The following is a 71937-nucleotide window of genomic DNA, read 5'->3' as shown; positions in this document are numbered from 1 at the left end:
TAATAAATTTATAGAGAAACATACAAGGAGAAAATGAGTGACATACATCTCATGGCATGCTCAAGTATAACAAAGGAAGCAAGTAGAATACATGCACATAAAAGTAGTTAAATGTTCAACAAGGAATGTATCAAAACTCAAGCACATGTGAATGACGTAGTGCAATATCCTTAATTGTTATTTCATATGCATCTGATACCAAGTCAAAAACATTTGAGAGTGATCTAGGGTTTCATATAGTCGATGGCTTGCCCACACACAAGATACGATCACCATTTACACTCTTAACTAGTCGATATCCCCAATGTCTTGTTAAGGTCACCTTACAACAATAGTACACCCCAACACACATTGGGATTTCTTCATTGGGTTTAATCTCCCCCAAGGTTAGGGTTAACAACCCTATATGGCCTCCACCATCCAAGTTCTTAAAAACTATTCAGATTAACTTAAATTGATTTCTCTCTTAACAAAAAGAACTTGAAAATAATTTTTTAAGGACCAATATGTGTCCAAATCGATATGCTACTCAAGCATACGAGAAGACATGGAAGTAATTTTCCAAATATTTCTCATATAAAATATAATATGCTAAATATTATATCCCTCTACTTTGAAGGTGAATATAACATGGAAGACAATCTCTATAAGAACACCAAAGAAACATTTTTGAGTTTGTGAAGCTCTTCCAAATTCCAAATTAAGTTTCAATCACCTTAAAATGATCAATATCTCCAAAAATGTCCAAAAATAACTTATATTCAAATTTAACCAAATAAAGGCCTTTATGATTGTCATTCCATATCACTAATCTTCATGAGATGAATCAAAGAAAGGCACAACCAAGATTTTTCCACTTGTTGAGACATCAAAGCATGAATTAGAATTGAATTTTGAGTCTTAGTTCTATTACACATCAAATCATGGATTTTCATATGATTAAGACGAAGACAAGGACAATTTCCAACAAAGTTATATTAATTTAGGATCTTGAATCTAAGGTTGCTTCTAAACATTAATTCTTGAACCATTTTCAATTCTTTATCTTGTGCCTTCCTTCAACAGCGCTTGAGAATATTCATTGTATGTTAACACACACACATATTAGTATTAACTTCCATGTTAACACATTATCATTGTACGTATGTATATATATGTGTGCGTACACATGCAAATGCAGATTTGCTCACACATGTTAGTGCGAATATAAAGTAGGATGCGTATTAAGGTACCTTCGCCCATCCTCATCAATTTTTTTGGATAATCACCCATACTTGTATCCTTTGTCATTAACTAGGTAATTATCCTACACACATACATACTCATTAAGTAGGTATTTACCTTACCCATCATAGATATCTTTTGCGAGTATCCATAAGATCCATTGCACATTTTCATCCCTAAGTTTATAACTACATAGAGGTATATATATTGGTTTTGATTGAAGAGGTCTATATCATATGGCATCCTCTCTTTTGACACTACTTATGTACTTAAAAGACAAATGTATATATTGGTTAAAGTTTTGATTAACAAGTTTTTTAAGAATATTGATTAAAAATTAATCAAAAATAAAAATTAAGTAAAATTATATTAAAATAAAAATATATTAATAAATTTTTATATTAAAACTAATTTTAGTTTCGTAATTAATTAAGAATTTAAAACACATGTATTCTCTGTTTATTAATGAAATAAAGGCTACTACAGAATATGAAAAGATTATATGATAGATAATGCATGCCTATTATGATTTAACATGGAAAGGGAGTTATATTCTTAAAAAATGCATTTGTTAATGCTTTTAAAAAAGAATAGGATTAAAGCATTTGGTTTAACAAGTTTAGAAATCATTAATTGTTCTACTTTTAAAACAAGGTATACAAAGAATGAGCATTACAAGAAAATAGTTATATAGTGACACACGTCCTATAGTGACACAATACACACTAAAAACAACTTTTACTCACAATAAATATAATATATGTTGATATATTGTTAAAAAGTATGGGTATAGGTTATAGTGACACACAAAATATGTTGTTAAATCTCACTCAAAATAAATACTAAAATTGTTTGTAACTATATGTTAAATAGATATATACCTATATATATTGTACCTATAGTGACACCTTTTGTATGTCACACTATATGTAACATTTCTTGTAGGTACACACTTTTATTCAACTTTCAATATTAGTTATATCAATATGTTTGATTATTCTAAACACCCTTATATTGAGGAGGGAATTAATATATAATTCTAAAAAATTTCTATATGAAATACAATGAAGTATTATTAATTCTTTCTCATGACTTGAAAAACTTGAAGACATGTTAAGTTACATAGATATTAATTGAGATTATAAACACATTGTGTTCCAAGACAACTTTATAATTTCTATATGTACAGAAAGAGAAAAAAGATAAAGTTATGCACTATCAATATAAATCCATGAAATAAGAATAAATTTTAAAATAATTATTATAAATGTCAATAAATTTATCATACAAAACAATTGTGATTAAAGAATGATAATGAATAATGAATCTTATGACAATAGTGCAAAAAAATGGATATAACATCGTGATTTAACGCTGATTATTAGGGAAATTGATGTAATAAAGGCGGTGGTGACATTTTTAGAATTTAAGTGAACTATGCTACATCGATTTCCAAATAATTGATGTAGCATATGTCTTTACATTGGTTATTAGTTTAATCAATGTATAAATGACTATTCCACATTGGTTAAACACATAATCGATGATGAATAGGTTCATTACTCGATGAATGATAGATGAATATATAACATTAGTTGCTTAGAGAGAAAGCTTAAAACCTTTAGTGTGCCACACTCAACCCTAAAACCTTATCTCTTTTTCCCCTTCGCATTCTCACAATGCTTTTTTTTTGCTTCCTATGGATTCTCAAACCACTGTTAGTGATGAGCATGGGGACTTCTAGGCCCATTCTTGTCAAATCTTCCACTACCATCAATGACTCTTTCATCGATTCTCTTTCCAATGATGCCCTTAGGCCCATTGCAAAGTCACTAACAACGGTGACGCTTTTGTTGATGATTTTGATGACATCATTTCGAACCATGACGATGTTGTTTTGAAGAAAGGTGGGGCCCTGTGGGGGTGGTTCTAATTGTTGCTAGCTTCACTTTACCCCTACTTTATAGAATGACAAGAAGGACAAGGTGGTGGGGTTTTTGTACCCCATGTATGAAGGACCCAATTACTTGAAGATACACTCACCATTGAATTTGAAAATTTTGATTGATATTTATGTCATAGAGGACTTTTTTGCGAGACAAGTAACTATTTTAAGGCATTGAAGAAGTGTGGGTGAATTGGTAAGGTGAATCTAGTAAAGTTCCTAAGAGCGGACTACGTACATCATGGATGTTGAGAAGGTTGGTGACAATGTTATTGATAAACCAATGTTGGGGAAGCATGCAATGAAAAATGAAGGAAGGCAAACATGTCATTCTATATTGATTACAAAATAACCGATATAAAATGACATTGAAAAGTGTCTGAATACTATTTCAATAGGATCTATATTGGTTGTACAACCAATGTAAAAGGTCAATTATAACCAATGTTAAAGACTTCATCTACACTAATGTAAATGCTTTTAAAATTTATGCATAATAAATAAATGATTACCCTCTTAATAAGTAAGGATAAAGACTAATAATTACCTATAAAATTTGATGGCTTTACAAAAAAATGTTACATATAATAATATACAAAAAAGTGTCATTATAGATACAATATATGTAAGTATAAATTTATTTGACATATATTTATAAATAATTTTAGTGTTGATTTTGAATGAAATTCAACAATGTACATTGTCTATCAATATATTATACTTACATTATTTAACAATTTACCAATATATATTACATTTATGATGTAGGTAAAAGTAATTTTAGTAACAAGTATTGTATTGCTATAAAATATGTATTACTACTTGACACTTTTGTCTCTCTTTTTTTTTTTTTATTTTTTTTTTTAGTTTGGGAATAGGTATAGTTACGAGTACTTCTCCAATTTCATATCTGCAGTTATATATATAAATGTGTTTTGTCTTACATATACATACATCATAGAATCAAATAGAACCCTTTATAATTGTATAGAAAAGTAGGTGAAAAATGGATAATTGATATAATGTCTTTTAACCTTAATAAAATGAATAGAATCAAATGGACCCTACAGATGAGAAACTTAAGTACTGTGGATGAATAAAATTAAAACAAGTGAATTATTTTCTTTAAGTTTAAGTTTTCTTAACGAGAGAAAACTGTTATTTATATCTCACATTAATTAGTTTTCCTTTATTCTATTTTGTGTCTGCAGCCAAACCACTTAAAGAGAGAAAACTGTCATCTATATCTCACATTTATTAGTTTTCCTTTCTTCCATTTTGTGTCTGCAGCCAAACCAGCAAAAATTAGTATGTTTTCCTTATTTTCTTTCCATTTGATTTCTCGCGCCTCTTGTTATTTAATTGTCTCCTGAAACATGTTACTCCTGTCAAAAGACTTGATTCCTCCTATCAAATACCTAACTTCAATCCATTAATTTATACCAATAATGCTAAGAAAGGATACCAGGATTCAGTTTCTATAAATATTTTTAATAATTAAAATATTTATAAGGAAAAATGAAAAGAAATTAATTAAAAAAATTAACATAATTATCCACCTCACCATTTAAAAAAAAATTCATTTAGTTTTTTTTTTAAATGCTTAAAAACTTAATAAACTTAGAAATTCTTAAGAAGATTTAATAAATTTTTATAATCAAAAACCTCTCAGCTTAAAAATTTATACAAACTGTGAAACCTTGGGAACAATCCTGTGATCTCCATTGGTCAAACTGATATGGTGGAAAAGTTGCGGTCATGTATGCATGCATTCAAGTATAGAACCAACTTTATGCTAACATTGGTTATTGCATTTATTTGTGTGTGTATCCATCTCAGCAGCCACCTTTTCATTATATACTTTTTCTTCAAGAACAGCATAAAGCTCTGCAACCCTTTCTGCCTTTGCTGCATGCACATGTGACTACCTTTCGAATAGAGTAATATTATTTATATTATAAAATAATTTACTCAAATTTTATCACTTACAAATTTTATTCATTTATTATTCATCACAAGTTTTTTATAACAATTTTTTTTTCTTTTCATTATATCATGTTTTATTATATATTTCTTTGTACTGTCTCTTCTTTTCTGTATCTCTATCATATACATGTGGTAGAAAAATGAAGGATATGTAAATTTCTCTTTAATTCACTGGCACTGCTAGTTTTGGAAACACATAAAGACCCGTTGGTCTCTCTCTCGTCATACATATATTGATGCTAAAGACATCATGAGTTATTGATACTTTATTCCCTTTGGAACTTCCACATGCTAATGTATTAAATGTTCAAAGCGACACAATTCATTTAAAGAAAAAATCTGACATATATCTCTCTTTTTTCTTCTTCCTAGAAGGTTTTATTACCTTGAACTTTTACAAAATTTTCATCTGACAAATCAGGATCAGAAAATGTAGTCAAGAGGACCAAGTAAGATCCCATGCTTAATGGTAAGTTTTCGAAGAAGAAAAGAATACCTGTCTTCCCCCACAAGGCACTTAATATTGAGTTCCAAACCAGACAACTCATGCAAAGTATATTTAACCTTGCTTTTCCTAGGTTTCTTCCCTTTCAAATAAGCACCAACCACTGATTATTAGTTTGATAACAAAGCATTGCTAATAAAAGGGGAGTTAGATATCAGAAAATTCTTTCATTAGAATGGAAACTTTGATGAAGCAGATAAGGTTAGCCATTCATGCTTTCACCCTGTAGAAATGTTGGACGGTAGAGTAGCATCAAACATGCATCATTTAGTGTAATTTCCATACCACTCATAATTTGGATGAACGTATCATGTTAATTACTTCTTAATAAAGAAAAAAGGCTTTTGTTTCTTCTTAATTATATCATGCATTTGTGCTTATAAGATAGGTTTTATTAATGTTATCAAGGCTAGTTTGCAATATTAGAATATGAATCATTTTGTGAACCTAGTGCCTGATCAAGAATTTCATTGATATTAGTATGTAATCCAGAAGGGTTATACATTAAATTATATTAATATCTATTCTGCATACTAGAGTTCTTCATCCATATGCATACTATGACTGGTTAAAGTAGTGTTTTGTTCCATAAATATTTTTTATGGGCTGAAAACTTTTTCTAGAGTGAAATTAACTGGTGCAGAGGAGGAGAAAAAAGCTGATCTGGGTGGTAGCAGGGATCAGAAAGTTACAACAAAGAAAACTCCATCCTTCAAAGGTGATGTAATTTTTCCCTCGCAGGGTTTGTTAATTTTGAGCATTAGGCAAGAAAGAATGTCATGGTGAAGATACAAAAAGGAAAGGAAGGACTAAGAGTTTGGGATATTGTGCCATCTATAACTGAATGAAATTATTCACATGTCTCCGTTTATGGTCCCTTTACTTCTCCTCCTCCTCCCAACAAAAATAGAATAGTTAAAAAGTAATATTATCTCTTAATTGTTAAATTTTTTAAGTTGAAGTGTTGTTTTTTAATTAGAAGAACAGGAAATGCTACATATAATTAGAACTGAGTGATTTAATTCCATCTTTTGTTAACGAAGTTAATGGACAAAAGAGGGAGCTATAAAATAAATAACAAATTGAAGCTTTTCTATATTTGAGACCAAAGATTTGTTTCTTGATGATAAAAGGGGTGAAGGGAAATTCTTACATCCTCAAAGAAGGATAACACTGCTCCAATTTATATCTTTTGGAAAACTTTTGAGACATGTGATACTCATTAAGTTCTGCATAAATCATACCGTTATCCTCCTCCTTTGATGAAGAATCTTGAAGAAATTATCACTTGTTTTTTGAGGGTGACAAAATTATGTTCATTCTATATTTTTCTGATTTTTTGGGGGGTTACATTCTAATTTTATGATTAGTGTTTTGACATTTTTGTCTATCCTTAAAAAAACAAAACTTAACTGTTCATTTACATATTTTATGTGACAAAGTTTTGAGACATTTAAAACCTTTTATTAATAATTTAAATATGTAAAGTATTCGATAAAAACAACACTTTTTAAAGTGAAGCATATAATTTATAAAAAGGAGCATATAAGAATGTTTTTATGAGAGCATATAAGAATTTCTTTCACTGGAGTTTGAAAGAAAAGTATTCATTTTCTTTCAAACTTTTTTGGCTGATAATGAATTTAGCAATCCGTTAATTAACAAACTCTAGTGAAATTTTCTACAGATAAGAAAAAGGTCCAGAGTTGGTTTCAGAGACAATTTTCAAGAAGCATGAGTCATGATTACGACTCATTAGAAATGGAGCATGCCACAGCAGTAGCTGCTGCAACATTTGCAATTTTTTCACAGGAGATTTCACAAATTCCGCAACAAAAGAAAACGAGGGATAATCCAGCTTTGAACAAGGCCAAAAGCAAGGTGGATGACACAAAACCTCCAATTTTTCAGTTTGGTGGTACATCCAAGCGATTCTCAGGTAACTGAAGGAGCAAATAATAGTATATTACCCTGATATTGCATGATCATTAAACACTTAATTGAAATTTTTGTTAATTTTTGCAATAATTGTATTAAATATCTTATTTATAATATTTTTTTTTATGAAATCTAGATATACAAAAATTTACATCATAGTGCATAGAAATTAAAGTGTGACATGAACACAAAACTGAGTCATAATTTATACTACTTTTCTTTGACACATGACACATTTATGGTGAATTATATTGCATCTGCATCACATGCAGGCTCATTTAAACCCATCAATGACCAAGGTAACAAGGCTACTGAGGACTTAAAGAGGCCTGAAAAAGCCTTTTACCCTGGACCATCGATGAGAAGGAGTTCAACTTTTGATGAAAAGTCAAAGAGCACCACAGATAATAGAAAACCTGTGATCCTTGGCCCAAAGAGGACTCCAACTTTTGGTGATGACCACTTGGTGAACACTGATGAAATACAACCTGAGACCCCACAACCAAAAGTTCCTCCACCAGTTCACCAGCCTGTGTCCTTAAGGCCGCTGCCGCCACCACCACCGCCGCCGCCGATCAGGCAGAGTTCAGCTTCAGTGAGAGCAGGTGCCAGAGAAACAAAAGCAGATGCTTGGGAGAGGGAGGAGCTGGAAAAGATCAAAGAAAGGTATATACTTATCACTATAGGATGGACATAGTTTGAAAAAACCAAACCATTATATATAATGATTTGTCTTTTAAAAACCAAACCATGTATTTCTATAAAACAGTTTAGACCAACCAGTTTAAAACTAATTTCTAAATTCAAATGATGTGATTTGGTTCATTTGGTTATTTTGCACAATCTCATTTACGAATTGTTTTGCGTTGATATTCTAGCAAATAAACCATTCTTAATGAGGATTTCGAGTACTTTCTGAATTCAAATCACTTGTATCCTTTATATCTGTTTTCTCTGATGCAAAATGAGTTTAATAGTCATATACTTTCACTGACAGATCTCTTAAGTAGTTTTACTCCTCAAAAATGAGTTTTATATCTCAATAAAAGAACTTAATAAATATGACAGAAAAAATTCTTTTTCAATCATATGCATGTCATTTTTCTATTGGAGACATGAAACTATATAAGATTATTTCTATGGTACTAACTGGATTCTTTCACGCAATGCTTAATTTTCAGGTATGAGAATTTGTTAGAAACAATAGATTCGTGGGAAAAGAGGAAGCAGATGAAAGCAAGACGCAAGCTAAATAAGTATGAGGTGAGGTTTCAACAATTAATAGATACATGCTTAATCAAAATTATGTGTGTATATGTAGTGCTTACAGAGTTACAGTTTAATTTTCACATGTAAATATAACTAATTGGAAACCATATTAGATGACTAAATATGATTTTTGAGTTCAATTACAAATTGCTATTAGTATGATTTTTAAAATTGTTATTGCAAAAGCCAACAATCCTACTATACATAATAGTTTGTGATTGGATGACATTGTTTTACCCTGTTAGTGCATAATTTTTTTCTGATGATTTTAAAGTAGTCATTACAAAAGTTGTAGTTTCAATGTTTCATCATGTGCACTTCAATTAAATTCTAATTATTATTAATTTATGAAAATGTAGCAAAGTGAAAGTCAGAAGAAAAGGGAGAAAGGGTTGAAGAAATATCAAGATAAGATGAGCTATATAAATCAGATTGCAGGTGGAGCAAGAGCTCAAGCAGAGGAAAGACGAAGGAATGAAGTGTTCAAAGCAAAAGAGAAGGCAAATATAATTAGAACAACAGGCAAGATTCCAGGGCCATGTTCCTGCTTCTAATAACAACAATTATATACGTACATATTACATAACATCACTGAGTTTGGACATAACAAATACAGATATGTAACTACTTGTTTCACAATTCTATGATTTCTAACTGTACAGCTCTCAGTTCTCATTTGTAGTGGGATGATTTTCCATTATACCTTAAAAAAAAATTAAAAAAAAAAAGGAGGGGAGATCAGATTCTGTAAAACAGAACACATATGGGTTAACTTTGTTGTAAATTAGTTTCAGTTTTCTTGCTTTCAGAGTTTGATAACCTTTACCAAACTTTATTTCATAATGTAACAAATTGAACCCTTTATCTTCGCATGAATAGTTATAAATTTTAAATTATGGCATAGTTCATATTATATATTTTAATATAATTAATATCATTATAAATATAACATCACAGCATACAAAATATTACAGTATCTATTAATTTAAAATTTATTATTAATATATAATTATTCAAAAACCATTTGTGACCTGTTGTGAAAGAATATATAATATAAAATACCAAATTGGGTTGGAATATTCCGAAGTATATTTTGAACCATCCTCGGTCTACTTTTTAAAATCCTAGCATTTAATCATCCTTGAGTTGGGCCAAGACTAGCGAAATGAGACAAATATTGCACACCCCCAGTTTATATAGCCATCTATTTTAGTTAAAATAAAATAGTGCACTATTTTAAAAAAGTATAATGAAGGTTTTGGTTAATTGATTTAGAATAACATGTTTAAATACATGTTTAGAAGTTTTTTTAAATTTTTTCTTATTTAAAATAACTCTTTATTTTTTATATTAGATTTTACACATTAAATTTAAATAATTCATAAATAATTCATCGATTGAAATTGTATTAACATGATTGAATAAAACAAATATATCAAGTTTAATAATCTCATATTTGACTCAACTTGACTAAATAAAAAATACTTGATGTAATTTGATGAACGTGTTTTATATAATAATTTTGACAACATGATTTTAATTTTTTTTAATTTTTAAAATTATATTTTTTTTCCTATTATTCATTTTCATTTTAATAGTATATTAAGAAGTAGATCTTGGATCTAACTCAATTTTATAAAATTAACTTATAATGTAAAAAAAAAAAAAAATTCCCTACTAGTATGTCGTAATATTATCATCTCATTAGTTGATGTGAAATCTTTAATACGCTCTCCTGGCACCGAAGACTACATATCTAATTGATATGATAGTGAGTGATCCTAATAGACTTAACAACAATCAGTAATATCATTAAAATAAATTTTGATACCATATTAAGAAATTGGTTTTGATCTAACTCAATTTTAAAAAAAACTTATTAAATAAAAATTACTATCACCTTATGTACTATCCGTACTGCAAAGCCGAGCTCCCAGCTCGACATCACAGTGCATGACGACCTCGGATACGCGCTACGTGACGTCAGCTCGTCACTTAACCAGATCATAACTGATCTGAGGAGATCTCGGTCCAGACGAGATCCACTATCTAATTAGATTAGAACTGATCTCAGGCCCAAGGCCCAACGCAACCCTAATCCATACTAAGGTACGTGCATTACTTACACGAGACAACTACTCATACAAACCCTAACTTTAGCATCAGAGTCTCTTTTGCAAGTACCACCCCCATCTTGGAACACCAACGTACCAGCGAAGGAGGCTCACCAATCTTACTCGGTAGATCATCTCTACAGTAGATTTCCGGTAAGAACATTTGGCGCCCACCGTGGGGTCGATCAAGACAGCTCTTATCGGCCACGCTTATGGTATTCACCAGAAGCCATAGTAGACGCGCAACAGACGACGTAAATCACTCAACTACCATGGATAACGAAGCAACATTGAGGGGACTAATCGACCAAGTCGAACAGATGCGGCAGCAACACGCCGCCGACCTACAAAGCATGCGTGCCAAGCACAACACTGACCTAGCGGCAATGCGTACCGCTAATGAAGCCGACCTGGCGGCGCTACGCGCCGAGAACGAGCGAATTCGTGCTCAACTCCCTCGGCGCCACTTTGATCATCCTCCTCATACCAGCAACCACGACGAGGAAGAGGAACATTCAGTCTCTCAACCCCGGACCGCAATTAGGGCACCAACTCAACGACCTGCCACGCACCGGTCTCAGGCACCGACGCGTAAGTCGGCCCATGAAGTCAGCAAGGCCCCTACTCACGACGCAGGGGATCAGACAACCTTCCACCGCCACCCTTTTGTGGATGGCATCATGGAGACGCCACTCCCTCACGGGTGGAAGCCTCTCCACCTCGATCGCTATGATGACACGACGGACCCAGATGAGCACATTGACCTGTATACGACACAGGTAAACCTCTACACCAACAATGACATTATTTTGTGTAGGGTCTTTCCGACCTCACTCAAGGGGGCCGCGCTCAACTGGTACACCCAACTGCCTGTCGAATCCATTGACAGCTTCGGCACCCTAGTCAGAAGGTTCACAGCACAGTATGCGACGAGCCGACCTCACCATCTCACTTCTGCCGCCCTGGCCAGTCTCAGACAGAACGATGACGAGCCACTCCGGGCGTTCATGGAACGATTTGCCGCTACCTCGATTAAGATCAGAAATCTGAACCTCGAGGTCGCCCTGCATGTCATGCTCATGGCACTCAAGCCCGAACCATTCGTCGATAGCCTATGTCGTGAGTCTCCTTGCGACATGGACGAGCTCCGCGCTCGTGCTGCGGGCTACATCCAGATGGAGGAGCATTCCGCTTTCCGTGACCAGGTTTGCGGAAAATCACAAGTAAAACCTAACAGTGACCACAAACACAAGATGAAAGTCACCAACGACAGCCAATTCAAGAAGTCGACTAAGGCAAACAGAGGGGGGAGATACGACTTCTATACTCCCCTGAACGCGCCCCGAGTGTAGATCCTGAAGGAGGCCAGTAACAACAACCTGCTCACCCTGCCACCGCTAGGTCACACCCCAACAGTGCCGATCAATCCAAGCACTGTCGGTACCACAAGAATCACGGTCACACCACTAAGGAGTGTTGCACACTCCGAGACCATATTGAAGAGCTCATTCAAGCAGGCCACCTCGGCCAATATGTCCAGCGACAGTAGGGTCACCGAGGGGGCTACGGTGGACGAGGACGAGGCAGAGGTCGTGGTTCGGGAGCTCGCACGGACCAACCCTCTAGCCCTCAACAAAATGCTGGCGGAGCAATGCAAGCAGAGATAAGCCAGGAAACAGGGTCAGCTCCCCTACGGGGAGTAATCAATACAATTGCAGGTGGTTTCGCAGGGGGAGGCGCTAGTAGCACGGCCTGGAAGAAACACCTGCGCAACATCAACAGCGTCCACCCCGCTACCTCGGCATCACACCAGAGCTCATCGCTGATCTCCTTCTCCGACGAGGACTACGCTGGCGTCAGCCCCAACCAAGATGACCCCATGGTCATTATCGTAGAAGTAGCCAACTGGGAAGTTCAGAAGACACTTATAGACCAAGGGAGTTCGGCCGACGTCCTGTATTGGCCAACGTTCCTCAGGTTAGACGTCCCTCATTCTCTCATCCAACCCCACACAGAGCCCCTAGTCGATTTTGCAGGAGAGTGAGTGCACACCTGGGGATACGTGGACCTACTGACCACCTTCGGAACCTCCCCGAATACATGGAGAATCATGGTTCGATACCTCCATGTGGAGGCCAACACCTCCTATAACATCATCATTGGGAGGCCGACGTTGAATTAGCTCGGAGCAGTGGTGTCCACTCCGCACCTCACCATGAAGTTCCCAGGAAGTGACGATAAAATCATCACCGTCAAAGCAAATCAGAAGACGGCTCGGTAGTGCTACACCGAGAGTCTAAAGATCTCCTCATCCAGCAAGCAAAGTAAGAAGGATCCCCCCACGTGGCTCACATCACCCACGTGGAGGCCACTGACCTCGGCCCGGGGACCAAGTCCCGCTAGCGAGGTCGGAGACAAGGCTCAGGAAGCCCGCGCTCTCCGACTGCAAGAACACGACGGAAAACAATACCGCGAATTCGGAACGCTACGCATCTCAAGTCCTATTTCAGTTAATCTTGTATGAATGAGTTGTGCACTTTTTTCCCGCCTCAGTCTTTTATCCCAAAAAATGAAAAATGGGTTGTGGCTGAGAGGGTTTTTAATGAGGCACACTTACATAATCAATAAAATGATTCATTCAGTTCAACTTATATTTTTAGTCCTGTATCATTTCACGCTTCACGCTAGATCGAGGTCGAGTACGAACCTCGACATGACCAGACCGAGGTCGAGTACGGACCTCGGCATGACCAAGGTCGAGTACGAACCTTTACAACAGTTAAGTAACAAAAGCTCGAGGTCGAGTACGAACCTCGGCATGACCAGATCGAGGTTGAGTACGAACCTCGAGATGACCAGACCGAGGTCGAGTACGAACCTCAGCATGACCAAGGTCGAGTACGAACCTTTACAAGAGTTAAGTAACAAAAGCCCGAGGTCGAGTACGAACCTCGGCATGACCGGATCAAGGTCGAGTACGAACCTTTACAAGAATTAAGTAACAAAAGCCCGAGGTCGAGTACGAACCTCGGCATGACTAGACCGAGGTCGAGTACGAACCTCGGCATGACCAAGGTCGAGTACGAACCTTTACAAGAGTTAAGTAACAAAAGCCTGAGGTCGAGTACGAACCTCGGCATGACCAGATCAAGGTCGAGTATGAACCTTTACAAGAGTTAAGTAACAAAAGCCCGAGGTCGAGTACGAACCTCGGCATGACCGGATCAAGGTCGAGTACGAACCTTTACAAGAATTAAGTAACAAAAGCCCGAGGTCGAGTACGAACCTCGGCATGACCAGACCGAGGTCGAGTACGAACCTCGGCATGACCAAGGTCGAGTACGAACCTTTACAAGAGTTAAGTAACAAAAGCCCGAGGTCGAGTACGAACCTCGGCATGACCAGATCAAGGTCGAGTATGAACCTTTACAAGAGTTAAGTAACAAAAGCCCGAGGTCGAGTACGAACCTCGGCATGACCAAGGTTGAGTACGAACCTTTACAAGAGTTAAGTAACAAAAGCTCGAGGTCGAGTACGAACCTCGGCATGACTAGATCGAGGTCTAGTACGAACCTCGAGATGACCAGACCGAGGTCGAGTACGAACCTCGGCATGACCAAGGTCGAGTACGAACCTTTACAAGAGTTAAGTAACAAAACCCGAGGTCGAGTACGAACCTCGGCATGACCGGATCAAGGTCGAGTACGAACCTTTATAAGAGTTAAGTAACAAAAGCCCGAGGTCGAGTACGAACCTCGGCATGACCAGACCGAGGTCAAGTACGAACCTCGGCATGACCAAGGTCGAGTACGAACCTTTACAAGAGTTAAGTAACAAAAGCCCGAGGTCGAGTACGAACCTCGGCATGACCAGATCAAGGTCGAGTATGAACCTTTATAAGAGTTAAGTAACAAAAGCCCGAGGTTGAGTACGAACCTCGGCATGACCAAGGTTGAGTACGAACCTTTACAAGAGTTAAGTAACAAAAGCCCGAGGTCGAGTACGAACCTCAGCATGACCAAATCAAGGCCGCGTACGAACCTTTACAAGAAGTAACGAAAAATCGAGGTCGAGTTCGAACCTCGACAAGATCAACTCAAGGTAGAGTATCACCAAGTATAAAAGTATACAACAGACATCGAACACGTGTCTCACAACGCAAACAGCAAAAATCCAGCCTAAACGCAAAGGCAAAGGAAAGCGCAAATGCAAATAGACAAAGAAAAATAAACAAATACAAGCAAGAGTTTCAGAGTTCTACACTTGAATTCCAAACAAAAAAATAACACAGAAAAACATTAACTAAGCTACGACAAAACTGGCCTACGCAGAGGCGTTCTCACTGGAGCTGTCCTCGAGGTCATCCTCCTTTACCAGCTTCCCAAAGTGGACCACTTTCTCCACGTGCATGGCAGAGAAGTCGAACCCCGGGGAAAGAAGCATCGCCTGGCGAGCCGCCTTGAGGAAACCCCGTTTGTGTTCAACCACGATAGCTCGTTTGGTTTCCTCCAGCTTCTTCTTCAGCTCCTGCTTTGCCAGCTCCACTTTCAAGGCGGCGACCTCCTCCTCTTTACTACCAAGCACGACCTCGTCGCAGAGGCGCCTTTTCAAGGAAAAAACTGTGACGGCCCAACGAGGCCAAAGCGAACAATACCTCAGATATGGTGATCCTAACGATGACAGCGGACTTACGATAGGAACATTGGCGCTAGAAGAAGGAGGCGTTTCTCAGCCGCCGTCACCAGCTCACTCTTTAGGGAGGTTACTTCATCCTCCAAGGAGCGAACCCGACCACGGGAAGACATCACCTTATCTTCAAGGAGGCGCACCCGACTTCGGGACGAGGCGGCAAGCCCTTGCAGCTCACCCACCTGGGAGGCGTAGTTCTCGTTCGAGCACAAAGCAATCTCCAGCGACTTCTGCACCCTCGCAAGATCCCCCCTCGCGGCTCGCAGCTCGGCACCCTGCAATTTTGCTTCACCGAGAGCAGCGCTAAGGACCTTGTTCTCCTCCCTCAGGACCTTATTTTCGTCCCTCAGAGGTCGAACTCGGCCCCTCAGTCTAACCAGATCCTCTTGCTGCTTAGACCACCTATGCTTCCAGTGGTCCATAATGGTCGTAGCCCTCTGTAGAAGGACCTGAGCAACATCAAAGCTCTCCACGGGCCCGGCCTCCTCGATCATCTCTTGATCCTCCGAGCTTAGTGAGCCCTTGGGGAAAAACCTCTCGGCAATCACCCCCGCACTCCACAGTGAATTCATGTCGGCGGAGGCACTCACATGGTCCAGGCACACATCAGAGCGGTCCTTCCCGAAGTGGTGAGCAATATATCGGCCCTGGGAGGCCCCCTGTGATGGACCTGACGACGGCACAAAGGCTGCAGGCGTCGCCATAGGGACCTCGGAACCTGGCCCCTTACCCTGAACCTCGGCAGTAGCAGAGGCGGCAGCCGACATCCCCTTCTCAGCAACAGGGACACCTGCCTCGGGCATCACCGAGCCCGGGGCCGCCGGGGTCTCAACAGCATCCCCCACCTACAAAAGGACAGCATGTTAGAGGACAAAAGAACAACATACAGGAAAACACGAAAATTGGGGTACTCACCATGGCGGCCTGGGCGACCTGCTCAGCAACCTGAACCTCCACCTCGGTAGCTATCCCCGCCTGCAAAGAACCACATCGCATCAATAAACCAAGCAAAATCAATACAAAAGAAAAATTACAGAAAACAAGACACTTACCTCGGTGGAGGGAGCAACTTGCTCAGCAGCCGGGGTCACCACCTCGGCAGCCTGAGCAACAGACTCAGCGACCCGAGCCATCTCCTCAGCGGCCACTTGAGGAGTCTCCTTGGGCGCCGGACTCGCAGTAAGGTCCACCGCACCAGCATCAGCAGCCTTGAAGGTCACCTCCTCGGCGTCTAGAGGGCCAGAGGTCCCCCCGACCTCCTTCTCTCCCCTCTTTCTTTTTCGATTGACTTTCAGGGGGGAAACATCCTCCTCTTGAGGCTCAGGGACCACGAGCTCGGTAACGTTGTAGCGATGCTTTAGCTCACGCCACAAGTTCTTCCCCATGATGCCTACAGACAGGAAATAAAACACATCAGCGAAGAAAAATTACACAAACTCTAACAAGCTACCGAAAGACAAAGTACTCACTCTCCAAGCCCCTCTCCCTGTACGCCGAGTTCGCAAGCGACAGAACGAGCTTGCAATCCAGCGGACGAGGAAGCGTAGAAATATTCTCAATGGCGGCCGCCTCCGAAGCCGTCAATTGCAAGTGGTCCACCCCGTGAAACCTAGACAGTTTGGGGCACCAATAGAAAGGGAACTTCGGCAACCCGCCGAAGTAGAAACCCCCATCCTCTAAAGGGTCGACATCCACAAGGGCAACCCGAAAAAACTCTTGCTTAAAGTTTTTATATGATTAGGCGTAAAGGGTAAATAAACCCCATCCCTACTCCCACTCAGCGACAGCACGCCGTAAGGCGAAAAACCTATTTTCAACTGGTAGAAGTGAAGAAAAACACGAAGGGACACCTCTATCCCTAGGACTGTACAGGACTTGAAACGCCCTCAAAAAACCCTAGCTATTGGGGTGCAGCTGGCAAGGAGCTGCGTTGATGTAATTCAAAAAATCACACTCAAACTGAGTGAAAGGAAGACAGACGCCCAGGTCCCTAAAGAGACACTGGTAGACATAAAAATGGGGAGGGTCAGTAGACCTCCCCATGTACACACCCTCACCGGTCGGGCATGGTTCGAGCCGGATCATCCGGGAAATGGAAGGGTCACATATTCGGTGCGTTCTCAAAACCGCGTTGACCTCCAGAAACGATCTGAACACACTTTGGACCCCCCCCATTTCGTGCTTGACCCAGTCGTAGCCAGGCACCCAGTCGTAGCCAGGGATGCCTGGCTCCAGGTCCTTGGGCAGAGGTGGGTCCTTCTTCTTGACAGCAGCCTTCCCGGTAGCCATTGCCTTGCCGCGCGCCTTGCCCCTGGCAGGCGCAGAAGAACCGACACCACTTCCACCAGCCATTAAAGAAACAGGAAGACTCGAAGAAGATTTGGGAAGAAGAAAAAAGAAAACTGTAGAAAGGAAGTACCTGGTACTCCTCCTCAGAAAACAACCCTAATAATGACGGGGTTACCGGAAACGGCGATGGAAACTGTGAAAACGGAGACGGAGAACGAACGAAAACGAGAAGGCAAAGAGAACTATCGTACTGAGAAAGCCAAAGAGCGAAAAAAGAGTAAAGTGAAAAGAGGAAGAGGCGCGAGGGAGAGAAAATGTTTTCTCCCAAATTCAAAACGGTCACGCCATGCGTCAGCCAAGGGGCACGTCTGACGACACATTAATGAAGAACCATTATGACAAACACAAACCATCATTACACAGCCGTCACTCCCATCAGCGCGCCACTTGCTCGTTTTCGGAAGTAACCGGTTATGACACGTGGCATCTCAGCAAACAGACCCCTCCAAAGGAAAATTTGGAACTTGGAATTCCACCCACCTCAAATTTTATTTCTCTTAACTTGTAAATTCAGGTGATGTACTCTTTTTCCTCCTCAGCCTTTTTTTTCCCACTAAAGAAAATGGTTTTTGGCCAAGGAAGGTTTTAACGAGGCACACCTCAGAAATAATTCAACAAAGCAACTCCATTCCCATACATTTTCGGTATTAGCACATTAACCATGACGACTTGCCAAGGTCGAATCCGAACCTTGATGCCAAGGTCGAGTTCGAACCTTGACATCACATTCTCTTAACCAAGGTCGAGTTCGAACCTTGATATGCCAAGGTTGAGTCCAAACCTTGAGATCACATTTCCTTAACCAAGGTCGAGTTTGAACCTTGATATGCCAAGGTCGAGTCCAAACCTTGAGATCACATATACTTAACAAGGTCGAATTTGAACCTTCAAACAACAAATTTGGGAACTCCTCAGAAGCCCCTTTGCTCTTACATCACTCGGTGCTTGGGAGGCAAGTGTACTGGCCAGCCGAGTTGCCGACTTGTCCCTCACCAATCTGCTGACTCGGTCAAAGGTTTACCAGCCTAACCAAGCAGTAAGCTCATTATTGTCGAGCTCCTCAGTCCGACCATGAAACATGGACATCGAAACACCACATCGGCCCAAAGAGGCCACGTCATCAAACAAATAAAAATACAATCTTGTCACCGCGCCGCCCACGCGTTATGGGAACGAGGTGACGGTTATGACACATGGCGTCATGACAAATAGGCGTATGCGAAAAGTCACGACCCCTTGTCAAGCTCGGTCTTAACTCCTCGACCTACGGTCTTCGGAGCTCGGGAGGCTAGTGTACTATCCGTACTGCAAAGCCGAGCTCCAAGCTCGACATCGCAGCGCATGACGACCTCGGATACGCGCTACGTGACGTCAGCTCGTCACTTAACCAGATCATAACTAATCTAAGGAGATCTCGGTTCAGACGAGATCCGCTATCTAATTAGATCACAACTGATCTCAGGCCCAAGGCCCAACGCAACCCTAATCCATACTAAGGTACGTGCATTACTTACACGAGACAACTACTCATACAAACCCTAACTTTAACATCAGAGTCTCTTTTGCAGGTATCACCCCCATCTTGGAACACCAACGTACCAGCGAAGGAGACTCACCAATCTTACTCGACAGATCATCTCTACAGCAGATTTCCGGTAAGAACACTTTATATACACTATATTATTAGTCAATATAAGATTTTCAATATAGTAAATATTGAATAATTCGACTGATAATTTTTATTTGTTTAGACTCAAATAATCTCACAAACTTGATCTAATATGTGATTGCTCTAAGTATAATATTAATATAATAAGGTGTTTTTTTTTTCCTTGCATTTTGAACCAAATGAGTCATAGGTTAATATTATTTTTATTGAATTAACTCAAACGGTCTTGGTAAACTAAACAAGATTTAAATAAAAAAAACAATGAGACAAGAAAAAAAAAAGTAGGGGGAAAAGTGGGTCACGCTGCTCCATGCGATGACTTGTGGTGACGGCTAGATAGGTTTTTTTATTACTATAATTAACTCTAATTTAATTCAACTTCCACGATCCAACTTTTGGTGATAAGCTAAGTTGATTAATTTATATATATTTATGGCTCAATTTAATAGCCGTAAGGATAAAGGAGAAAAATAGGTTAGGATAAAGTAACTTTAATAACCCTAGCTAAGTCATGTCATTATTATAAAAATTTGAGCCTATCCTATTTACCTACGTAGACTATTTAAAAAAGGTTCGACCTCGCAAATATAAAAATTTAGCAAAACTTAATCTGTATTTTATTATAAGACCTATTAACCTAAATAGTCCTGTAAACCTAATTTAGCCTGATAATTATAAAATTTTGGTATTATCATGTGGGATATATGTATAAATTATAAATGTCTTACATAATCATGTATAAATAATATAACAATAATATAATAATATAATACTTATACATGTACATAAATAATTCATCTATCAAGCTTAATAGACTTATTGAGAGATAAGACTTGACTTTTTTTACTAAGTTCATATCTAAGCCCAACTTTTTAATAAGGTCATAGGGATGACAAATAAACTCGTACCTATAGGTAATACCCGAACTCATCCTGACTTTAACGAGAAATACCTGATTTGATCGGGTACGGGTAAATCTCGATAACTTAAACCGGGTACGAGTACGGGTATGGGTATATACATACCCGCTCCGTACCCGTACTTGTACCCGTACCCGATTTAATTATATTAAAAAATATATTTTATTATGTGTAATTATTTATTATAATGTGAAATATTTATAATTGTATAATTATTAAGAAATCTTTTGATTAAAATATGAGATAAAGAAATAATCTAATTATAATTATAATATAATAAAAAAATAATTTAAAAATATTATATATTTTTTTTTGCAAAAAGAAAAAAATTAAATTTTTTATGAGTATGAGTACGGGTATGGGTATACCCGATACCTGACGGGGACGGGGATGAGAATGAAAATCACATACCCGACGGATACGGGTACGGGTACGGGATGAGTTTGTGTCGCGGGAACGGGGACGGGTATCATAAAACCCGTACTCAACCCGCCCCGTTGCCATCCCTACTTACATATATGGATATATTAATAAAAATTTATATTTTACATTTCATCTAAGTGAAATTAAAATATATACAAATTAAAAAAAAACAATTGAATTAAATACAATTATATATTCTCCTCAAAACGAAGTTATGAATCTTCAATAACTTGAACAAATTAGAATCAGATTCAAAACGTCCCTATATATGCATGCCTCAGTGCATGAAACAAGGAAGCAAAATTCTTAGCTAAACGAGAAGGAAACAAGCAGCAGCACACCATTAATTCAACACTAACTTGATAGTTAATTATACAAGACAAGGGGCAAAATACATAGCAATAGAAGGAGGCCGAAGCAAGTCTTGTTTGAGTTGGAACTAAGGAAACAGACAGAAGTCACTATCACAACGTATCCAAGTTAAAAACCAGTTTAGAAACTCTGAAAAACTATGTAAACCACTCTTATTCAAACTTACAATTACAACACTAAAATCAAAAGACCTTATGAAAGGAGTGGTTTAAGCTTAATAAGTGGCTACTTTTTGAAGAATCCTCCAGCCAAGTTTGCAAGCCCTCCTAAGCCACCACCACCACCACTTTCTTCACCTTTGGTCTCAGCTGTGGTGTTAGTTTCCTTAGCCTCATACTGGTGAAGATAATCAGCAGCTTTGTCAACGTACTGCCCTATACCCTTCTGATCATCCAGTTTCCCGTATTGCCCCGCGGCGTCCAGGAGATCCCCCGCCGCGTCAGCCACCTTCCCTTTCTCCAACTGCTCACCTTCCTTCCCGAAACCCGACCGCGCCGCCTCCGCCACCACCTTCGCGCTCGCCAGAAGCTCGCTGCTAGAGTGCTCCCTCGCCTCCTTCTTCGGTTCCTCAGAAGCCATTCTCACTTAGTTAGTTACTTTCTCTTCCTGTGCGGTGGTTGTTTATTATATATAGAGTGGGGAAGATTTTTGTGAGGGAAATATCTGTGGAAATTGTGGTTGGAGATAATGTGGGTCCGGCGTATCTATTGCGACGTTAAGACGTGTACTGTGGACACTGCTTGCTTCCAGTGTCGGCAAACCGTGTTGCTTTCTTCTGTTATTGTGGAATATATGGCTTTTAAGTCATCCACGCGTTCTTGTTTCTTCTATGCCCATAATTAGGGATGCAATGGCTTTATGTGGCGTGAGGACTAGGAAATTTGTATATGTGCTTTCAGATAAAAATTCATTGATATCTATTTCATTTTCAAACCCCAAGCGATAAGAGTTAATCAACGCTTAAGTAAGGTAGGGGTTCAAATTCTGTCTTGTGTACGTAATTGCGTTAAATTTTGGGGTCAATTATCTCACACTTTGAGGTGCCTCTAACGTAGCGAGGAGATTAGCTCCTGGATACTCCAGAGACGAACCAAAAAAAAATAATATTATCAATAAATTTAAATTTAAATTTGGTTTTAAGTATATTAAATATTAAAGATAAATAACTGATATTAAATTTTGTAAAGATAATTTTTTTGAAATATAAAAATACGAATATTTAAATAATATTATTTAGTGGATACTTACAAGTATAGATATTATATTATATATGTCTCTGTTCTATTTATAAACGGATAAAAAAATATTCATACTTATTACATGCGAGTATTTATTTAGACTATTAATTTATTATTTGTAATGAATTTTAACAAATCTTCATGGATAGGGATATTTTTGTCATCCCAACTCATAATGGATACATAATTATAGGTATTTTATGCTTCATAGGATGGCCGACCTAAGGGTATTGAAGTTTAGGTTTTAGGCTAAAAATATTTATTATTAATTTTTATTTAGTAAAAGGCTATTTTTATTTTTATTTTTTTTAATTATATTTTTAATTTTTATCTTATTTTTTAGATTTATTTTAATTTTTATTTATTAAAATATTTATTATAGATTTTTATTTTTATATTTAGATCAATTTGGTCATGTTAAAATAATGATCATTTTTAATTTGAAACATAATTTTGAATCAATTTTTTATTAATTCAAAACGTGAAACTTGTAGCATTATATTCATTCATATAAAAATTATAAAATTAAATTGACGTTTGAATCTAAAAGGGATATAAATATAATGAAAACTATGTAAAAAATTTATCTCATGAACAAGTAAAAAATAATGTGAAATTGGATTTTTTAAAATTAATTGTTTTTTAGACTTATTTTTATATGATTTTTATTATGTTTATGATAGTTTTTTGTTTGAATTGCATTTATTTTCAATAGCTTTCATGTAATTGAATCTATTGAGATAGATTTTAAGTCTTAAATCAATCTAAAAATGATTTAAAATTGTGTCTCAAAAGTGAAAAATAATAATTATTTCAAAGGGATCAAATCGATTTAAAATTAGGAAATAAGGAATCAAAATAAAAAAAATTTAAAAAGTAAAGAACTAAAATGAATTTTAAAAATAAGATAAAAGATTAAAAGTATAATTTAACCTTTTTTTTATAAAAAGGATTTGTAACTCTTTCCACCAATTCATATTTTATATCAAATTTTAACGATTCAACTATTAAATTAAAAATTCTTAATGTATAGATCAAGTTTGCAAATTTTAAAAAATTAAAAAATTATATAATATTTTATTTTATAAATTCAAATTAACATATCAAATATTTTTATGATTATTTAATGGTCGAATCATTTAAATTTGATATAAAATGAGTTATTGGGTGAAATAAATTTAAATAGATTTACTTATAAAGCTCTTCATATATATATATATATATATATATATATATATATATATATATATATATATATATATGAGGAGGGTTCAAACGACACCGGTGTAACTTTTACTAAGTGTATAAAACAAAATTGACGTAATATATACATTTTAAAATATACTAAATTATGAACACTTTGATTACCTTCAAGTTGTTGTTCAATTTTAACAAAATTTGACATATATGATCTAAGAGATATGAACTTTCAATCTAACGATTGGATTTTCAAAATTCACATTTAATATAAAGTTATTGAGCGGTGTATAAAATTTGACATATATGATCTAAGAGATATGAACTTTCAATCTAACGGTTGGATTTTCAAAATTCACGTTTAATATAAAGTTATTGAGCGGTGTAACACTTAGTAAAAGTTACACCAGTGTCATTTGAACCCTCCTCATATATATATATATCTAGAGGAGGGTTCAAATGATACCGGTGTAACTTTTACTAAGTGTTACACCGCTCAATAACTTTATATTAAATGTGAATTTTGTAAATCCAACCGTTAGATTGAAAATTCATATCACTTTATATGTGTATATCAAATTTTGTTAAAATTGAACAACAACTTGAGGTAATCAAAATGTTCATATTTTAGTATATTTTGAAATAAATATATTACGTCAATTTTGTTTTATAAAAATGAAGTATCAAATCATCTTGGATTAATATAAAATTTTGTATATATGATCTAAGAGTAGAGAACTTTCAATCTAACGGTTGAATTTACAAAATTCACATTTAATATAAAGTTATTGAACAGTGTAACACTTAGTAAAAGTTACATCGGTGTCATTTGAACCCTCCTCAGATATATATATATATATAGGAGGGTTATAATAACATTAGTATAACTTTTACTAAGTATTACACCGCTCAGTAACTTTATATTAAATGTGAATTTTGTAATAATCTAATCGTTAGATTGAAAGGTTTTTACTTTTATATTATATATACAAAATTTTATATTAATCCAAGATGATTTGATACTTCATTCTTATAAAATAAAATTGACGTCAATTTTATACATTCTTATTGAAATGTATATATTACGTCAATTTTGTTTTATGAGAATGAAATATCAAATCATCTTAGATTAATATAAAATTTGACATATATGATCTAAGAGATATAAACTTTCAATCTAACGGTTGGATTTTCAAAATTCATATTTAATATAAAGTTATTGAGCGGTGTAACACTTAGTAAAAGTTACATCGGTGTCGTTTGAACCCTCCTCTATATATATATATATATATATATATATATATATATATATATATATATATATATATATATATATATAGGAGGGTTATAATAACATTAGTATAACTTTTACTAAGTATTACACCGCTCAGTAACTTTATATTAAATATGAATTTTGTAAATTCAATCGTTAGATTGAAAAGTTCATATCATTTTATATGTGTATATCAAATTTTGTTAAAATTGAACAACAACTTGAAGGTAATCAAAGTGTTTATATTTTAGTATATTTTGAAATGTATATATTACGTCAATTTTATTTTATAAGAATGAAGTATCAAATCATCTTGGATTAATATAAAATTTTGTATATATAATATAAAAGTAAAAACCTTTCAATCTAACGATTAGATTATTACAAAATTCACATTTAATATAAAGTTATTAAATGGTATAACACTTAATAAAAATTACATCGATGTTATTATAACCCTCATCGTATATATATATATATATATATATATATATATATATATATATATATATATATATATTTGTAAAAAAAATGATAATATATACCTTCCTCTTAAAAAAAATGTTTACCTTCCTCTTAAAAAATGTTTCCCAATTGGCTTGAGGTGGTTGGTTGATATTAATGGTATACATTACTTTGGTACGAACAATTGAAGATTAGCTGTGTGGTGGGGAACCCAATTTTCACTTGTTTTATTTTATTTTTTGACGTGGATTAAATCCTACGGTATTTTTTTTTTTTTTTTTTTAAAGATAGGAAATATTATAAAGATAGTCTCAATAAAGACTGAACATAAGTCCTCATGTTTCTAATTATTATAACCTTTTCCCACTCAACCACTAGACTAACCCTAATGATTATTAAATCCTACAATATGCACACAATCTAACAGTCGCATTAGAAGAAAAAAAAAATTCAAGTATCAGATTAAGTTATATGTTTCCTTTTTAATGTTATATTTTTCATCTCTTTTTTATGTATATTTTAATAATATGATGAAAAAAATAATTATTATTTATAAGTATTATAAAAGTAATACCTCATTTTCATGTACATTTCTTTTTGACGTTTTTACTCTTTAACAATGATATATATATTTGTTAGTTACTAAATGATAAATAATATATTTATTAGTTATTAAAGGATAAATTTTCTAAACAAAATAACTCTTTACACAGTTTTTTAAAAACAAAGCAACTATTTGCCTATTTTTTCCACTCTTTTTTTAAAACTTTTTCTTATTTTTATTTTTATTTTTTAAACACAAAATATAAAGTATCTCATTTTTTCTAGTTTCTAATAAAAAATTAATTATAAAATTTATTTTTGTAAAATTATTATTTATTATTATCTATTTATTAATTTTAATTTATATAAAATAATTTAAGACGATAATTATCATACCGCAAATCTTGCATGGATACTAACTTTAATCTAACGTGGTGAATAAATCCAATGTAATTGTGATAGGTGACAACACGTCAAAATTTTATTAACATAAAATATAATAATAGTAATTTTCATTTTCTTTGCTACACTTGGTTTGCCTTCTTTCTCCGTTGGCTTTCCTTCTTCCCAACCTCCAAGGCCCACCTTTGCATGTCGCTCAACTGAGTATCATCATCGCTGCTCCAACCTTGCATCCACAATGCATATATAGCATTGTAGTGCCTCCAACAACAAGTTCACTTGCAACTACGATGCTCCCACCTTCGACACATCGTCAATCGATGGCTAAATTTGTGCGAAAATATAATCTTTTTGGAATTCAAATTCATGTTGCAATTCAATTTCAATTCATCCATTATCTAGACCTATAAGCAATTCATGAAAGCAAAATCATCAATCACAAGATAATACAATTCATCAAGAATAGTGCAACACTTTAATCAATTACTTAAATAACAACATATGCGCGCCTTGGGGCATTCACACTCAATTCAAGACACGTGCAATCAAAAATTGAGAAACAACCCCACTATCCACAATTTGATTTACACCCATAAAAAAAATAATTCACCTTCTTATACATGAAAAAATCTCTCATAAAGGTAAATGTGCAAAAAAATGATCGTCTCCTTAAGGTCCTGGTTCCTTCACAAGAGGCAAGAAAAAAATAAAATTGCTAAAATCCTATTTTGGTCCCTCATATTAATTGTTTGTTTCAATTTAGTCCCACTTTTATTTTTGGTTTCAATTTGGTCCCAAACTAATTAATTGGTTTGGGACCAAATTGAGACAAAAAATAAAAGTGAGACTAAATTGAAACAAACAATTAATATAAGGGACAAAAATAGAGTTTTTGCCAAATAAAATTGAACTAGATTAGCCTTAATAATAGACTCTTTTAGTTCACAAAAGGTTTACTAAGACTAAAGCCCAAAAGCTTAAAACAAAGTTTATTCACAAAACCTTTTTCTTTTACTTTTTTTTATGAACTTTTTTAATTAAAACTCATTTAAACAACCCATAATTCTACCAAAAATATTTAATTAAATTAATTTTTGTTTTATTTTTGAAAACTAGGTGTTACAATAAATAACCATTTTGTGTTTTCTAGTTCTTAGGTTATATATATCACCTCCTTGCTTTTATTTCGTCATGACCTTACTTGGTGTCTAGTAGCTAATGGATGGACATTGTCAACCTCTCACATTTGGATTACCCTAGGGATGGTGAGTGGACATGGACATTAGGGAAATGAAGCTAACTACATGAGAATTTTCTAAATAGTGTAACTATGTGGCATGAATCTCCTTATAATGATGACTCTAGAACAACTACACTGATGGAGCATTGTGTGTTAGTGAAGAATAAGAGCTTTTAGCATATGACTTATTTGCCTCACCTTTCCTTGGTCACAACATTTGAGTCTGGGGTTCAACTATTGGAGGGAGAGTTAGTGTAAGTCTAGATGTTGCTACTTCTACAACTATATTGAAAGAAAGTTCTAACCCTATTGGTTGAGGATTATGCATAACTACTAGGCTATTGTAGTTAGGTTTGCAAGGACTCCTAGAAGATCAATTCTTCCTCATGCTTTTATTTCCTCTTAGTTCGCTAGACCTTTAAAAGTCATTATCGACATCATGGAGTTGGTAGCCATAGAGGCGAAAACCAGTATAAATACAAGAGTAACGATGATTCCTCAAATTATTTTCCTAGTGATGGTGATCCTAGTTATCTTATGGGTCTTTGTGGTACTCTCGTTTGTTGTTATGATTAGAAGGATGAAATTGTAGTCCACAATGTTGTCTATTTATTTCTCCTTGTGTCATTCTTTTGGGCTAAAACTAGATGTTTCATTTGGGTTAATATACTTGTATTATGGTCTCATTTATGTTCTATAAACCTTAAGTACTTATTTAATGTTTGACTCAACATGCAAATCATTTTCCTTAAGTATCTTTTATTCAATCCCTTTCCCAAACTCTTTTTTATACATTGTTTATCATGTACCTCAAAAGATAGAATATACTATTTTCGTTACATGATATTTAAAAAGTCACAAAATAATTGTTTTTTAGTTATATATACGATCTATCATGTAGTCAAGGATGAGGCCATGGTGCGTGACAATTATTTCATGTTTACAAATGATTTAAATACATGTATACCATTCGATGTGCCTAAATCTAAAATCTAGGTTTACCTAATCGCAAACAAATTACTATTAATTTTGTCAAAAAGGACTTCAATAACGTATTCTAAATTAAAAGAAAAGTGAGTTCCTCTTAACAAACTAGGGTGTTACATTATGACATAACATCCCCTTTAACAAAGGAATGGAATTTGTCTCTTTCGATACGTGATAGCACCTTTAGCTTAAATGATTTTTACGGGTCCCCTTTGACCAGAGAAGCGTAAGTAGTAAAACAAGAGAAATGCCTCTCGAAATTTTGACCTCAAATATAACAATAGGACAGAAAAAGTCCCAAGATTTAAAAGAAGCTTATAATACTTATAAATATGTAATTTTCCCTAATGTTTATGGTGTACAGTCTAATTAAGAAGTAAATTGCAATGTTTTTAAAATTGACCAATTATTGAACTGGTCTAAATAGTGATTCAATGCTCAATGGTTGAACCATGATTAAAATAGTTGATGGGCATTTGTTCCCTTTGGAAGAAAAAGAACTAAGGGTGAAGGAAGGATGATAAAGATGGTTTAAAGAATTGTAGGGCATTTACCTTTATTTTGTAGGGTACCCTACATTTGGAGGTCTATCCTACCTTAAGGGCTCCTATTGTTATTTTACATTTTTAGTAGTCATTATATAAAATATTTTTTATCATGTATTTTAGATAAAGTAGTATAAGAATTTTTTTTCCTTGTATTTTTCTTTAAAGGTGTAATTAATAGTTTAGGGGAGGTGTAACTAACTTAGACCATAGACTTATTTGGGTTTGGATGGCGTACACATTTTTCTAACCCATTAGGGTTGGACATCTACCTACCTAAGCAAGTGGTTTGCACGTCCAAGCTTAGTGAACAAGCCATCCAAGCTTATTAAATAAGTCACATGGTCTTGATAGTGACATTTCAATAAACTAACCAAAGTAATCATTAGTCTAGTAATAATAATTAGGTTAGGTAGTTAGAGTTAAATTAAGCTAATTTAGGTTATTTTTAAACTAGGATTAGCTTAGCTTGCTCCATAAACTTCTAGACAACTAACTAAACTTCTAAAAAGTTAACAAGGATTGGTTAGCTATAAGTACAAGATATAGCTACCCCATGGTTAGTCTACCTTGCACCATAAGCCAACCAAACACCTATATATAGGATTTCTTTGTATTGGCTGAACTTTTAACTTTGAGTATTAATGAATTAAATGCATTTTTCCAAATTCTCTCAAAGCTTGTTTCTCTTCTTGAAACTTGTTCCATTTCTCTTATCCTCTCTTAAGTGTGGCAAGATTTGGAGAGACTTATCACTCCATAAGTGTGGTGTCTCCAAGGGGGCTCTTAACCTTTCCATGTGTGTTTGAAGATGACATCTAACACCTTTGGAAATCATTGAAAAAGCTAGGAGGAGACCAAGAAAGAAAAATCCATTTAAGGAACTTAGACAAGAAACTACATCAATCTAATCTCTCCAAAGGATTTTCTATCAATAGTGTTAGTAAAATAATAATAATAATAATAATAATAATAATACACTACAAGAAAATTGCCGTATAGCGACACACACCCTATAGTGACACAATACGTGTCACTAAAAATTACTTTTACCCACACAATAAATGTAATATATGTTGGTATATTGTTAAAGAGTGTAGGTATAGACTATAGTGACACACAAAATATGTTGTTAAATCTCATTCAAAATCAACACTAAAATTGTATGTAGCTATATGTCAAATAGGTATATACCTACATATATTATACCTATAGTGACACTTTTTGTATGTCACTATATGGAACATTTTTTGTAGTGATAATAATAATAATAATAATAATAATAATAATAATTATTATTATTATTATTATTATCATCATCATCAATACAAAATAATATTAAATAAATATAAACCACAATTTTATAATACTAAAAAGTTAAAATAAGTGTCATTTATATGTTCTTAACATTTAATGTATCAATAAAATTCCAAACTAAATATAATATAATACTTAACTTTAAAATTCTAATAAAATGTAAAAATATCCATTAATAATAACAAGTTTACATGTAGAATAAAAATATCAAATTAATATAATATAAATTATAAAAAACTAAAAAATAAAAAATAAAAAATAACTAAATGATTAAATTATATTTATAAAACAAGTATTAAAAGTAATTTATTCTATATTAATAATTTTTTATTAATTATGTATTTTTATTAAAAATAATTAAATTAAAATTAAAAATTAAAATTTTTAATTAGATTGGTTCAAACCAATTTGATTGATTCTACCAATTTTTCATTGATTTGTTACAAAATGATTTTTTAGCTAATTGAACCAGCTAGGACTGGTTCTCAATAAAACTGTCGGACCATCTAATTTGATCTAATTTAGTTTTATTAGTTTACACAATGAACAAAATAAGAAGAAATTAAGATACAAGAGAAGTTATTCATGTTTTGTTTTCTTAGGACATTTATGGTTCTTTTTATATTTTGAATTTTATGATGATTGTGTGAGTAAAATTTTATGTTTGTATTGAGTGTTCTTAAGTGAAATTTTACCTTTTTTTGTTGATGTTTGATAATTTTATTTATTAAAACACTAAGTTTTATTTTAAAGTTGTATACTAAATAATGTATGTGTGTTAGTAATGCTTTATTAGGATATTAATCACTTTAAAAATATATAAATTTAATTATTTTTCAAAATAAAGAAATAAATTCTTTTTATTATGTATGTGTGTATAAATAAGTAAAATTAAATATTGAATCATGCAAAATTATATAGATATATATGATCAGAGCTAAATTATATAACCTTGATTGAAAAATTATTATTTAAATATTTTAATAACTTTATAATTTATTATTATATTGGTGTAAGTATTTTATCAAAATGTTAATTTTCTATAATATTAAATTTTGTTTTCACAGAGAAATCAATATGATAAAAATCATTCTTATACTATAAAGGTTTAAGTATGTTTTTTTTCCTTAGTTTTGATTTTGATCCCTATTTTTTTTATAAAAAATATGAAATAATTATTTTTAGTCATTAAAAAATGAATAAATTTTAGTTATGTTTTTACAATTTTTTTATTTTCAAATCTAAAATCTAAAATTACTATTTTGCTTCTAACATTTATTTTAAGTCAAAGCGAAGGAGACGGTTAATGATCTAATCGTGGATGAACATCTAGATGACGCTATGGAGGACCATAGTATCAAAGAACAAAATAAGAGCGATCATAAGAAGTCTTATGCTGAGAGTGTTCTGTCTACTGGGGAAGGGAAAATATTTTCTGATTACCACTGTTTATTGAAGGAGATGGAGGATTTTGATGACAAATTCTCTGTCGAGATGGACCAGACAGACATTGATGAAGAAGACCTGGACCCATGCCCTACTATCAATGTTTCACAAGACAAGTTTGAGGAATGGTGCTCAACCTGGAGGAATGCTCTAGTGATTAATGTTCTGGGAAAGCAAATCTCATTCAAAGCCCTTGAGAATAAAATCAATCGTGATTGGGTTAGGTCCGGATCAATCAGAATTATTGACATGCCCAACGACTATTACCTGGTGCAATTCTCAGCAGAAGAGGATTATCGTCATGCTCTCTATGAGGGCCCATGGATGATCGCGAATCACTACATTCTAGTTCAACGTTGGAGACCTTTTTTCACAATAACGGCCTCTCAAACAAGGAAAGTCGCTGCGCGGATCAGGATTCCGGGCTTGCCTATTAAACTCTATAACGATCATTTCTTGTGGCGTGTGGGTAGTAAACTGGGCACTATGCTCAAGATTGACAAACTAACATCTATTCATTCAAGGGGGAAGTTTGCCAGAATTTGCGTGGAAGTGAATCTAAGAAGGAAACTGGTGTCTAAGATTAATGTGCTGGGTCACATAATCAAATTAGAATATGAAGGGCTACACTCGATTTGCTTTGGTTGTTGCAAATATGGCCGCATACAAGACCAATGCAGAGAAGGTGTGGATAACCATTCTGTTAGCGCGGAGAAAGGAGCAAAGGAGGGCACAGGTGTGATGGATGTTGACACAGGGAATCTGAGTGAAACGATGGCTGTTGTTCCATCCAAGGTTTCAATGGAGCCTGATGTGGGTTCTTCATCAGGGGTAGATTCGTCCAAATCTTTGGATGTTTCGGAGGAGTTGTATGGGCCATGGATGTTGGTCAAGAAGAACAAGAAATCGAATCGCAATAATAATAGACAAAAGATCAAACAAGGCAATCTCGTAACACCAAAAGCGCAGTTTGTTAAGGAAACAAATATTGCTAATAACTTTGCCCACGAGGATATGCTAGGTCAGCAAGGGTTTGAACCAAATTTTGAAGGTTACATGTTGGTTCCGGAGGGACCCACTTCCATGCAACCCATGCATGCAAACCATATTTCAAAACCGAAATCAAGTCTGGTGCAAAGCCAAATACGAGTTCGAAACCCCTTGGCAGGGAAAAATTCCCAAATAAGGCGTGGAAACTCCTTTATAAGTGGTTCAACTTCCCCAAAAAAGAAGGGTACTCTAACTAAGAACGCGCCACCGAAGATAAAGAATCCCATACCGGATGTACCCAAAACAACAACAATTGCCACATCGTTCCTGAACCAGCAACATAACTCAAAAATGGTGTTAGACAATATTCGTTTTATGACCAATAGAAAAGGTTCTAATTGGCCTTTGGATGAAGTTATAACGAAGGTAGTGGAGCCAGATGCTGAAACGCAGGCTCTAGCAGCAGCCTTGCGTAGGCATTTTAATGCTATTAATCATATGGATGCTGAAGTGTTTGAGGAACACGTTGAAGAGCCAGGGTTGTCCAAGACCACTCCACAATAGTCTTTTCTTATGAATTTTTTTATCTTGGAATTGCAGGGGTGCTGGAAGTGTTGGATTTCCATCTCTAATGAACGATATGATCCAAGAGTATGACATAGGAGTTCTTTGTCTCTTAGAAACTCATATCAGCGGTGACCGAGCACTTGGAGTGGCTCGTCGGATTTCATTAGATAAATCCTTTATGATGCATGCTAATGGACAAGTTGGCGGGATATGGTGCATGTTGAACTCTCAACTTTGGCAACTTGAAGTGATGGAACATTCTTCTCAATATATCCATCTTAAGATCCTTAAAGGAGCGTTATCGTGGTTCTGCATCTTTGTCTATGCGAGCCCCCGAACCCAAGGCCGTGTGGCTCTTTGGGGCGATCTTCGTCGATTGGCTGGTCAAATCAATGGTCCTTGGCACTTAATGGGAGAGTTTAATGCTGTCTTGAGGCAACACGAGAGAGTTGGAGGGTCTGTAAATGCTTGTATTCGAGGAGATAATGCATTTAAAGATTTTGTCAACCGCTATCATCTGATGGATTTAGGTTATACTGGAGCTCCATTTACATGGCACAGGGGAAATGTTTTTGAACGTTTAGACAGATCACTTGCTTCCTATGAATGGCGCATCCTGTTCCCAAATGCAGCTCTTAATCGTCTAAATCCTTTGAAGTCTGATCACGCACCTATTCTTCTTAGACTCTAGCCTACAATCCCCACAAGAAGTGGTAGGAGACCCTTTCGATTTGAAGCCCCTTGGTTGACTCATGCATCGTTTCTAGAGCTTCTCCAACAGAATTGGAACTCCTAGCATGATTGGAATAATCGAATTGATCACACTACAAAATCCTTGTTGGAATGGAATAAAAACACGTTTGGCAATATCTTTTTCAACAAACGGCGCTTACTTCGTCGTCTGAATGGGATCGTGTGTGACCTTCTAAGAGGTCCTAACACTTTTCTAGAACGGCTACAAGTAAAACTAGCTTTGGTCCGAGCTAGACCAAATCCTAAGAAAGGAAGAGATACTCTGGTACCAGAAATCACGATGCAAATGGTTAAAACTTGGAGACAGAAATACGCACTACTTTCATGGAACAACGATCGTCCGCCGTAGGAAGAGTAAGATAGATAAGTTGATGGATGATAACAACAACTGGATTTCTCAACCGAATGCTCTAGAAAATATGGTTACTAATTTCTATAAAACCTTATTTTCGGACACTAGGGATTTAGTTGACTTCGTCCTCTCAAATGCTTTTCCCCATCTTGAGTATGAAGAGCTAGTAGAGATAGGAAGACCAATTTGTGATGTCGAAATATCCCATACAGTCAAACAGATGAAGGGTCTCAAAGCCCCTGGACCTGATGGCCTCCAAGCAATTTTTTTCCAATCCCAATGGGAAACGGTTGGCCCAGCTGTTTGCAAACTTATACATGATATCGAAGAAAACCCCTCCTTGGTTGCTGACATCAATTCAACGCTGATTGCGTTAATTCCAAAAACTGAAAATGTCACACACCTAAAGCATATGAGACCGATAGGTTTATGTAGTGTATCCTATAAGATCCTTACAAAAATTCTTTTGCAACGTCTTAGACCGGTTATGGAGAGGTTGGTGCACCCCAACCAGTGCAGCTTTATACCGCATCGAAATAGCAAGGAAAATGTCATTATATTTCAAGAAGTTATTCACTCCATGCACCTTAAATCTGGTAGGAAGGGATGGATGACTATAAAAATTGATCTTGAGAAGGCGTATGATAGATTAAAGTGGAGTTTTGTGAAGGATACTCTCATATACATGGAGTTACCACAAAAGTTTATTGACTTGGTTTGGGCCTGTATTTCTACATCCAAGCTCCGTCTTCTATGGAATGGGGAAGCTCTGGAGGAATTTAATCCTTCTCGTGGGATCCGGCAGGGCGACCCTTTATCCCTTACTTATTTGTACTGTGTATGGAACGTTTACTGCAACTTATCAATGTCAAGGTAGCTAACAACTTATGGAAGCCAATCCAACTCTCAAAGGATGGACCTGCTCTTTCACATCTAGCCTTTGCTGACGATTTAATATTCTTTGCGAAGGCTTCCTTGGAGCAGGTAGAGGTAATACACGATTGCTTGAATTCCTTTTGTGCGAGCTCAGGTCAAAAAGTCAGTTTTGATAAAACTCGTGTTTTCTTCTCCAAGAATGTGAGTTTCTCTACTAGGTCGAGCATTAGTGCAGCCTTGGGCTTCCAACAAACAGAAGACTTGGGGAAATACCTAGGAATCCTGGCCCATCACTCTCGAGTCAATAGGTCCTCCTACCAGGGCATTATAGATAAATTACACCATAGACTTAGTGGTTGGAAGGCTAAGAACCTTTCCTTCGCGGGCATGCTTACTTTGACTAAGTATGTGCTTGTAGCACTCCCTTCTTTCACAATGCAAACAGTCTAACTCCCCCATTTGTTATGTGACGAGATCGATAGAACTTGCCGTAATTTTCTTTGGGGTTCTAATCAAAATCAAAGGAAGTATCATGTTGTGGGTTGGTAGACTCTCTACTATCCAAAGGACTATGGTGGACTTGGTTTGAGACGCATGCGCGATGTCAACACCTCGTTCATGATGAAGAATTTCTGGAGCATGATTACTGAACCCCATAAACTCTGGGTAAGGGTTGTCAAAGCTAAATACAAATGCTCAAATGAAACTATTCCGTTGCGAAGAAACCAAATATGTCTAACCTTTGGCATGGTATTAATAATGCATGGAATCTAGTCATTTCTAATGTTTGTTGGCTACTTGGTAATGGTCGCACGATTAAATTCTGGTTGGATAAGTGGATTCCAAATTCCCTTCCTCTAATTCAACTAGCCTTAACGCCCATACCTCCTGTTGAGCTTTTTAAATCTGTGCGAGATTATAATAACATGCAGGGAACGTGGGATCTATCCAATATTCAGGAATGGATCCCAATGGACTTATTGGTAGCAATCTAATGCACACCTCCTCCTACTGAAGATGCCGGTAGTGACAAAGTTACTTGGACTTCGACCACAGATGGCACATTTACAATCAAATCAGCCTATGAAGTGGCTGCTCAATAAGTGTCACTACAAGAAAAAAGATTATTATCTACGGAATATTATCTACGGAATTTTTTCTGTAGATAATGCTTAGTTATCTACGGAAAATTATCTACGGAATTTTTTCGTAGATAATTTTTAGTTATCTACGGAATATTACCTACGGAATTATTTCCGTAGGTAATATTTAGTTATCTACGGAAATTTCCGTAGATAACTTATCTACGGATTTTTCCGTAGATAATTTATCTACGAAAATTTCCGTAGATAACTTATCTACGGATTTTTCCGTAGATAATTTATCTACGAAAATTTCCGTAGAAAACTTCACCCATAAATAAAATTCGTAGGTAAAACATTTTATTTGAAATCAATTAACATATTTTATTATCGTTTCATTTTAATTTATTGTAAAATAATTAAAATATTTAATTTAGCATCATTAAAAAAATAATCATTATAAGATTTATTTTTTTTAAAAATTTAATTATTTATTATAATACTTTTAGTCACCGTATCGACCAAAAAATATATTTTTGATTAAAATATATTTTAAAATTTAGTTAATTCATTATAGTATTTTAAATAAATATTTTTAAAATTGTTATTAGATAAGTTATCTACGGAAAAATCCGTAGGTAAGTTATCTACGGAAAAATCCGTAGGTAAGTTATCTACGGAAATTTCCGTAGATAAGTTATCTACGGAAATTTCCGTAGATAACTTATCTACGGAAAAATCCGTAGATAACTTATCTACGGAAAAATCCGTAGATAACTTATCTACGGATTTTTCCGTAGCTAACTTATCTACGGATTTTTCCGTAGATAATTTAGTAAATAAATTTCGTAGATATAATATTTTATTTGAAATATCAATTAACATATTTTATTATCGTTTCATTTTAATTTATTGTAAAATAATTAAAATATTTACTTTAGCATCATTAAAAAAATAATCATTATAAGATTTAATTTTTTTTTAAATTTAATTATTTATTATAATACTTTTAGTCACCGTATTGACCAAAAAATATATTTTTGATTAAAATATATTTTAAAATTTAGTTAATTCATTATAGTATTTTAAAATAAATATTTTTAAATTGTTATTAGATAAGTTATCTACGGAAAAATCCGTAGGTAACTTATCTACGGAAATTTCCGTAGATAAGTTATCTACGGAAATTTCCGTAGATAACTTATCTATGGAAAAATCCGTAGATAACTTATCTACGAATTTTTCCGTAGATAACTTATCTACGGATTTTTCCGTAGATAATTTAGTAAATAAATTTCGTAGATATAATATTTTATTTGAAATATCAATTAACATATTTTATTATCGTTTCATTTTAATTTATTGTAAAATAATTAAAATATTTACTTTAGCATCATTAAAAAAATAATCATTATAAGATTTAATTTTTTTTTCAATTTAATTATTTATTATAATACTTTTAGTCACCGTATCGACCAAAAAATATATTTTTCATTAAAATATATTTTAAAATTTAGTTAATTCATTATAGTATTTTAAAATAAATATTTTTAATATTGTTATTAGATAAGTTATCTACGGAAAAATCCGTAGGTAACTTATCTACGGAAATTTCCATAGATAAGTAGATTGTTAATTATACAAGTATGTATATTTATAAGTAAATATTAATTAAATATAATATAATTATTATTATTATTGGTAATATAATTATTATATATATTTTTATATTTTTATAGCGGTCAGAACATACCAAAATGAGAGGGATCCAAAAATAGTATAAGTATGAGATTGTACTTAAATGAATTAATTTGTACTACTTATACTGATAACATGCATTAGCTCTTCTGTAGCCTATCTCATAAGAACTCCACAGTTAAGCGTGCTTGACCTGGAGTAGTATAGGGATGGGTGACCTTCTGGGAAGTTTCCCAGAAAATGTGCAATAAGAACAAAACATGTTGAAAAGTGAAGTGTAATGAAATAGCATCCTTGAGAGGCCAAATATGAGAGTTATTACATTAATAAATTTATTAAAATTAAATAAAAATTTCCTGAAATGAGTTATCTACGGAAAATTCCGTAGATAACATTATCTACGGAAAAATCCGTAGATAACATTATCTACGGAAAAATCCGTAGATAACATTATCTACGGAAAATTCCGTAGATAACATTATCTACGGAAAATTCCGTAGATAATGTTCCGTAGATAACGTTATCTACGGAAAATTCCGTAGATAACGTTATCTACGACCATTTTATCTACGGATTTTTTTCCGTAGATAATCCGTAGATAATTGACATTTATCTACGGAATTTTATGTTTATCTACGGATTTTTCCGTAGATAATCTTGATTTTTCTTGTAGTGTGTTACCGGCCAAGTCTTCGCTTTTCAGACAATTATGGAAGTGGTAGGGGCCTGAGAGAGTTCGAGTATTCCTTTGGAGAGTAGCTTATGAGAGCCTACTCACAAACGCTTGTAGAGCAAAACTTGGAATGACTTATGACTCAACATGTTATACATGCAAACAAGGCATGGAAACTTCTCTGCATGTACTAAGAGATTGTCTTTTTGCTCAAGAGGTGTGGAACAAAAGCTATAGAGGAGCAACCACGATGCAGGTGCCTAGGGAAAATCTAGAGGTTTGGTTATAGACTCCTTGTGGCATCGGCGCAATAGAGCAATTTTTCAAGGTTTAGTCATCACGCCTTATCAACTGGTAGTGGAAATACAAGCCCGTATAGCCCTTACCTTCCTCAGTACCCTTACCCAAAGTCTAGACGTTGGAGGCTTGTATCAGAACCCTCGTTGGACTTGCCCTCTGACTGGAACCCTGAAGATGAACTGTGACGGGGTAGTGACACGAGATGGTGAGGCCTTTTGTGGTGGAGTGGTCAGAAACTCTAGTGGTGACTTTGTTGTTGCTTTCTCTGGTCGATTGGGGCGTTGCTCTATTATTGAAGCTGAACTTAGATCGATATTGTATGGTACTCATATTTTATTGAATAGGAATATGGGTCTAGATACTTTGGTTGAATCTGATTCGTACGAAGCAGTGAAACTACTCAATGAAGGTTGCTCAAGGACCCATCTTTGCAGTCACGGGGTTCAGAAAATAAGAGATTTGTCAACTCAGCTTCCTAGTTTTTCATGTTCTTATATTGGTAGAGAGGCCAACTTAGTCGTGGATTCATTATCTAAATGTAGTGCGCCTTTATTGGAGGAAATTCTCATTTTTGAGTCCCCTCCATCCTTTATTGCTTCCTTATTACTTGCAGACACCTCTGCTATTTTTTCAAGTTAATGATTAGTGTCTTGGGCTTTTAGCCCCCTTGCTTACCAAAAAAAAAATATTTATTATATGTAACAAAAATTTATAATAAAATTATATATATAAATAAATGTTATGTTTAAATATATAAATATATTTAAATTTATATAAATAAATATTTTAACACTATATTTCATAATCTTGTTGTTTGATTTGGTAGATGTTGTTGAGAGTTTTGGGAATGGGATATCCTGAAAGCAAGTTGATCTTTGGAGGGTTGAACTAGAGATAAGAGGAGTCGGCTCAAGAAAGTATAAAAGGAAATTTTTTAGTTGAGAGCTTCATAATTCTTTTTAAAAGTTGTAAAAAGAAGCTAGAGAAAGATTTTCCCCTCCTTCTTCCTTATCACTTAAAACCTTTCATTTCTACCATTTTCTTAGTTGATTCTAGTATAGGTGGTGAAGAATCTAAACTCTAGAGTAAAAAATTCAAGCTAATAGTGTGAGGAGTTGCTTCTTCTTGTTCACCTCTTTGTGGGTTTTTCTCTAAGAGGTAAGGGAAGTTGTGATTTTGAATTCTTGTGTCTTTTGTGATGCCGAGCTGCATTGATTCTTGGTTGTTGGGAAGAATTGGTGGTTTAAAAATGATGAGGTTGAGAGGGTTTTGTAGACTTAAACTAGAGTATGGGAAATGAGTTGATTCTTGATTGATTTTAGTTGCATGTTGCTTTTGATGATAAAATTGTGTTGTAAATGTTGTATATATGTAGTTTATTGCATTGCATGTTGTTAAGATTTGCTGATTTTTAGGAGGTTGCACGAAATTAGGTTTTGTACAAGTGCAAACCTAATATTGCACTAGGCACGCCTTCATGGTGTGGGCATGACTCCAAAGAGAAGCCTCTATTTTACTCACATCGAGCATAGGATCGGTGATGTCAAGCATGAAGAAAGAGACTCGTCTTGGGTTAGAATCACATCGGGCATGTGTTGAATGATGCTAGGGGTGAGTAGAGATAATTGTCTTTGCCTGGCTTCATACTGGGCACTAATGTGTGTGGCACTAAATGTGAGTCAGGTAGGGTGCTCTCTACCTAATTGGGATTGGGCATGTGTGTTGTCACACTAGGCGTAAGAGTGTGGGAAACTCTCTACCTTAATCACGTTGGGCGTGAGTGGTACGATGTCGGGCGTGGACTAGTGAATGGCGCCGGGTGCAAGTTGTATGATGACAAACCTATTGTTGAAGTTGTTCTATAGTTGATGTATGATGAATAATTTATATGGATGATGATGTAAGATGATATGGGTTTATAGTTAGTAAGTTGAATATGTCATAAAATTGTATATTATTTTAAGTTGATTAAGTTGTTGATTTATCATAATTGATCATGTTGTAGAAATGTACGATGTTAAAGTTGTTCAAGCTGATAAGTTGTATGTTGAATGTTGATAATGTTGTTAAGTTAATAAGTTACAAATATGTGGGTTAGATATTAGCTACGATACGTAAAAATTAGAGGGGAGTAATGTTGTTTTCGAAAATTGAATATCCTATTGTGTGGATACACATTGCAGTGTTCCGAGAGCCCAGTTGAAACCTTTCAATAGGTAAGTTTGCCTCTAAATGGATAAGTTGTTTTTTAGTTGTCTTCTCTAGATTTTATGTGATATCCGTGTGTGACCATACTGAGTAAAGTACCGAGTTAGAGACTTAGTCTCAAACATAGTATTGGAGGGTAGTCAGTGGGCTAATCTATGTGTGACTTAGTGTTGCAAGCTAATGTTGTGTAGGCTCATATCTAAACTATTCTACCTTGACATAATACCATACATCCTAGTTTAAGTGGTGAAACTTGAGAAATCAATCTAACTTTATGCTTGTCATTATTTCTAGTCTCATGCTAGTTGTTGTTTCTAGTCTCATGCTAGTTGTCGTTTTCTAGTCTTAATGTCAGTCGCTGTTTTTTGGTATTATACCAATCACTATGATTTGGTAGGGTCAAGTTATTTAAATTTCTCACCCTATGTTGTAGGAGATCTTCGTAGTTGATATGAGTGATGACACATCATATGTGATATATATGTATGTATATATATATGTTGATATATATGTTGATATGCTGAGTGTGTTATGAGTAGTTAACCTGTTATGTTATTGGTGTTGTCTTGTTGTGAGTTGTTATATTACTATGATGATGTTGTTTATAAGTTATTATGTTGAATTCTTTTCACAAGTTTATCCTGTATTTTTCTTGTGATTGTAACTATAATGATCATACTTAATATGAAAGTAGGACAAGATTAGCAAGATGACTTGTACTATTGGCAGTTAGTCACATTAGAGGTGGCTAGATTTTGTTTGTGGCTACTCTGGTATAATCATGTTTTGTATAGATACCGACTGACAATTTTATTTTAATCTTAGTACAATATTTTGTATATAACATGTATGTACTTGATACTAGTACTAATTGTATTATAAACTCACTTTTTGATGCATGTTGTTTATGCTTTCGCTATATAGTAGTTAATCAGCAGTGACTTGTCAAATTGTTATAAGTATCTTAAATATATAAATTATATTTTAAATTTATGATAAATAATTATTATTTTTAACTATTGATAATTTATTTTAAAATATTAGAATTTAATTTATAAATAAATATGATAAATAAAATCAAAATATATACAAAATTAAAAGAACTCCTAAAAATCGTCTCATTATTAAAAAAATATCTGACAAATTCTCATGAAAAATAGTTATTGATATTCAACATATAGAATTGACGAAATATTTATTATATTCATTGTTAAGTGACATTTGGTTCAAACAATATTTGAATATTATTGGAAAAAAATAACATACCTAGAATTTTTTCCCATATTTAATAAAAAAGAAAATATTTCAAAACAATAAAATATTTCTAAAAATATTAATTAATAATCTTTTTTAAAAATATCTAAAAATACTAATTTATGAAAAAAGAAAATAAAATTTGACATCTTCAAAATTTTCATAATAGAAAAATTTAAATTAGTATTTTTTCATTGTAATTAATAATGAATACATTTACCAAAAATGATTTTATATACTTTTTAAAATGTTAAGTAATTTAGTTAAAAATCAAAACAAAAAAGGTACTTTCTTGATATTCACTTTTTTTTTTCGTCCATGAAGTATCTACCGATAGTAGTGACTAATCTCCTTGCACCTCAAAAAGTGGGATAGTTGACTCCAAAATTTAAAGCGACTACATACACAAGGTAGGATTCGAATTCCTGACCTTACTTAAGCGTGAATCAATCCCTATCGCTGTACATACGCTTGAAATTTTCTTGATATTCACTTGAACGGATCTGAATTACACTGAGCCGTAATGTGTCAGAAAAAGACAAATCAATCAATTTTAATTTTTTTTGTTTGTCGTAAAACACATGAGCTTTTGCGTTTTCGCAAGCTCATTGTTACAGCGACCAACCCACCAATCTCAATCCTTTCGCTTTCTCCTTTGATTCCCTCCCACAAATACCAAGTTTTCAGCCCAAACTGCTCCATCAATTTCAGGTTTTTCTTTCTTCTCTCTCCTAAAATCTCAAATTAGGGTTCTGATTCTGATTAATTCTCCTTCTCGTTGGTACTTTTTAATTTCTGTACTCTGAAAAAGGATGATTCAAGATTTGCGTAGTCTTTAAAATTTGGCCTGCAATCTTGTTTCTGGTTTTATGTTTGAAAGGAAGGTTCTGGTTGGTGATTGCATGGCTAATAGAATCTATTGGATCATATTTCTGGTTATTAGTATTAGTAGTTGTAGTTTATATCAGGTTAGAGCTCGTTCATGTCAGCTGAATTTTGAATGTTAGATTATTGGTTTTTGTAGCACAGTGATTGTGGTAGCTTAATTGAGGGATTGGTGCTGAAAGATAGGAGTCCCTGAAATGTATGTGCCTGTGGCTACCTCTACAACGTCGAGGGGTGGATTGCCTACTGACAATGGGGACTCTGTTGTGGCATTAGATCAAGTTCCACGATGGAATGATGCTGATCAGTCTTTTGGCTTTGAAACCTCATTTTCTACTTCACACTTTCCTGATCCTTTGGCAACGCCCTCGGGAGCAGACTATGGTGATGGCACTGAGTCGGTGTCAAGGTTTCCAGTTGACCATGAAGTCAATTCAAAGATATATTTGTGGAGGGGGAATCCCTGGAATCTTGAGGTGGATGCGGTGGTAAATTCAACAAATGAGGTGAGCACTATCTGGCTTTTTGATTAGTATTGTATTATTGTTTATGGTTTCCTTCGTTAATGTAACTTCTGTAGGTTGTTACTGTCGTATTGTTTTCTACCTTGCCACTATGATTTCTGGAACCTCATGATAGAACCCATGCTCATTTTATGATCTTGAAGACAATGGAATGTAAGAATTTTATGATAAAATTATAAAGTTTGCTTACCGTCTGAAAGTTACCTCCCAAACATTGATGTTATTGACCTTTATTACCACACGACCATAATGTCCATGATGTTGTATAAATACTTAATGGTGCGCAATAAAGAGTCAACAAGAGCATAGGCTCAGTTTTGCATAGATGAAGATATTTTGGTGAGAAATGAGAATAGATACAAAAGACAATATAAAATTAGGCTTGAAGCAGTAGAGAGAAAGTAAAGGCAGCACAATTGGATTAAAAATGGTAGAATCTCACCAAGGTGGTTTGACTATGTGAGAAGTAAAAGTCTAGGTAAAACGATCAAGAAAGGACTTACATCTAAATGGACATGTTGAGGATTTAATTCATGATAGAACACAGTGGCATCATTTTGTTTATGTAGCCGATCCAATGTTGTGGGAAGAGAAGACTTTGACTGATGTTGTATAGTTTTTGAGAGGCACTCAGGCACTTACTCTTTGTTTTATTATGTGTAATTTAAAAGTCTGCGCTGAAATGGCAATTTATTTTTCAGTTTTTAAAATCAAGAACATTGTAGGTTAGAATGATTATATTATTGCTGATAAAATCAAATTGAACCCTTGTGATATTGTTTGCATATCTATTCAAATATTAAACAACAAAAGCACGGTTTCATTCTTAAATAACTTTGACAACTGACCATTTTTTTTTTCTCAGTTCACTTCTTGCTATCCTGTGGCTCTTTGTGACTAGGAATCATATATATATATATATATATATATATATTCTAACTTTCATTGACACTTGTCAAGAGTCCTGTCCATATTCTTGTAGTTTGAATATTTTATCCTGCATCTTGGAATGTAACTACAAAACATAATAAGCGAATAATTCTGTATCCCTCTTAGTCAATCTTCCTAATAATCCTCCTAATTGCTAGAACAAAAAAGTGTTGATTGCATTTTGTCTTCTCAAGGCATTAAATTCATCTACTTTTCATTCAATGTTTTCTTTATTTCGTGTCAGAAATAGGATGATTATTAGGAGGATGTTTTAGGAGAATATATCATTATTCATAATATAATGATACTATTAAGCATGTTAGAACTGAACTCTAGTCAATGAAATGGGGCTAATGATATCTTATTTGGTACTTGATTTTCATTTCTTGTCGTGAACAGAATATGGATGAAGCACACAGCAGCCCTGGATTGCATGCTGCAGCTGGACCTGGTCTTGCAGAAGAATGTGCAACTCTGGTATAGTAATTATTTAGCAAAAATATATTATGTGCTCTACATTGAATGCTAATGAATGTGAGCTTGGGACATGAGTTCCATATTTATTAATTATTATATTCCTAGTTTTTTTCTTCTTATTTCTTGTGGTTTAATATTTTCTAAACTTAAGAAGCAGCTCCAGATAGATTCTCATATATAACATAAGTACCATATTTGAAGCAGCTTTCTGGAAAATTATGCTTGGGAATATTGACTAACACATCTGTATTGTTGACAGGGTGGATGTCGAACAGGGATGGCTAAAGTTACTAATGCGCATGACCTTCCTGCCAGGTTTGTATCCCCCTTCCAACCCAATGTTTTGCTTGTTCAAGGTGAAGAAACAATGGTCTCTGTTTTTATTAAAAGGTCAATTCAACTATGCAAAGACAGTTTACCTGTTTCTCTCCTATTAGGAGAATGCACTTGGAGAATATCTTTTAAGCAAGTGCTGTTGCTTTGCTTCGAAGGAGCATTTACACACTTTCTTTGTCTCTTTTAAATGGTGGTTGTTGAGCTTCGATTTGTATAATCTTTTTAAATTTTTAAATATTGAACATCATAGCCTTTTCTTTTCTTGTGGTTTAGATCTGAGATCTTTTTTATTTTTTTTAAATTTGATTTCTGTTAATCATATGTCATGCTGCAGAAATCATGTGAATGCATTCTACTTTGTTACTGGCCTATTTGTTACTTAGCAGTTACCAATCCATTGTCCACAATTTGCATACCTTGTTTTATTCTTTTTTAAATTGCCTGCAGGAGAATTATCCATACTGTTGGCCCAAAGTATGCTGTAAAGTACCATACTGCTGCAGAGAATGCTTTAAGTCATTGCTATCGTTCTTGCCTGGAGCTTCTAGTCGAAAATGGGCTTCAAAGGTCCCCCTCTCCCCAAAATGTTATATTGTTTATTTTCTTGCACCATTTATTGTTTTCATGAATGTCATGTTATTTAAAATTCTGACTTACTCTTTTTTGGCAAATATTTTTGTAGCATTGCTATGGGTTGTATTTATACGGAGGCAAAGAACTATCCTCGAGAACCAGCTGCACATGTAGCTATAAGTGAGATTTTTTGTTTGCATGATTTTACCTTTTCAATTTATTGCTTGTAATCTTTTGACCTGATACATTATTTAGGTTAACTTAGCCAACCTCATGGGAAGTTGGGAAATTACCTACTTTTGGGGATTATTATTACTTGTTCATTGCTGCTTCATCCATACATAAAATAGAAGCACTTATATAATGTGTTAATAGGAAATTGTTGTAATTAGTGATATTATGAGATATATAATTATGTAACCATTATCCATTGTATTTATGATTCTAATTATTAACAAGAGTCTCCACTGTGTAGTCAAGACTCATAGATTTGTTCAGTTGTCATCTAATTTTTCTCCCTTTCAACATGGTCTTAGAGCCTGATGAAAAAGGAAACCTACTTTGAGATTTCTTGGTGGGGCCACTATTCATCTGTGCAAATTTTTACAGAAACCTTGCCCCACCTTTGGTTTTCGACCTTCTATCAAGTTTTCTCCTTTCACTGTCGCTACTGTCACTGTTTCTGCCATTGATTGCACCATTGGATTTGTCTCCCTGAGATTAGACAATCTGCAGCAAACCCACCTTGATTGAAGGCTTTGTGTGCTTTCACGTGCATCACCTTCTCTAGTTGCAGTTTTTTCATGCACCAGTGCTTCCTGGCATGCTGGTAGTGCCTTAGGCTGCCATTCTCACTGCCTTTGCAGTGCTGAGATCTTCTTTCTCCACCCTTTCAGATTCTGCAGACAATTGATCTGTTTGGGCCACAGTTTGGTTGGGTGCCCTTGATTTGTGTTCTTTCATCCTGTTTCACATCTTTTTTTGCTACCCACTCTCACCCATGGTTGGATCTAACTCTGGTGGCACTCCTAAGCCTAAGCCTTCTAATTTTTTAATTTTACCAACTATGTTAGTGCTCCATTGTCTATTGACAAGTTTGATGGAACTATGATACTTGGGCTTCCAATATCAAGCTTTAGCCATGGGACAAAATTACTTTGACCACCTCACCACCAAGACTGATTTTGTTGTTGAGGTTGATTGTGCCGATTGAAATAAGATTGATGCTCAATTTTGTAGCATCATTTGTTTACGTTGACAACATTGTTGTTACTAGTTTGATCACCATGGCATTACATGCATAAAGCAACATTTTTGTCACCATTTTTAGATGAAAGATCTTGGGAGTCATCGATACAGATACTTCTTGGGAATAAAGGTGTAACAATCCAAGAATGATATTGTGATTTCTCAGAGGAAGTATGTTTTGGATATCAGGAAATGGGATTGATGGATGCCAAACTTGTGGACACTCCTAAGAATCCTATTGCCAAACTTCTGCCAAGTTAGGAGGAGCCTCTTTTAGATCAAGAATGGTACAAAAGACTCATTAGCAAACTGAACTATCTCATTGTCACTTGCCTAAATATCTCTTTCATAGTCAATGTGTTAAGCATGCTTCTTAGTTCTCCCTGTGAAGTACAGTATCATACAGTGATTCACTTTCTGAAGTATATTAAAGTAGGACTCTTGTATGAAGACAGGGTTTATACTCAAATTGTGGAATACTCTTATGGTAGGCGGTTCTCTTACTGACAGGAGATCCACTTTTGGCTATTAATTTTTTTGGCAGTGACTTAATTTCCTGGAAAAGCTAGAAGCAGTGTTGTTGCATGATTGAAGGTGGAATCAAAATAGAGCCCTGACTTCAGCCACTTGTAAAATTATGTGGCTTAAACAGCCAGTCAAAGAACAGTGATTTGAGGTTACACAAATGACGCTCATTTGTGATAATTAGTTAGCTTTGCATATTGTCTGAATTCTAGTGTTTTATGAGAGGACCAAATGCATTCAGATAGATTTCCATTGGGAGATCTTATCCAGAGACATCATTACCTGCTCAGTCAATTCAAATGACCAACTAGTAGATGTTCTTACTTAATCATAGACATGTCCTCAAATTAGTTATATACGTAACAAGCTTGGTGCCTATGATTTATATGCTCTAGATTAAGGGGGAGTTTTAGGAGTCTTGTAATTATGTAATATATTGTGTGGGGAAATTTTGTAATTAAGAATATTATGAGCTGTATGATTATTTTACTATTATCCAATGTATTTATGACTAATTATAAATGATAGCTTTCATTGTGTAGTCAAGACCTGGATTCTTAACATGTCCTCTCATTTTTCTCCCTCTCAAGTCTCAATTACCACTACTGTCAAAATCCAGAAAAATGAGTTGCTTAGTTAATATCAAGGCAAATTAAAATTTGGGGGAAGGGGAAGTGAGGAGATAGAATGACAAAGCATGCTCTCTCTTAAAGTTGTCTATCAATTCTTGCTGTTTACATAATTTGATCTTCTATATTATCATTTCATTGGTGCATAGATGAATGATCAAGGGAATGACAGGTTCAGCCTGACTAGGAAAGTAGACTGTTGTTGGGTGCATCTTTTAATTTTTGAATGATCTCTAGTTATTTTATCATATCCCTGCCGGGTGTATCTAGTATATAGAGTATCTCTGCATCAAGTTAACAATTTTTTACAGATGCTTGAAAGGTGATATACCGATCTTAGGCTAAACCATCTTTTATTATGTCTTTTATTCAGGAACTGTGCGGCGATTTCTTGAGAAGCAAAAAAACAACACAACAGCTGTTGTCTTTTGCACTGTGACCACAACTGATACTGAGATATATAAAAGGTATTTTAAGCATTTGTCCTTGTTTCGGTGTTGCTACCTGCAATTTTTTGAGTAACTTGAACTTCCAATTGTTATAAAAGGTTGGTTGATTTTCTTTTCAGTGTAACCTTTGACTTTGAATTAATTATTTATATTTTTTTACCTTTGGTATTATTCATGAAGGTTGCTTCCACTTTACTTTCCTCGAGATAAACATGAGGAGCAGGTTGCCTTGGCAAAACTTCCCGCAGATGTTGGGGATGAGAATGGTGAGACCATCATAGATGAGCGTAAAATCAGAATAAAGACTTTGCCCAAAAAGAGTGTTGCAAGACCTCCTGAAGTTTCAGTTGATCTTCCTGTTAGTGATGTTGGCTTGGTTAGCAGGTCAATAATATTTTGATATTTTTAACATATTTTTAATATTTTGATTTCCTTTTAGATTTCTCCATCTGTTCGATTATGAATTTAAAATTTAGAATGAGCTCAATAATCTGAGCATATACAAATATTTATTTATTGGAACAGATAATATAATTAAAATTTTCTGGGACAACTGTTCAATCCTTCTGCATTTCACCATATTTCAGATATCTCTGCCTGACAGATCTTAATTCATTTGATTGCACATAACTGTATTTGCTTTTTTTTTTTTAATTCTATTTAATTGAACAGAACAGAATTCATCTTTTAATCTAATTTCTGCGAGGTTTTTCCTGATCCATGTTGCTTGTGTAGACATTCATCATATTTAGATTCATTTCTGGATCCTGCCTTCATGTCCTTGATTAAAGACCCGGATCAAAGGCGTTTGGAGCAATGGGAGAAAACTGCCGAAGCACAAAGAGGCTGGAATTGTGCTAAAATGCTTGGATATGGCGACCTTGGTGGACCCACATTATCCGCCTCGGAAGAATATTCTCTCCACTCTAGATACCTGTCTAAAGCAAATGCTTTAAATCTTGCTGATATTGCAGAAATGAAAATTGTGTAAGCATCTATTTCACCATTTGTTTTGCATGCATAATCAGTTTTAGTTGAAAGAGAAAGTTGGAGGAGAAAAAACCATATAGTAATTGTGTTTTGTACATTCACTAATGTCCCTTTTTATAGGGTAAAGGTTATGCCAAAAAAAGGAAGTAAGGAAATAATAGTAATAGGAAAACAAATATCACATGATACTATCACATTTTTTTACCTCCTGAAAATATCTTTGATATTTACAACACTCCACTTCAATTTGCTAAATGATATTTACAACATGCCTTGTGTATGTGTTCTGATTGATCTTTTGAGGGTTAATATTGATCTTTGCATTTAATGTCTGAGGTGTATGTGTTTTTCAGCTATCGTGGAGGGGTCGACAGTGAGGGTCATCCTGTCATGGTTGTTGTGGGGGCCCACTTCTTGCTCAGGTGTCTTGATTTGGAGCGCTTTGTGCTCCATGTTGTGAAGGTAATTCAGTTACACCCTTCAGCTGGACGTCTTTTCTATTGTCAAGCATTAGTTTTGTTATTATAAATTTTTAGCCTCTGGATGTTGGCAGTGCATACTCCTATTTAAATGTCAAAACTGATTTTTGTTTTCTTGATGTTAAATTTCAGGAGTTTGAGCCTTTAATACAGAAGCCTTTTACAATTGTCTACTTCCACTCTGCTGCATCTTTGCAAATGTAAGTTTTAAATGTCTGAATTCTAGGATGTATCATTGGTCTATTATTTTTTTTATGAAAATAGAGGTTTGCAATATGCTAATCTTTGAAAAATATTTTAGGAACGTTCAAGGGGAATGAGCTAATTGTTAAACTTCCATTCCCAGCTAGTTATTTTGTGTGAATTATGGGATTACTTTGTCAAATTAATGGTAATATTTCCGTTGCCAAAATATGATTAAACATTTTTGTTGTATACTTTTGAAATAGTATTTTGGTCTTCAAACTTCTAACATTTTATTGGTAGTGCATGGTTGCCGGAAACATCTACTTGGCCATTGGCTTTGTCCATGTGAGGGATGGCGTCATGAAGCCACTTAACCATTTCTAGTTTGTACTTGAGACTGATTCTGCATTAATTTTCTACCTGTTTATGTGACTAAAACTTGATAGATAACCCAATGTTAAATTTAGGCAGCCCTTTGGTTTGATTCTATGTTGAGGGCGTTGTTTGCTGAGGGCAAATATTCCTGTATGAGTGGTAGGATTTTATGAAGCAACACTTAAGAGACAAGGTGACCCTTTGTTGGATAAATTGTTAAAATGAATTGAAGTTGTTCCACTGGAGTGAAGCACACTTGAATGAATAATAGTAGATTTTGAAGGTGGGTTAAGAATATTTTACATAAGCAAGTTGCTTTGTGAAATTGTGTATAGTCTACAATCATTGATTGATCCTGATTTCTGCGTAATGCCCATGATTTTGGCTGTGTTGACAAAGTTAAATTTTACTTTTTCCATCATGGTTTGATATAATTAGGCAGCCAGACCTGGGTTGGATGAGAAGATTGCAACAGATACTAGGTCGGAAGCACCAGCGCAACCTTCATGTATGCACTGTTTATTTTCTTACCTCTATTGTTTGTACAATCAAGAACTATTTCTGTTGCTCTAATGCATCATACTTTCTACCAGTCTTCTGATTTTTCAATCTGACCCGTGTAGGCAATATATGTCCTTCACCCAACTTTTGGACTAAAAGCAGCAGTATTTGCACTTCAGTTGTTTGTGGACAGTGTGGTACAGTAGTGAAATCCAAGCATATTTAATGACCTCATATGTGTGCATATATATATATATATGTGTGTGTGTGTTATTAAAAGCTAATTTTCAGGTCTGGAAGAAAGTGGTATATGTTGAACGACTTCTGCAGCTCTTCAGATACGTACCTCGTGAACAGTTGACCATCCCAGATTTTGTGTTTCAGTTGAGTGTTTATGTTTCAATGTGGTGCCATCAATACTTTTTTTTCCTTTTCATGATGTTATTTTGTAAATGTTTCATTTCCAATATGTGGCTTCTGAAAGTATTGGCATTAAAGCAGTTCTATGCTTATAGGGTATCCTCACTGGAATTCTTTCCTCTTAATTGTGCTGCAAATTCTTTTTCTTGCTGTATCTATTTCCTTATAGTAAATGTAGTTTAGATCATAGACAGGGCACTGATTTTTTTATATACTTTTATTTATATAGGCATGACTTGGAAGTGAATGGAGGGACAGGTCTCATTGTGGATCCCAGAACAAAGTATGTGTATAACAGACCATGACATTCATGTAGCATTAGTTGATAAAGGTGGATCATTCGCTGCAGTTTCTTCATTATTTTCCTTGCCTTTATTGTCGCTGTTAGCAGGAAGTGGGGTTGTATGAGTTTGAAATGTGTATGGAAGCATTTTTTATTCTTTTGGATTTTTGGAAGCAGTGCTAAGTTCCTATGTAACTGTAAGTATGTATATGTAATTGATTGTGGAAGCTAATGGTTGAATTTCTTTAAATGTTTGTATTTGAGGGTTATTGAATAAAATTAGACTTTGATGGTTGTCGTTCCTCTCATTGCATCATTGATTTTGCTACTGTTCAGTGTGGTGCAAAACTCGTGCAATAGTCTATAGTTGATCATGATTTCTAGGCGCTGATTTTAGAATGTTAGGACTGTTCAACCTAATCGTCTGTTCATCGTATGAAGCCATATGGAAAATTTTAGATGCGGATGTTGAGGAAATGACAATAATCTTTGAATTGTCTACGTTACAGGGATAACATTAATTATCCATTGGACAAGAATCTCAATACCAAGAGGAGGAAGTTAGGAATTATGTTCTACTACGCAATTAAAATTTCACCCTAAATCTTGTGCTTGGTCGACACGAGTCATTTCTTGATTTAATAAGATGCTTGTTACCTTTCGGTGAATGCTTTCAAAAATTGAACAATACTATGATTGGTTTGAGAAACTATTGAAATACTATTTGAATAAAAATTTTCATGAACATTTATCCAAGAAACTTAAAACCTACGAGGTCCAAGAAGCAGAGAAGTTTGTATTTTCTTCATTTCCATAGCAAGTCAGAAGTTAAATGTCTAAATTAAGTAAAACCCATTTATTGTTGGACAATGAATAAAAGTGGTGTCTACCGTGCATCCGAAGTAAATATCCCACAGTACTTTTGCATGGAAACAATCTCTCAAACGTAGGTGAGATACCATGCCTTGGTGGGGACCTTCCAAAAGGAATAACCCGATTCTCTCTCGGGGCCAAGCCATTCTCATGATAACATAAAGTATGGTTGCGCTGAACTCGGGGAAAATACTTCCTCTGAAATATAGTTTTATTTTAAAAATTTAGGGAATTTAACTTGTGCTTAAGATTAACTTATAAGAAATATTTATTTAAATTTTTCTTCTATAAAAACTTGTGAAAGAATTTGTCCACACATGACCTTAATACAGCTTACGCTTTAGCATATGATGGCATAAAATTTTTGCAGTTTTCATCGAAAGTAGGATTCTAGGTTTCGATTCGGGCAAGAGAATGACTTCCTCTGATGATTCTTCTATTCTTTAATAATTGGGTAACTCGTTAAAAAAAATTTATATAATTATTGGTGATTGGCCAAGAGAATGGATTACAAACTGAAGAAAAAAAATTAAAAATAGCACAAAAGATATCAATCTTAACTGGTTAGTCCACAAGAGAGAAAGAAAAATTTAAATTAGAAAAAAAAATAACAAATCAAATTCAGTAAAAACGTGACAACAGTGGAAACAAATTCGTTGTCTTTTAGATAAAAGAATGAAATTCCCAAGTCAACAAATAAAAAGAAAAGAGAATATGCATTAGGCAGTATACAACAGATTAGAGCACAAATAACCATCTCAATCGGCAAAATTTAGCAAAAACTGATCAGAACAAACAACCATCCAGTCCACTAGAGCAATATTTGGACTGTTAACCAATAAGAACACATAATTTAAAGAACATCAAGTTGATCCATTACATTTATTCACATAATGTTAGGCACTACAATAAAAAATGCCAGGATTGTAGTTGCCACTATTTAAATACTAAACTGCAATAGCAATGCTTTAAAATACTTGGTGTCGAGGTCTTTTGGAAATTCCGTATGATTCCTATCATAGAGATTAAAAGAAATCTGACCTGTTTGGCACAACATGTCAACTTTCAATCAGCAAAAATAATATACATTTGGAACAAAAATAATTCCCTCTTATTATATGAGGGAGGATTAGAAGTGTTCAAAACATTTTCTTTTTTCATTCATCCTTATTTCACCAGAAACAGCTGAAGATACGACACTATCACTATAATATTCTTTATACTGTATTAGTTCCAGCTATTTGTATACAAGTCTTTACTGTTATTCTGGTAGTTTTTCAATACCAGTTATCTATGTTTCTTCTGTTACTACAGCACATTTCCATTAAAACAAGTATAATTTCTCTTAACCAGGACTAGGGAATTTCTAGTCTTCAAATTCTGACTCAACAGGTTATTAGTTGCGGTTGATCTGTGATTCTATTCCTAATCACATAGAATGTTTGTGATACCGTTTCTAGGCCATGAACTTACTTTGACAGAAGGATAAATATCCTCACTTCACGTTAAAACTGCATCAGAATGATTTCCACAGCAACCCAAACGTGCACGTACACATTTTGTCCAGAACTCTAAAATCATAAATTGATACCAATGCAACTTTAGATGAAAACACAGTTGATTTCAACTTTCCAATGCACAATATCAATCAGCTTCAACCCCAATTCCATTTATCATGAACAAATTTGACAATTTAATGTACAAGAAATTCTGTATTGAACTTTGCCTTACTACTTGGGTGAAGTCTAATACAGGGTCCAGTTATTGGATTGTTTGCCATCCCTACTAGCTACTGGTAACTTGCCCATTCCTAGTAACTCCCAACAGTCATCATCGTTGATAATTTTTTTAACTTCATCGTTGTTATTAAAATAACTTATAATATGTTTATGATTCTTTCATCTTTAAATCATTGCTTTGAATTTTGATCATAATCCTGTCAATCTGAAATATATTTTAACACTTGGTTGAAATAATTTGGTCAACAAAGACTGTATTTCAACAAGGAGTAAAAATTATTTTGACATAACAAAGGCTGTATTTTGACACTTAGTCAGAATAATTTTGGCATCGACAGTATTGATAGTGAAGAACTGTGATCCAGGAACAGATCTAATACTATGTCAAGTGCTAAAGTCGAATTTGATGGAGGTCCAATTCATTCAACTATTCAAGCATGCAACCCAACACTGACGAAAAAATTGCAGAGGCTTAGGTCTTCTGTGTTCTGAATTATATTAAGGCAGTAAACAAACATTGATTCCATGGATATTTGACCTGCTTATCGCGAAAAAGGCAGAATATTTGATTGCAGACCGGGGAATTCTTGCTATAATGGATTGAAAATGCCAGGACAGTGAGTGCACAAACTAGATTGTATCACAACAGTAGTTGAACAAGAGGAGGGCTATGTCATTGAGTCAAAGTAATCCGTTCTTCTGAGGAAGACTCCTCATTATCCTCACCATCTTTTTCTCTTGAAATATCAAATTTTCTCCGCAGATCATCCACAATCCAAAATATTTGCCTCTGCTGCATACCTAAGATTCATACTGCAGCTGTTCAACTGTGTCTTGTGGGTGTACTGGTGATACCAGAAGAGTTTCATGGCATCTCGAGACAATGTTTAACTTATAGATCTATATTCACTGATTGTCCCAATCATTTGTGTCTTACTCCCAAATGGTTATCTCTAATCTCCCAAGATTCATGTTCATAGGGGAGCCCATGAAATTTTATCTGCAGAACCACTTGTTTGACCAAGTAGTTTCGTTTTACCACCACACAATCATGCACAAAATATGTACACATACGATTACGAAAGAACTGCCACTTGATCAAAAGCATCATTGTTGATATCCATCTCCACTAAACTACTACCAGGGACCTTGCTCAATCCCCTTTGCCTTATCATCTCTCTCACCTGCTTAACCATGCCCCATCTCCCATCCGAAGCATAAAGGTTTGACACAAGCACATAATAACAAGCTTCATCAGGGTGCAACTCCAACATCCTCCTAATGGCCACTTCTCCCAACTCAAACCTAGAATGAAGTCCACACCCATGGAGAAAAGCTCCAAACACACTAACACTAGGCTGAACAGGCATTCTCTCCATAAAGTCCATCGCCTCATCGAGGTTGCCGGCGCGCGCCAACAGATCAACCATACACGCGTAGTGCTTCATGGAAGGAACAAAATTCATCTCCCCACACATCAAATTAAACAACCTTGACCCCTCTCCAACCATCCCCGAATGGCTGCAAGCTGCCAATATGGTCGTGAACACCACCTCATTAGGCTCAAGCTCCTCCTTCAACATGTCCCTAAACAGCGCGAGGGATCCACCTCCATCACCCTGCATCCCATAGCCACCAATCATGGCGCTCCACGTCACGGCATTCTTCTCCCCCATCGAATCAAACACCATCCTCGCGGACTTGGCTTCCCCACATTTGGCATAAAAATTCAATAGAGCAGTGCCAACATAGACGCTAGACAGCACCATGCCATACTTGAGCAACAAGGCGTGAACACAACAACCAAGCTCAAGAGCGCCAATGGAGGCACAAGCGGATAGAACGCCAACCAGCGTAACCGCGTCCAGAGAGAAAAACTCCAACCTCATCCTCTTGAAAAGCTCAAGGGCCTCATAAGGTTCACCACTCTGCGCAGAGCCAGAAATAATGGAGTTCCACGACACAACATCCTTGTCAAACGTTGTCTCAAACACGTACCGAGCATCCGAAACGACGCCGCATTTGGCGTACATGTCAACAAGAGCATTCCTCACAGGAGGATCATCCAAGTCACACTTAATAGCCAACCCATGAAGCGAACTTCCCGTAACGGAATTACCTAACTGCCCACAAGCGGATAACAAACTCGCAACGGTAACCGAGTTGGGCCAAAGCCCGGCCCATTTGCGGTCGGTGAACAACTCCAGCGCCAAGTGAGGGTAACCCCTCTGACTATACCCCACAATCATGGCCGTCCATGAAACAACATCAGCGGAGTCAGCACTCTCATCGAACACCGCACGTGCGTCACGAACGGTGCCGCACTTGACATACATATTCAAAAGCGACGTCGTTAGGAAGGAGTTAACCGCAATTCCTTTCTTGAGAACGAAGCCGTGAAGCCACTTTCCTTGGTGCAAGGAGGCCAACTTGGTGCACGCGGAGGCCAAGCTCCCGAGGGTGAACTCGTTGGCGTCGACGAAGGCTTCCTGCATTTTGTTGAAGAGAGTGAGGCTCTCGCGCGCGCAGTCGTTTTGGGCGTAGGCGGCGATCATGGAGGTCCACGAAACGACGCCGCGGTGGGGGATCTCGTGGAAGGCGCGCCGCGCGTGGGGGAGGAGTCCGCACTTGGCGTAGGCGTCGACCAGGGAGGTGAGGAGGAAGCTGTCAGGGGGAGTGGACTTGATGACGTGGCAGTGGAGGATTGGCACGTGGCGCGCCTGGCGGGACTCGGCGCAGGATTTGAGGATGACGGAGAAGAGGACGGGGTCGTTAGGGGCGGGGTGGAGGGAGGGGCGCGTGAGGAAGTAGAGGGAGAGGACGTGGGAGTGCATGTCGCGGAGGAAGTAGGCGCGTGTCATCACTTTCAGCGAGTAGAGGTCGCGCGTGGGGAGGAGGTCGAAGAGGAGGCGCGCGTGGCGGAGCCTCCCGAAGGACGCGTAGAGGCTGAGGAGCTTCGTCGCCAGGAGGAGCTCGCCGCCGAGGCCGTGCACCGCCAGGGATGCGTGGACCTTTCGGAGAGTGTCCAGGTTTGTGCAGAGGCGCGAGAGGTAGAACGCCGGAGGAAGTGGCGGTGCATGGTGGTGGTTCAGAGATCTCCGGTGAAGACCAAGCTTTGAGTTTGAGGTGGCACTGACTCGGACGAGTCTCGCTACCGCGAACATTTTATGCTATGGTGAATTGAAATTGAGGCCGAGGGAGGACCATGGTAGGGATTTTGGCGGTTGAGACAGAAACGACGCCGTCTCATCTAAGCCCACGTTAATCATTTTTTTTACTGGGCCTATTGGACAATACTTGCCAATAATTCTCCCCGGCCCATGGTTACGCATTTCGGGCTTTCAGCATGAAGCATGGAAAATGAAAGGCTCATGATATATACACCTCTTTTTTTTTTCTTTTTTTTTTTTTATAAGTACACCTTCTTCTTTTAAATTTTTTTTTTATAAAATATTATAATTTCTTTAAAAAATTTTAATTTTACACTTTCAACTTTCAATTTGCTACTTTCTTTTTCTTATTCACACACTTTTTTTTTTTCTTTCAATTTTCACATGCTACCAAAATAGGTAGGGTGAAGGAAAAATAAGGGAGTGCATGTAAAAATTAAAAAAAAGAGGAAAGATATGTAAAAAAAAGTACTAAATTAAATGTTGTGGATGTAAAATTAAAAAATTTAAAACAAAAAATTAAGAATATTTTAAAATTTTAATTATTTTTTTAAAAGGAAGTTACTTATAAAAAAAAAAAGGAAGTATATAAAACATGAACCAAATGAAATAATAGAGTAAATTATACTGACATAATGAGCTATTGTATAATGTTTACACTTTACAGTAACTCGCGCGGGAGGGATTACCTTGTAATGTATTTCAATTAATTAAGTGAGCTTATAATATAATGTCCGTTAGTGTAATGTTTTAAAAAAATAATTAAGAAAGATTCATTAAAGAAAAACAAGTTTTCTACTCAAATAATATTTTAAAAAAAATTTACCCAAATAATAATCGTGCAAATTTATTTCCCTAACTAGCATCATTTACTGTTCAAGTTTAGAACGGTCCGTTCTATAACTAGAACGGGCCGTTTCTGATTAAAAAATAACACATGACGAATGGATCAGAACGGGCCATTCCAGATTCAAAATTAGCACATAAAAAGTGGAACCGGAACAGGCCTTTCTATATCCGGAACGGGCCGTTCTGGCGTATAAATAAAAAAAAATTTGTTCGATTTTCACTTATCAAATACCAAAACTCAGAAACTAACATTAAATAATTAAATTTATTGAATATTAACATTATAAATATAACTAAATAAATTTATTAAAATTCAATACAACAATAAAGATCAATGGTGGCAGAAACTGAATTCATGACCAATATTTGGATATGTCTTCCTAGTGTGACCAGGGGTGTGACCATGCGAGCAAGGGATATGAACTTTCTGGAACTTGCCACAATCACACCACATTACATTTAGCCTTACTGTAAATCTCCTAGCGGGTCATGCGATCAAGGGATATGAACTTTTTGGAACTTGTGGCAATCATATCACATTTCATTTAGCCTTACTATAAATCTCCCAGCGGGTCATGCGAGCAAGGGATATGAACTTTCTGGAACTTGCCGCAATCATACCACATTTCATTTAGTCTTACTGTAAATCTCCCAGCAGGTCAAACTTCTCTCGAATGTTGCGTTTCTTCCAACTTTGTGGCCAAATCCAGAACTCAAGAGAACTTTCAAGGGTCGGCCAAAGTCCAGCAGATTAGAACAGAGATGGACATTAAAGAACAACATAATCGTATAAAAATTGTTCCTATTGTCATACCCCTGGTCACACTAGGAAGACATATCCAAATATTGGTCATGAATTCAGTTTTCGCCACCATTGATTTTTATTGTTGTAATGAATTTTAATAAATTTATTTAGTTATACTTATAATGTTAATATTCAATAAATTTAATCACTTGATGGTAGTCTCTGAGTTTTGGTATTTGATAAGTGAAAATCGAAAAAAAAATGGTCTGAATTTGTAGGTCAGAACGGTCTGTTCCGGATTCAGAACGGCCCGTTCTGGTTCTACTTTTTTTGTGTGCTAATTTTGAATTTGGAACGGCCCGTTCTGATCCATTAGTCATGTATTATTTTTTAATCTGGAACGGTCCGTTCTGATTTCAGAACGACCCATTCTGAAAGTGAAAAGTAAATGATGCTAGTTGGGGAAATAAATTTGCACAATTTTTATTTGGGTATTTTTTTTAAAAAAATAATATTATTTGAGTAAAAAATTCAAGGAAAACACGAGAGTATTTATGGAAAAAATGTGTGAGCCAAAAGTTTCGCAAATAGTGATAGTTTATCTAATTATAAATCGACACTAACTTATTTTAGTGTATGTTTTAAAGAACTAATTAAGAAAAATTCACTTCAAGAAAACGTGAGAGTAGTTAAAAAAAATTGTGAGCCAAAAGTCAACACAAACAGTGACAATCTATTTAATTATAAACTATCACTAGTTTATTGTTTTATTTTTAAAGTATAACAAACAATTTTTCATATTTTGTAATTTTCAAAAATTATATTTTAGTACTAGTGTCATCGAAAGAATTTTTTGTATAAACTTTCCCCTTTCAATATTTAATAATAGAAGTATCTTTCTTTCTCATTTGTTTATCAAGATGTTATTGTTTTAGTGTTTATTGAGAATTCAGGTTTGAGGGTCCCGAAGTTGACTTTTAATGTAATTTTTTAATTTATAAAATTAGATTTTTAATATAATATATATTTTTAAAATACAAAGATATAAATTAAAATTAAAATATATTATTATATTAAATATATAAAAAATAACAATTTTTTTACTAGTTCTTTAAACATTATTTTAGGAGTCATTAATATTCATTAATTCTTATTTTTATCTTTAAATATTTATCCATGCATAAATTATATTAAAAAAACTACAATATCAAAAACAATTAAAAAAACATCAATGTTAAAAATGACCACTAATTTTATAAATTGGGGCTTTTCTGTTTTGTAGAGGATTACGACAAGGACAAGTTTGTCTTAACTATTGTGTATGGTTATTTTCATCATCAATAATTTTTTGATCTTATGACACAGGTTCATGGTAATCATCAGCACAAGCAAAAGAAGTATTTGTTTCTTGCTGAAGATAAGATACATTTAGTTAAAAATGGAACGTTGTTGGGATACATGCTTTGCAAATATGTTGTAATTGACCATGACGAACCAACATTTGCACCAAATAGATTATTAACAAATTCTTTTATTGATGCAAAAGAGTGCTAATAATTGTCATGGTAGTGATCAAGATGTTGTTGTGATGGTGGAGTTATAACAAATGAATTACATGGTGTTTTCCTACCATGATTTTGTATATCATCAGTAACAATGGGGTTGTGATTTGGAGTTGTACTTTGTTGTGTATACTCTTGTTGTGTTGACATTTCTATTGGCACTTGTGACATTTGGCCAACATCAATGTTTTCTACAACTCGTGGATCTTGTAATTGTTAGAGCACAGACAAATAAAGAATTATATTTTGTCTACACCATGCCATATATTCATTTGTATGGGATAAGTAACTATTAATAGGTTGCCCTACTACAATGTTTTGTTGGCATTCCATCCATTGTTGGATCTAGTGAGCATGTTCTTCTTCCTAGTTATTGTAAGCATTTCCTCCCATGGATGTCTCAGGTTGTTGATCCAAATTTATAGCCATTTTTGGTATATCTTGACATAAACCAAATTGAAGTTTTACCTTATCCACTTGTTTCCATTTAACCACTATGAACTAAATTAAAACCACATTGTTGCATTTTTAAATACATTTTTTGGTAGCACGCACTCATAACCTTTATAAGGCATCCAAAGGAGTTGTAAAATTAAGAATGAATATTAATATCTTAATACGTGATAGATAATATATATATACACACCTATGTAATTTGCATGTGATCAATTCTTTACCTATTGTAGACACCTAATTTCGTCCGGAGGCACACAAACAAGGAAATGGACCTCCGTTATGAAGGGAAGGAGCTTCCGAAGCAGGCAATCAACAAGATAGGACATCAGAAGGCCTAAAGACCAAAAAAAGGTGGTTTTAGTAACCCGGAACGGGCTATTCCAAAATCGGAAGGGCCATTCTGAACCCCGGAACGGGCCGTTCCAATATCAGAACGGGCCGTTCCAACGTAACTAAAAACACCTAAAGAGTCTTGGGTGGAACGGGCCGTTCCAAACAAGGCAAATTTGGAACGGGTCGTTCTGGAAAGAGAAATTTTGTGTTAATTTCTACTCTGGAACGGGCCGTTCCGTTTTCAAAACGGGTCGTTCCAGGGTACGAAATTTGCACATAACGATTGGGCCAGAACGGGCCGTTCTGAATTCGGAACAGGCCGTTCTGGCCCCTTCTGATTCCTATAAATTGAAGCCTCGGACATTGTTCACATGGCAGCCAGATAAATTTCGAATAAGACTCCTTTGAGCACGAAAATTCTATATCTCTCTCCCTTCTATTGTATTTCTTGAGATCTATGTCGTATCTCTTTCTTCTCTCTCCCTCCTATTGTATTTCTTGAGATTTGTGAGGCATACTATAGTGTGAAAGGTCGCCACAAAGCACCTTCTCCATATTTGAAGATTCAATAAAGCTTGTTGAAGAGGTATTTCAATCAATTTTCTTCTCTTCCTTTTATTCCTCATCCTTATCTTTTTTTTTGTTATAATAAACATCATAATGTAGATATTTTAGGGTTAATCGCTTAATTTATATTTTAAGCATGTAAATAAACATTAATAAAGGGGATTCAATATTTAATTTATTAATTTTTATCATGTTAATTTCATCATAGGGTACCAATTAAAGGCGTTGTAGGGGTGCTTAATACCTTCCCTACACGTAACCGACCCCCGAACCCAATTCTGGTTATGAAGGCCATTATTGGACTTTTAAAAACCTTTTCTTTTTCCAATATTTTGAGTAAAATATTGGTGGCGACTCCATGAACCTATCTTCAAAACCATTAATTAAGGATTAGTCTGGTGTCCGGGCATTCTTTAATTAATGAGATTTTCAAAAGGATGTCTAAACCATTAGTCGTGAGATCGAAAATTTTTGGGTTGCGACACCTATACCCAACTAGGTCACCTGTTGGTGTCCCTGAATGCCTCAACCCCCACCACTCCATCTGATACAACATATATGACGTGAGTAAATAAGCAACAATAACTACAATAAGGAAAAAAGTGTTTAAATTTTATATACCTAATTGCAAGAGGATATAATCTTTATGGATGATTGATCCATGGTGCCATGAAAGGCATGCGATACCATGCTTAAGACTGTAACAACAATCCACACGCACCCATAACTTGTGCACCTACAAGACTTCATAAGCACGTCTCTCTATATAATATTGCCAAACTTGCTGACCCCTAACTATAATGTCTAATATTGTCAAAATCTATTGATAAGTTTAGATACAAAAGGTGAACTTTGTTGGCTGATTTGTCTGACAATATAACAACCCCAATTAGGTACATTATGTAGGCTCTACAATCGCTTGAGATCAAGAATGTAGGATTCCTAAGGACAAAAACTTGTAAGATTCTTGACACTTGAACAGTAATGAAGTCTGCACATTTATGATCTAATCCGTTTAAATCATTGGTGTAATCTTAGTCATTCCTTTTCCTGCCACTTAGGACAAAAACCTGTAGGATTCCTGATTCTTAAACAACAATGAAGTCTGCATATTTGTGATCTAAGTTGTTTAAATCATCGGTGCAACCTTAGACATTCCTTTTTCTACCACTAAGGATAAAAGTCTATAGGATTCCTGACACTTGAACAATAATGAAGTCTGCACATTTGTGATCTAAAATCGTCATTGCAATCTTAGTTGTTCCTTTTCCTACCACTGAGAACAAAAACCTGTAAGATTCCTAATGCTTGCACAATAATGAAGCATGTACGTTTGTGATCTAAGCCGTTTAAATTGTCAGTGCAATCTTAGTCGTTCATTTTACTGATTTAAATTATCAGTGCAATCTTAGTCATTCTTTTTCCTGTCATTGAGGACAAAAACCTATAGGATTTTTGGTGCATATAAATATAGATATTAGCCTACCTTCATCCACATGCAACATCATATTAGTTAAACACTAAAACTACATAAACTTTGTTTACTATGAGTTCATCCTCTATTTGTGCACTTGAATACAAAAAAAAAGTCAAATACTGGACCAATAGTAATGTATTGTCCCAATGAGGGATGTAGTTGGTATTGTAGAGCATACCTTCAAAAATGGAATGTAGGAGGTTTGTTCACTACCTCATCCACATACATGTACAATGGAGATGCTTTCTCAAGATCATACAAAGCTGGATTCAAGAAAGATTGTTGAATACATCATGCTGCTAGTTAAAATAGATTCAACGACTATAGTGCCACTATTGATTGAGGTAGTCAGAGATAAAGTAGGTTACACCATCTCTTATGCAAAAGCTTGGAAGGCTAAGCAAAAGGCATTAGAATAGGCATTTGGAAACTAGAAAGAATCGTACAAGTTGTTGCCAAGATGCATTCAAGCCTTACAAGTTTATGTTCCTCGAACAATCATCCAAGTTCAAACACGTCCAATCCTTGAAAATGATGTCTTGGTTCTTAGCAAAAGAAGATCCCATCGAATTTTCTAGACTTTCAAACCATGCATTGACGGGTTTGCATACTACAAGACAATTGTTCAAGTTGTTGGAACTTGGCGATATAGCAAATACACAGGGACTCTATTGCTAGCTATGGCTCAAGATGGGAACAACCACATATTACCAATAACCTTAGTGTATGTTTTAAAGAATTAATTAAGAAAAATTCACTTCAAGAAAACGTGAGAGTAGTTAAAAAAAATTGTGTCGGTCAAAAGTTAACACAAACATTGACTGTCTATTAATTATAAACTGTCACTAATTTATTGTTTTATTTTTAAAGTATAACAAACAAATTTTCATATTTTGTAATTTTCAAAAATTATATTTTAATACTAGTTCCATCAAGAGAATTTTTTTATGAACTTTCTCCTTTCAATATTTAATAATAGAAGTATCTTTCTTTCTCATTTATCACAAAGATATGCAATCGGAATAGAGAGAGCATAAAAAGCTCGTAAGAATGATCAATAGAGGCTTACTTTTATTATTACAGAGAATGGTGTATATATATACAATGCCAGCTAAGAGAATAACAGAATATTAACAGTACAACAAAACAAAATATAACAGAAAAAATAATAAGAAACTAATTTCTGTTAAGAGCCCCCTTCAAGATGGGAATAGATATTGAGCATTCCCAGCTTGGAACAAAATCCATTAAAAATAGCAGGAGTCATGGCTTTTGTGTAGATATCCGCAAGTTGGAGAGAAGAAGTAACAGGTAAAAGCTTGAGAAATCCCCCATGCACCTTGTCACGAACAATATGACAATCTATTTCAATATGCTTAGTTCGTTCATGGAAAACTTGGTTAGAGGCAATTTTCAAAGCAGACTGATTATCACAATATAAAAGTGTAGGTCGAACAAAAGGAACGCGCAGGTCTTCCAAAAGATAAGTAATCAATTGAAGTTCACAGGTTGTAGATGCTAAAGCTCTATATTCTGCTTCAGAAGATGATGGAATCATGCTTTGGAGTGCAAGAGGTGACATACTCAAAGAACCAAGAGGAGTTGGCTAGACATGAAGGTTTGGGCCAGTCAGGGCCCAATGGGCCTGATGGGCCTGGGAAGGCCCAAGTTGAACTTTTCATGGGCCATATTTTGTTATAGCTATTTTCATATGTTTTGTATACATCATGTTAGTATAGGTATCATATATTTTGGTCTTGTATTTTGGACCACATAGAGTAGCATTTTAGGTTTTAGGCTAGTTGGGCCTAGTTTTGGGCTTCATGGGCCTTTGGGCTTTTGGTACCCAATATTGGGCTCATTTTCATTCTTGTAATTTTTCCTTTCCATTGTAATTGTTTGACCAATGTAATTAGGTCATTAGAATAGGAAAATACAAGGAATACTAAAGTATGCTAATTAGGTTAAATTAGGTTTAATTTGGAAGTCATTTAAGTTACATTTGAGTCACATGTTTAGCACCATGGGTGGCTGAACATGTGCCACTCAAATTAACCCTAAATGACTCTCAAGTCACACCTAAATGCACCTTGGTACCTAAATTTTCGGACTTACACATGTGCACCAAAGTTTGAATTCAAAATTCAAATTTGAATTCAAACTTTAGGCGCCATTTTGTGAGGCTTTAGTTTAGGCACCTATGGGTCACAATTCCGTGCATACTTAAGCCATTCTTTCACCTTTTGTATTCACTTTGAACCTTATATGAAATTTGAGAGCCAAGAGCCGAATTTCCTTTTCAATGTCTTCTTGAGAATTCACCTCAAAAACCTAGGGAGTTCATCTTCTTCCTTCTCTTTGAAGTGAGTCTTCCATTGATCTTTGAGCTTGGATGCTTCCATCCAAGGCTTGAGCCTTCATCCATCCGTGTTCCTTCTTCATTCAAGCTCCATTTCATTCGGTGTTATCTCCTTAAAGAGGATCCGTGGCTAGGAGGAGCTAAGGAGAAGAACATTCATCACTTCTCCCTACCTATTTCTATCAATTTTGGTATCAAGAGCAAGGTTCTTCAAGGAGATAAGTGCTTCATCTTTTTGTGTCCGAATTTGTGTTCAATATGTTCTTCTTGTCTTGTTTAAGTTTTGTTGTGGATCTATATATTTTGAATCCTCTTGTGTTCCATAGATCCATTGGTTTATTGTTTTTGAGTTTCTTTCACAATCAACATGAATTAGGACCTATTAGCTTGTGCTTGTTTTGATTTAATTTGAGTCTCTCCATTCTTGTATGTGTCCGTGATTGGACTTCATGCATTTGCATTAGATTTTTGGTTTTTAATCTTGTTTTGTCTTAGAGTTTGTGTGTAGTCCTTATATGTCATAAAATTCCTTGAATAGCATGTTGATCTAATTTTTTGTTTTGAGTTCATTGTTCATTAATTTTTCTCTCGGTCATTGTTCATATGTGCCTACCTATATGTGCTTTTTCTTTTACCTTATTGTGTTCATAATTTTCTATTAGTCCTAGCAAGTTTTCTTAGAGTTAGGTTTCCTTTGTGTTCTTAAGTTTTCAAATCACATTCCATTAAAAATCTTATAAAAATTTTTGACTCAAAATTTCAAGTGTAATCCTACTTCTAGTGCACTAATTTTGTGGATTCAAATTTAAAAAAAAAAAGTGAGTTAAGAGGCTGGAAAACAAAGTTTAAAACAGAGCCTAAAGACCTAAATTTCAAAAGAAAAAGAGTTCAAAAGGAATCCAAACCAAAACCTAAAGACTAGTGCACTAGTTTCTCAAGTTTACTTGAATTTTGACCTAATTTTTGTAATCTCGGTTTCTATAGCTTGGAATCATAGAAAAATTTGAAACAAAAAGCAAACACCTTCTCTGGAGTCTTAATTTGAGACTGGAAAAAGAAAGAATTAAAAAAAAATATATATAAGACAATTTAAAATGCAAAAGCCGTGAGGTGTTTTTGGAGAAAATTCACTTGATTCCTTGTTATTGTTTTGACTACTACTTGTGCTATACTTATCCAATTGCTTTCAATTTTTTTTTGTTTTGTTCATCTACTCTAGTACCTATCTAGGAACATTCTTAACTGAGTGCTAGCTTTATTTGGAGTCTTATTTTCCAGTTTTACTTGTTGAACCTCTTTGAGTCTTGTCATATATACATATTACTCTTAACTTTTGGTATAAGCTTTCCAAATTGTGCTTTTATTGCTTGTCTAGTTTTCTTTCAATAATTTCCCTGTGCTGGAAGTGGCCTCAAATCCTTGCTCAAGGATCAAGCATTGCTCAACAAAGAGTAGGAAAAGTTTGGACACTAAGACCTAAAAATTTGACCTAATTTAGTGACCAAAACTTCTCCTAAACTTCCTTCACTTGAGTGACCATTCCTTTCACCTTGTGAGGCAGCCACCATTAACCTCTTTGTTGTGTTTCTTTTGCAGGTCCAGTAGCATCATATTGAAGGATTAGTGGCGGATTAAACACTTGATTAAGTGTTGGAAAATTTGCACAACAATCCGTCACTAGTTGGTTGCTAAAGCCGCCACTTTATTGCTTTCCTAGACTAGTTTACATTTTTGCCAAATCTTTTGTATTTTAAACCAATTTGTAAAGCTTGGAGGGAGTATTAAGAAGCTGGTCAGGTATATCTAAATCCTTGTTAGCATCCTCACGTGTAGTGCTAGTGGAAGTGGCTTGGAAATTTCATATGTTTCAAGCTTCCACTTAGGGAACCCGACTAGTTACTTATCTTGATTCCTTTAAGTTCTTTGTCTTTTAATTGCTTTATTTTGCTGCCTTGAAACGTCTAGACTTGTGTAGATTTACTTGCTCACGTTTAGTTTAGTCTCAAAAACAAACAAATTGTGAAAAAGCATTCAAAATTTTTGTGAAAAGTTTTGGGGAATTGGAAGTACCACAAAGGAGTTTAGTGATTTCCACTTGAAAAGGCTTGGTTATTAAGTGGCTCTTTGTAGCTCACCTCCCTTGATAGTGCAACTTGTACACTTAGACTTCCAAGTGCTATTTTCATTCCTAGAAAATACCAAAAACATTTTATAACTTTTTGCATAGCATATAAAATCTTATTGCTTAATCATGAGTCAACATTCTCAAAGTAGTAGTGACTTTGAATCTCCTAAAAGTTTTAAAAGAATTGTCAAGGAGGTTGAGGCACTAAAACTTTGGAAGCATGATGAAATACTTCAAAAACAAAAAGAAAAACTTGAAAAGGAAGTACAAATCATGGCTTTAGAACAAGAGATTCAAAAGATTAAGCAACGAGAAGAAAAACTTTTGAAAAGATTGAATAAAAATAAAAGTCCAAAAGGTTCTTCTAGGAGCTCAACCAAGAGCTCCAATGATTCTCAAAGCCAAGAATATGATGGTAGTTTGAACATGGATGCATACTACCAACCTCATCCTAGGAGAGTCATTAAAGAACACAAAGTGAGGGAATCAAGGGTTGATCTCCCTTACTTTCATGGAAAAGAAGATGTGGATGCCTACTTGGATTGGGAAATGAAAGTGGAGCAAATCTTCACTTGTCACCAAGTAGGTGAAGAAAGAAAAGTTCCCTTGGCCACCTTAGCTTTCCAAGGACAAGCTATGTATTGGTGGACATCCTTAGAGAGAGAGAGAAGACTTCACAATGACCCTCCAATCACTTATTGGAATGAGTTGAGGAGTGCTATGAGAAGAAGGCACATACCTTCTTATTATAGTAGGGAGCTTATGGATAAGCTCCAAAGACTCCAACAAAAGAATATGAGTGTTGAGGAGTATAGACAAAAGATGGAGTTGTATCTCATGAGGGCTGGCATAAGGGAAGAGGAAAGATTGACTATTGCTAGGTTTTTGAGTGGTCTAAATTTTGACATAAGAGATAGAGTTGAGTTACTCCCTTATAGGGACCTTGATGATTTGGTCCAACTTTGTATAAGGGTGAAACAACAAAATTTAAGGAAAAATTCTTTAAAAGGAAAAACTCAAGCTAACTCTTATATCAAGAATGACTACAAGAGGGAGGGTCAATATGACTCTTCTAAAAGCTCTAGTAAAAGTCAAGAAAAAGAAAAAGAAAATGATAAAAATGTTGTCACTTCTAGTAGTAAAACTAGTGACATCAAATGCTTTAAATGTCTTGGGAGAGGCCATATAGCTTCTCAATGTCCAACTAAAAAGGTCATGATTTTGAGAGGACAAGACATTTATAGTAGTCTTGATGAATCTAGTTCTACCACTTCAAGTGGTAGTGAGACTAGTGAGGAAGATCCTAAAATTGAAAAGTTATATCCTGTGGATGGTGATCTTCTTATGATCAAAAGGCTTCTTGGAAGCCAACCTTGTCCCACTTCACTATCTCAAAGAGAGAACATCTTTCATACAAGATGTTTGGTTTCTAAAAGAACTTGTTCTCTCATTGTTGATAGTGGATCATGTTCTAATTGTTGTAGTACAAGGTTGGTTAACAAGTTAGCCCTTACCACCATTCCTCACCCTCACCCTTATAAACTTCATTGGCTCAATGAAGGTGAGGAATTGGAGGTGAATCAACAAGTGAAGGTCAAGTTTTCTATAGGGGATTATAAAGACAAAGTTTTATGTGATGTGATCCCCATGGAAGCTTGTCATATTTTGCTTGGTAGGCCATGGCAATTTGATAAACAAACTATACATGATGGCCTCACTAACAAAATATCCTTCACTCATAAAAATAAGGAAATTGTTTTTAATCCTTTAACACCATCCCAAGTGTTTGAGGATCAAAAGCAAATGAAAAAGAAAAGAAACAAAGAAAAGAAAGAAGGAAAGAGTGTGGATAAAGGGGACTCCACTAAGACCTTTATGACAAAAGAGAGTTATTTTATGACCAAACAAGACCTGAAAAGAACTCTCTTTATTCACAAAAGTCTTGACTCTTATCCTAATGTTGCCACTTATCTTAAAGTTGAGAATGAGGAACAAAATGAATTTCAAGTAAAGAATTCTTCTCAACTTCGAGATATAGTGAAGAAGGAGTGGACTATACCTAGTGTTACTCCTTATACTACTTCCTTGAAGGTGCACAAGGAAGGAAGTATTTCTTTAGATTTCATAAAGCACCCAATTTTCGGTTTACATTGTTTAGTAGATATAACTTGTAATAATCTATATTCTATGTTTGATCTTATGGGAAGTTCTTATTTTTTTGAACTTAATATGTTTCCTTCCCTACAAGACAAAAATAGATTATATGACTATGAGTATCTAATAAACAATCAAATCCAAAATTGTTTAGGACGTTTTTTAGTAGTATTTTCTTTATATTTTAGGAAAAGCCTAGGATACCATTTAGGGTACTTTAGGCAAGATATTGTAGTGTTTAAAAATCAGTCTTTTCATTGTCTTAGTCATAGTGTTCTTACATTTTTAGGTTTTACTTCTAGGTTATGCTTAGAAGAGGAGCCTATTTCTAGAGAGTCTAATATTTTATCTTTCTTTGTTAGGTTAGATACTAGGACTCCTCTTAGGATCCATGATCTTTTATCTTATCATGTTACTTCTTATTCCTTGCATGTTTTATATGTAGGTGTTAATTTTTCTTCTTCCATTCATCCTCGAGATTTGAGGACAAATCCTTTTCAAGAGAGAGGGGATGATGGAATCATGCTTTGGAGTGCAAGAGGTGACATACTCAAAGAACCAAGAGGAGTTGGCTAGACATGAAGGTTTGGGCCAGTCAGGGCCCAATGGGCCTGATGGGCCTGGGAAGGCCCAAGTTGAACTTTTCATGGGCCATATTTTGTTATAGCTATTTTCATATGTTTTGTATACATCATGTTAGTATAGGTATCATATATTTTGGTCTTGTATTTTGGACCACATAGAGTAGCATTTTAGGTTTTAGGCTAGTTGGGCCTAGTTTTGGGCTTCATGGGCCTTTGGGCTTTTGGTACCCAATATTGGGCTCATTTTCATTCTTGTAATTTTTCCTTTCCATTGTAATTGTTTGACCAATGTAATTAGGTCATTAGAATAGGAAAATACAAGGAA

At 35.2% G+C, this 71937-nt stretch overlaps 7 protein-coding genes across 15 annotated transcripts; 4 read left to right on the top strand and 3 right to left on the bottom strand.

The window, feature by feature from the left end:
• The first annotated feature begins 5299 nt into the window (after positions 1–5299).
• On the top strand, positions 5300–9775 carry LOC109799129 (uncharacterized). Of its 3 annotated transcripts, XM_020359662.3 has the most exons (7): positions 5300–5624; positions 5734–5861; positions 6284–6378; positions 7348–7599; positions 7871–8264; positions 8780–8861; positions 9227–9775. In XM_020359662.3, the coding sequence occupies exons 2-7, from the start codon at positions 5836–5838 to the stop codon at positions 9419–9421; spliced, it is 1044 nt and encodes a 347-aa protein (XP_020215251.1). In that variant the 5' UTR covers positions 5300–5624; positions 5734–5835; the 3' UTR covers positions 9422–9775. The 3 variants fall into 3 exon arrangements, with proteins under 3 accessions (XP_020215251.1, XP_082927179.1, XP_020215258.1); XM_083071053.1 differs by having other exon boundaries at positions 5300–5861; XM_020359669.3 differs by having other exon boundaries at positions 5308–5861; positions 6304–6378.
• A 5032-nt stretch (positions 9776–14807) lies between these two features.
• Positions 14808–21228, bottom strand: LOC114915866 (uncharacterized). Its single transcript, XM_083071052.1, has 2 exons — positions 16723–21228; positions 14808–16645 (listed from the first exon to the last, which is right to left on the bottom strand). The coding sequence occupies exon 2, from the start codon at positions 16471–16473 to the stop codon at positions 15670–15672; it is 804 nt and encodes a 267-aa protein (XP_082927178.1). The 5' UTR covers positions 16474–16645; positions 16723–21228; the 3' UTR covers positions 14808–15669.
• A 150-nt stretch (positions 21229–21378) lies between these two features.
• LOC109797904 (nodulin-related protein 1) lies at positions 21379–22011 on the bottom strand. The gene has a single exon (XM_020358066.3). It carries the CDS (start codon positions 21980–21982, stop codon positions 21629–21631), a length of 354 nt encoding a protein of 117 aa, XP_020213655.1. The 5' UTR covers positions 21983–22011; the 3' UTR covers positions 21379–21628.
• A 9940-nt stretch (positions 22012–31951) lies between these two features.
• On the top strand, positions 31952–34304 carry LOC109801415 (uncharacterized). The gene is made up of 2 exons (XM_020362476.2): positions 31952–33585; positions 33647–34304. The coding sequence occupies exons 1-2, from the start codon at positions 31952–31954 to the stop codon at positions 34302–34304; spliced, it is 2292 nt and encodes a 763-aa protein (XP_020218065.2).
• Positions 34305–35558: 1254 nt separating this feature from the next.
• Positions 35559–36044, top strand: LOC145956388 (uncharacterized). Its single transcript, XM_083071980.1, has one exon. It carries the CDS (start codon positions 35559–35561, stop codon positions 36042–36044), a length of 486 nt encoding a protein of 161 aa, XP_082928106.1.
• Positions 36045–43360: 7316 nt separating this feature from the next.
• LOC109796634 (uncharacterized) lies at positions 43361–52922 on the top strand. 7 transcript variants are annotated; one of them, XR_014432564.1, is made up of 15 exons: positions 43361–43520; positions 43834–44200; positions 45548–45625; positions 45885–45940; positions 46409–46528; positions 46644–46714; positions 49310–49403; positions 49566–49769; positions 50121–50372; positions 50729–50837; positions 50987–51054; positions 51156–51245; positions 51341–51698; positions 51854–51923; positions 52039–52107. XR_014432564.1 is itself a non-coding variant. In XM_020356354.3 (15 exons), exons 2-15 carry the CDS (start codon positions 43892–43894, stop codon positions 52639–52641), a joined length of 1674 nt encoding a protein of 557 aa, XP_020211943.2. In that variant the 5' UTR covers positions 43361–43520; positions 43834–43891; the 3' UTR covers positions 52642–52922. The 7 variants fall into 7 exon arrangements, 4 of the variants coding, with proteins under 4 accessions (XP_020211943.2, XP_020211951.2, XP_020211961.2 ...); XM_020356354.3 differs by lacking the exons at positions 51156–51245; positions 51341–51698 and adding exons at positions 52208–52299; positions 52566–52922 and having other exon boundaries at positions 52039–52113; XM_020356362.3 differs by lacking the exons at positions 51156–51245; positions 51341–51698 and adding exons at positions 52208–52299; positions 52566–52922 and having other exon boundaries at positions 43363–43520; positions 43839–44200; positions 52039–52113.
• Positions 52923–55465: 2543 nt separating this feature from the next.
• LOC109797568 (Pentatricopeptide repeat (PPR) superfamily protein) lies at positions 55466–58484 on the bottom strand. Its single transcript, XM_020357646.3, has one exon. The coding sequence runs from the start codon at positions 58393–58395 to the stop codon at positions 56308–56310; it is 2088 nt and encodes a 695-aa protein (XP_020213235.1). The 5' UTR covers positions 58396–58484; the 3' UTR covers positions 55466–56307.
• Between the last annotated feature and the right edge of the window lie 13453 nt (positions 58485–71937).

The sequence above is a fragment of the Cajanus cajan genome, chromosome 3 (assembly GCF_000230855.2).
Source record: "Cajanus cajan strain Asha chromosome 3, NIPB_CcT2T_4, whole genome shotgun sequence".
Taxonomy (NCBI): domain Eukaryota; kingdom Viridiplantae; phylum Streptophyta; class Magnoliopsida; order Fabales; family Fabaceae; genus Cajanus; species Cajanus cajan.
Note: the sequence above shows the minus strand (reverse complement) of the source record. Positions and strands in the feature narration are given on the sequence as shown.

Coding starts and splice junctions, on each gene's coding strand:
- LOC109796634 (XM_020356354.3), top strand. CDS start 43,892: ATGTATGTGCCTGTGGCTACCTCTACAACGTCGAGGGGTGGATTGCCT. Junction 49,770..50,120: donor GATGTTGGCTTGGTTAGCAG/GTCAATAATATT, acceptor TTGCTTGTGTAG/ACATTCATCATATTTAGATT. Junction 51,055..51,853: donor TCTGCTGCATCTTTGCAAAT/GTAAGTTTTAAA, acceptor TGATATAATTAG/GCAGCCAGACCTGGGTTGGA.
- LOC145956388 (XM_083071980.1), top strand. CDS start 35,559: ATGGAACGTTTACTGCAACTTATCAATGTCAAGGTAGCTAACAACTTA.
- LOC109801415 (XM_020362476.2), top strand. CDS start 31,952: ATGGAGGACCATAGTATCAAAGAACAAAATAAGAGCGATCATAAGAAG. Junction 33,586..33,646: donor GAACACGTTGAAGAGCCAGG/GTTGTCCAAGAC, acceptor TTGGAATTGCAG/GGGTGCTGGAAGTGTTGGAT.
- LOC109797568 (XM_020357646.3), bottom strand. CDS start 58,395: ATGTTCGCGGTAGCGAGACTCGTCCGAGTCAGTGCCACCTCAAACTCA.
- LOC109797904 (XM_020358066.3), bottom strand. CDS start 21,982: ATGGCTTCTGAGGAACCGAAGAAGGAGGCGAGGGAGCACTCTAGCAGC.
- LOC109799129 (XM_020359662.3), top strand. CDS start 5,836: ATGGAAACTTTGATGAAGCAGATAAG. Junction 5,862..6,283: donor ACTTTGATGAAGCAGATAAG/GTTAGCCATTCA, acceptor AACTTTTTCTAG/AGTGAAATTAACTGGTGCAG. Junction 6,379..7,347: donor GAAAACTCCATCCTTCAAAG/GTGATGTAATTT, acceptor AATTTTCTACAG/ATAAGAAAAAGGTCCAGAGT.
- LOC114915866 (XM_083071052.1), bottom strand. CDS start 16,473: ATGCCCGAGGCAGGTGTCCCTGTTGCTGAGAAGGGGATGTCGGCTGCC.